Consider the following 62,606-nt stretch of genomic DNA (forward strand, 5'->3'; position numbering starts at 1 on the left):
GTGGGCATGAAATCTACCTGATTCCGGTGACCACTCCTAGGAGCTAGGTTGAACTGCACCAACCTAGAAAATACCTTACCCTCAGGGGAAAAGTCCAACTCGGATGCAGGTCTCGCTCGTGAACCACTGATCACCTCATAGATGTGCTCTTGTATGTCCCGGCTCATCAGTGGGCCTAGGGAATACCCTCTAAAGAGATCCCTAAAATCTTTGTCAATCGATCTATAGTAATGATGATCTCTACACCCTTCACCATACTGATTATGGTGAACTCCCCCTCCTCCTCCATGGCTTAAGGTTGCAGTAGAACCTCCTCACTAAACCCTTTTAGCATGGTCGATTAATGTTGAGGATAGACTCCCAACCAAGGGCAGAAAACCTCTCCATGAGGTGAATGCAAGAAAAGTGCTCCAGAATCACCTGTTTTCCCAACATCACAGGTAGTGAGCGAAAAGTACTCCACAATAATATAGCTCTCGCACTGTGGAAGGCCATCTCATCATTATCGGATGGGTCCTCCCATTCCCTAGATGGAGATAGGGCTAAAGAACTAAACCTTAGCCTTAGAAATTTTTCTCTTCCTTGATGGCTCTATGGATTCCTTGCCTCTTCTTGGTGGCATCCTAAAAATCCAAAGAAGAGAGATAAGCACATGATGTAAAATAATAAGTCAAAGTATAAGGAGTATCAAGTCAAGACAGATAGTAGAAATGAAATCAAAGAGATGAATATAATGAGTTATAATAGCATATGGCAGAAAAGTTTTAGGAAATGTGATTTAAACTAATTTATTTCAAATCATCAAACCCGGATACCTAAACCGGCTAAGTGAAAATACATAGATAAGAAGGATTAAGGTGATGGAAATCACTAAGTAAACACAGGAGATGCAAAGTGATGAATGAGATAATACATGTGTTGATTGAGGTATACAGTGACCCAAATGAGATATGGTCTTAATGCGTGAACAGTCCAAGAATGTATATAATGAATAGATCCTTTCAAGAGAACACGAGATACCGTATGATTAAACAAGAGATAGCATATCCCTATGTGGGTTTGGAATAAGAAATTGAAGGATTTCAAACAAGTATACTAATCAAGTAAAAAATTTTAAATTTGGGAATCTAGCCAAATGGAAGGTTTACATTTCAAAGGAAACAACTAATGATGATTCTAATATGCTTGAAGATTTATGATTCAAATGTAAACAAGGAATTCAAGATTTGGCTAGGTATAATTTTTCCTAATGTTGTTGTCCTCTCTGTTTGAGCAAGTTATATAAGGATTTTAGGATAATCATGCCGTACGAATTTGGGGCAAATTACAAAGGAATGGTTAGTGAACACATGAGAAGCCTAATATTGCAATGGAAACAAGGAATTTCATAATGTGGATGCTAGATTGACATAGATAAGAGAAATGCACAATAAAATCCCCAAAATCGCTGTTTAGGGCATAAAAAGGGGAAGATTTCTTCAATGTTTCCATTTCATGGATCAAACAACTTGGAAACCATAATCTAAGCTTTTCATTAGTATGAAAATTTTTTTCTATATAGAAAAACCAAAGCCCCAACTACATTGGTGATTTTTCCATTCAAAAGAGAGAAAGAAAACTCGAACGGATCGTTGTGTCGATTCGGTGAGTCGAGTCATAAGAAATCTCCCAAGGATTGCCCAAAATCACCTGAGTTCGAATGAAAGGAAAAGGAGAGGAAATGTGTGGAAAACTGGGTTTAAAACCCCTTTAAAACGCAGCCTCGAGTAACTCCAGTGGGCCGAAACTGACGGGGTTCAGCCAGTTAGGCCCGTCGGACTTTAGCCCATCGGTTTTGACAGTAAGGGCCCGATTCCACCGGTGGGTCCTACATGGCCTGCATTGTTGTGTTTAAAGGTCATTTTTGAAAAAATATGAGTTTATAGAGGATATTTGGGCCGACACGTATAATGAAATACAAATTTGGAGTTTGAATTATTATATGCACGTTTCTTCGATTGTTTTGGGATGGAAGTGCACAAAGTTGCGAGCTAAGCTTTGAACAATTGTGTAATGAGTTGTAATACTAACATACGAAATTTTTATAAAAATCAGGTACATTAGTGATGCTATGCACTAGATCCGAGGGTGTCACTCGGGGTGCACCTCGAGGTACTCGTCTCGTTGGTAGGCCACCAATCAATAAGAGGCCTCAACCTACGGGGCAAGCATCTAACCCACAACCTCAAGAGACAATTGATCAAAATGTGGCTCATGGGGATCCACCCATGGCTACACTTTCTGATCCTCCACCAGTACTTACCCCTTGTGATGTTGAGAACTTGATTCAACAATCGAATCAGAGTCTCCATCAATAGATTCTCCACAATAGTAGGCATTTATGACTGCTATGCAACAACAGTGGTATGCTGCACTACCAGGTCATCCTGCTCGGGTAGATATTCCATAAGGTCCAACTGGAGGGCATGGAGTTAGGGCACAGGTTAGAGGTACACCACCTAGCATCAACCCTCAGAACCAAGTTAGAGGTACACCACCCATACTACCTCAGGGTACACCTCTGTATATGATGCCACCTCCTTACCTATACCATCCGGTATATACACCATATTTTTAAGCCAGTGGGCCATACCACAAGAGTGGTGGAGTCATTCAAAAGGAACCTACCACCTACATTCATTATAGTGCATAGTGACCCTTTGGAACCAGATCGATGGATTCAAGAGATTGAGAAGATATTTGAAGTGATTGAGTGCACCGATGCTCAAAAGATTATTTGTACGGGGTTACAGTTTAAGAATGAGGCCAACTCCTGGTGGTAAGCCTCAAAAGCCATATTGTTTGCTACACAACTAGAACCCACATGGGAACAATTCAAGGAGTTGTTCTTAGCAAACTACTACCATCGTAGTTTTAGAGACTGTAAGGAAGCGGAGTTCTCGGCCTTGACTCAAGAAGTAAGTCTATCCTTGAACATCAGCTACAGTTTGAGGTCCTATTCTACTTTACACCCCCTCACATGAAATCAGCTGAAGAAAAGGGTAAGAAATTTTTGAAAGGATTAAAGGTATCCATTGGTACGATACTTGAGGCATTAGATCTCACTGACCATGCCTTGATTGTACAGAAGGCCAAAACCATGGAAGATAAGATGAAAAGTGAATCATCCCTTACACCTGGAGTATAGAAGAGAGCGAACCATTATGCGGATTCGGGTGGCCCGAGTAAGAATTTTTGTGGATCATACGGATTTGGTCCTTCAGACAGGCAGCCCTACAGGCCATCAGGTTATCCTCCTTGACCCACTAGTGGGCCAGGTACTACATCTTTTAGCCTAAATACCAGTACGGTACCCACAGCTACTAGGCCACCTCGCTCTCCACTTGCTACAGCTCAGGCTCAAAGAACTCCTACTCTGGTTCAAGCTTTATAGAATCGTTGTTTTAATTGTCATGCATATGGGCATTTTGCTAAAGATTACCGAGCCCAACTAGCCCTACTAACCAACCAGCCTTCTGGATACAGACCTACTGTGACTCAAGGGAGTCAACCACAAGGAAGGATATATGCTTTGTCAGCTAAGGAAGCTGAAGCTAGCACGAATGTGGTGGCAGGTATGATTTAATTGAGAATTACCTTCTGGTAAATATTGATGACATGTTATACTTATGTGCATTGCTGTTTAGGTGTCCTACCTGTATCAGGTATACCAGCATATGTCTTATTTGATTCAGGGGTTTCGCATTCATTTGCATCAAAGAGATTTGCTGAGAAACTTGACATAACACCTAGGATACTAGAGCATAAGATGATAGTTAGTACACCTACAGGCAAAATTTCACAGTTGAAGGAAGTATATGGGCCATGCACCATTGAGATTAGTGGAAAGTAGTTAGATGCCCAACTCAACAAGTTCAACATGTAAAACTTTGAGGTTATACTATGTATGGATTGGTTATCAGCACATTGAGCAAGCGTGATGTGTGCTGAGAAGCAGATCAAGGTAATCGATAATGAAAGGAATGAACTGATATATCAAGTGGATATGACAAAGCGAGCTAAGAAGGTCCTTATTTCTACTCTACAAGCGGTGAAGTTCTTGGAAAATGGGTGCCAGGTGTACCTAGCATCGGTGATTGATGTAGACGCAAAGGTCACACCTCTAGAGGAAGTAGAGGAAGTTAAAGAGTTCCTAGATGTCTTTCCAGATAATCTAACTCATCTATCACCTGACAGGGAGCTGGAATTTGCTATAGATTTGATCCCTGAAGCTGTCCTGATGTCCAAGGCTCCATACAGAATGGCACCAGCAAAATTAAAAGAATTACAAGTATAGTTACAAGATCTGTTGAAGAAGGGATTCATACGCCCAAGTGTATCACCTTGGGGTGCTCCAGTGTTGTTTGTTAAGAAGAAAGATGGAAGCTTGGTTTATGAATTGATTACTGGGAGTTGATCAAGTTAACTATCAAGAATCGGTATCCATTGCCACGCATTGATGATCTGTTTGATTAACATCAAGGTGATAAGGTATTTTTAAAGATTGACCTCAGATCCGGGTATTAAGAATAGTGATATACCAAAGATAATCTTTAGAACTCGATACAATCATTATGAGTTCTTAGTGTTGTCTTTCAGGTTGACTAATGCACCAATAGCTTTCATGGATTTAATAAATCGAGTGTTTCACAATGTTCTTGACAAGTGGGTCATTGTTTTCATTGATGATATCTTGATCTACTCGAAGTCAGAAGAAGACCATTTAAAACACTTGAGGATGGTACTATAGAGACTAAGAGAGCAATAGTCGTATACGAAATTCAGCAAGTGTGAATTTTGGCTCAAACATGTTGGATTCTTAGGACACGTGGTGTCTGAAAATGGAATCAAAGTGGACCTGGATAAGGTGAAAGCCATAGTAGACTGGGAGGTACCCAAGAGCATAATAGAAATTAGAAGTTTCTTAGGTTTGGCAGGTTACTATAGACGCTTCATCGAGAACTTTTCTCGGATTTCAGCACCAATGACCAAGTTGACTAGGAAGGGTATAAAGTTTGATTGGTCAAAGGAGTGTGAAGAAAGTTTTCAAGAGCTAAAGAAGCGGCTAGTGTCAGCACCAGTGTTGATTATTCTTGAAGGCACAGGTGGAATGACAGTGTATACCGATGCTTCCAAAGTCGGATTGGGCTGTGTACTTAAGCAACACGACAAGGTTGTAGCATATACATCTAGACAATTGAAGGACTATAAAAAGAACTACCCTACTCATGACTTGGAGCTAGCAACAGTCATTTTTACCTTAAAGATTTGGCGTCATTACTTGTATAGTGAAAAGTGCAAAATATACAGTGATCATAAAAGTCTTAAGTACTTTTTCCCGCAAAAAGACTTGAATATGAGACAAAGGAGATGGCTTGATCTTATAAAAGATTACGATTGTGATATTCAGTATCACCCAGGGAAGGCCAACGTAGTGATAGATGCATTAAGCTGGAAAGCTCAAACTATGTCACTTTCCTATCTAGTTGTCAGTCCAGAGCTCATATAGGAGGTGATGTTAATGGATGAAATTCTCTTCTTTAAGGGAGCGACCTTGGAACTAGAGCACCAGGCAGATGATGTTCAACAATTGACTATGTCCTTAGCTACTCTACAGGTACACTCATCCATCAGGGAAAAAATCATAATGAAACAGTCTTTAGATCCTAAGTTACAGTGGATCAGAGAGAAGATTCAAGAGCAAATAATGAATGACCCTAGCTTTACATTAGCCAGTGATGGGGCACTGTTGTTTCAAGGTAGATTGTGTGTATCCTGCGATGAAGTGATACAAGACAAAATAGTAAAAGAAGCACATAGTTCTGAGTACTCTCATCACCCTAGAAGTACCAAGATGTACAAAGACCTAAAGCAACACTACTGGTGGCCAGCAATGAAGTCCACAATAGCTTTGTATGTGTCGACTTGTCTTGTATGTCAGAAAGTCAAATCTGAACGGCATCGACCTTTTGGCACTCTTCAACCACTCCTAATACCTGAATGGAAGTGGGATAACTTTACAATGGACTTCGTCACCGAACTACCACATACACCCAAGAGAATGAATGCAATTTGGGTAGTGGTTGATAGGTTTACTAAGACAGCTCACTTTATTCTGATCAGGACCAATTACACCATGGATAAGCTGGCACAGCTTTACATGGATAATACTGTACACTTACATGGTGTACTAGTGAGCATCATATTAGACAGAGACCCGAGGTTTACCTCCAGATTCTGAAAAAGCTTCCAGCAAGCTTTAGGATCACAATTGAATCTGAGTACAGCCTTTCATCCACAGATAGACGGACAGTTCGAGAGGATAATTCAGATATTAGAAGACATGCTCCGAGCCTATGCCATTGAAATAAGTAGTAGTTGGGAGGAATATATACCCCTTATGGAGTTTGCTTACAATAAAAACTACCAAACTACAATTGGGATGGTTCCATATGAAGCATTGTATGGTAGAAAGTGCAGAACTCCTCTATACTGGGACGAAGTAGGTGAACATCGAATGCTTGGACCAGAAATGATTCAGATGACATGCGATAAAGTCGATGTCATTAGAGAAAGAATTAAAGTAGCCCAATCACTTCAAAAGAACTATGCAAATAGTTATAGGATGAAAATGGAATTTCAAGTGAGAGAGAAAGTGTTCCTCAAAATATCTCCTACCAAAGGCTTGCGTAGATTTCACAAGAAAGGCAAGTTAAATATGAGATATATTGGGCATTTGAGATTTTGAAGCGAGTTGGAGCAGTAGCATATATGTTGGCATTACCAACTTCCCTCAGCAGTATTCACAATGTTTTCCATGTATCCATGTTGAAGCAGTACTTTCATGATCCATCCCTCGTACTACCTGTGGAACTAGAATACTTAGAAGCTAATATGACATATGAAGAACATCCGGCTGAGATCTTAGATCGGAAGGTGAAAACTCTCCATAACTGCTCTATCGCTTTTGTGAAGATTTAGTGGGCCAACCACCAGATCGAAGAGCCATCTTGGGAGAAAGAGGATGATATTCAAATCTTGTATCCTCATATTTTTGAAAAACCAAGTACTATAATTTTGAGGACAAAATTTTCAAAAAGGGGGGAAATGTGATACCCTACTTTCTAAACCTTGTCTAATTACCCATATTGATTTTGTTTGATCATATAAGGGCTAAATCGGAGAGAATCGACATAGGTACCATATGAAATATGATAGCAAGGGCGACCTTGAACTCGAGTTGGCCTGACATGACTGAGCAGGTACCAAGTGTAATACGTGCACCCAAGCCTTGCACTTGCATCCACCATGAGCCCATGTACAAAAAGTAAAGGTATGTACTAGTATTTATAGGTGCCAACATAATCTAATATTATGTGAGAGTTTATTCCCATTAAAGCCCACCTGAGATAGCCCACCTGAGATATACCCACCTGAGATATAGCCCACCTGAGATATACCCACCTAAGATGATAGCCCACTAGAGATTTAACCCACTAGAGATTTAGCCCACCTGAGATTTAGAAGATATTTTAGGGAGCCCAAGTATAGAGGAGACATTAATTGTCTTTTTCCTCATTAATGTTAGTTGGTCAGTGGGAGAGTAAAGAAGAGAGAGAAAGAAGAAGAAAAGAAGAAGAAAAGAAAAGAGGAAGAAGAAGAAAGAAGAAGGAAAAATCGACTGTAGAGCTTCATCGGAGCTGTGTCTTGGTATTTTGAGCCCAGATTAATGATCAGCTTACCGAGATCTTCAATTTGAGGTAGGTATTATACACATTCTATGGATTTTTTAGGAAAACCCCTTTCTTAAACCCTCTTTTTGATTTCTGGGAAAGAACCCACTTGGATCTTTTTAATCCTACTTCGATAGTCAAATCTAAGGTCTAATGGAAGATGTGTATAATGATTTTGAAGGATTTAGAAGGAGTGTTAGTGAAGAACTAGAGTATTTGGAGGTTATTGAGCAAAAGAAGTGAAATTTGGGGTTTTATTGGTGTTATTGAGATAGAGGTAAGAATCTTCCTTTTTTTTTTTCTTCTTTTTTTATCTTAGATCTAAGTTGAGGGTATATGATTGGACCTTAGATGAGTGATTTGAGTCATTGGATTGTCCCCAAATGAGTTCCCTAAGCTGGAGAAAAGTCCAGGAAGATGTTAAAAGAATTTTGTTTCAAGACTGGGGGGTATTTTTAGCCCACTTGTCTTTAGGTTCTGGCCCACCTAAGTTCCCAGAACTCAATTTTTCGGCTCTGGTGTAACCGGTGGGCTGAAACCGACAGGCTTCATAGCCTGTCTATCTTTGGCTCTAGCCCACCTGTCTTTCCAGAATTCTCAAAATTGATCCAAATTTGATGGGTAACCCCCATTTATGATTCTAAACTCGAATTTAGGATTCAAACATGATGATTTTAACCTCAAAATAGTGAAATGATAAACCATTTTATTTATAATAGGTTACACTCAATATAATAGTACCCACACATCTGATCTTTTTTGTACTGGGTACAAGCACCGTGTACATATACAAGTAAGTGGGGAGTGGACTCTGATTTAATTTCAAAATATTATGCATCATTTAACATGTGTTAGTCTAGCCATGTCATCATATCACTTGTGTGTAGACTAGACATCACATATGCCATATCACGCATTGTATATGCATTTACATAACATGTTATGCTTTGCTTTATGATGAATATCCTTTATGTCTTGATGTATGTGATGAAAGAATTTCATTTGATCATGATGTATATGCTAGATTAGATGCCGTAGTCGGCTTGAAAATGAGTGCATAATGGCTCATTGTATGGGACACGGTGCCATTGTGTAATCATACTATGCTCATGTAGAAGTATGTGGCTAGGATGTGATTTACCCTTGTACTACGACCCTTTCCAACAGGAGTTTACGTGTTGGGGGATCATTGGGGGGAAGCATCAGGTTACAGGTGTCGAACTCCTGTAGCGGTTAGAAGTATGCACAGCTGATCGCTAGGACAGTCAGTAACCCCGATGATATATTCAGAGGGTCAATCGTACTACTTTTATTTTTGGTGGAGTCACCAATTTACTTTCTGTCATTTAAATTTATTGGAGGTCGGCATGTATTTAAATTTCGATGTCAATAGTAGGCCTTCTCCTATAACCCTATGGGTGTATCACAGGATGAGATTCATGGCTCATACCCGTAGTATATACGCACTATGATTGTGAGTAGCACATATCCTATGACCTAGTAATGTTGGTAAGCTAATAGGGTTAAAATGAATTGCATATAGGCACATTTGTGTTGTGACTGTTTGTGTGATTTTTCTTATGTGGTCTTCCTTTTCACTTACTGGGCTAGTGAGCTCATCCCACTTGCACAACTCTTTTTAGGTGATTTTTTAGGTTCCTTGCCTGGAGATCAGGAGTCTAGCCTCACTATTGAGTTTTTCTCTGAGGATTGATGGGTCCCTGATGAGTTCGAGCACGGTGCCGATTGCACATGTCAGGATTGTGCTAAATGGCAGTTGTGACTTCTAAGTGATTCTTTTTTATTTATTTTTTATGTACTCTCTTTTGATTACTTGATGCTTAAATTGTTATATTCTTGTATATATATATATATTACGCCTTCGAGCCCAAATGTATGTAACTTTTATGACTCAATTTGGATATCAAATATTTGAGAAATAATTACAGGAATTATTATGAACAGGTCTTCCACTGAAAATATAGATCTTATCTTAGTTTAGTAGATATATGTTGTATTGCAGTTACTGCATTGTTGATCTTGGCGGGTTTGTGAGTTAATCGGTGTTAACTCGATCATCGGCTCGGCTTTGTGTGAGCGAGGTGTGACATTTTTCTTCCTTAGACGTGACTTAACTATATAAGGTCACTTTGGCACATTTGAAAGACACTTCAGTTTTTAATCAAAAGCAGCCATTTTGCTCTTCTTACTCTCTGGAATTAGGGTTTTATTTATTTTTGGACTCGAGGGCTTGTCTATGTTAGAAGATATGTAAGCCACTGCATTTTCACTGCATCACTCGTGGTTAGACAGTTCGGATGAAGTCATTTCAATTTCAATTTTTAATTACTGATGGGTCTTAGACTCTAATCTAGGTGGTGACTCCCCATTGATAGAAACCGTCAGATTCACATCGTTCTTTTCACAATGAGAGTTTCACAAAAATCCGCTGGTCCTCAGAGGATGTACTTGGTACACAAAAGGAAGAAATACTTGGTAGTGTGCCTGGGTACGTAATCTAAAGGACAGTGATTATGTGAAATCCTTGGCCTGTGGCCTGGCTAGAATTCCTTGGTTGATGACTAGGTGCATAACTCGAAGGATTGTGGTTATGTTATAAGAAATCCTTGGCAATGGTAAGTATGGGTCTCAATCTCAAGGGCTGAGATTGATTGGTGTAACGGCTTACCTAGGAAAAGAATCAATTAGTGGAGAAAATCCATAGTCAGGTGGACTATCGAGGAAGATCTAAGCCAAGCTAAATCAATTGTCTTTCGGTGGCTATCTACCTCGATCCTTGTTTTACAGTTCTTTGCTTACATTACTAACATTAATTTAAATGTTTTACTGCAACAAGTTTCTTTATACAATTAAGTGTTCATCTTTGCTTGCAAGTATCAATGGTAAAGTACTATGCAAGAATATCTGAAAGATATTCCATCATCACCTCATAGATGTGTTAATACTTTGATCTCCTTGGCACTTAAGTTTGATCATAGAGGAGTTTTGATTACTCAAGTTACTGTAATAGTGATCACTTAAAGTTGTGAAATTGTTTCAATAGGAGAGAAAATTCTCATACCCAATTCACCCACTCTTGAATGATGCCATTTAATCTGACATCTTCCTGTAAATCATGTGCAGGGTTGTAGGACCAGTTAAGAACCAGAAGGATGAGGATGATTGGAGTGAAGAATATTGACTTTGATGGACCTAAGGATTTGTGTATTATATGTGAATACAGTTGTAACCTTTTATATTGTTAATTGATGTGAATTCTTGATCATTTGATTATTGCTCTTGAAGATGTGAGCATATCTTTATCCTAGGTTTGGATCATAACAATTCCAAGAAGGAGTGCACGTGAACATCCAGCAAAGAGCACACAAGGCAAGGTATCATTTCGTGGGACAAATGTTCTAACACTTGGGAACGGTTATAGAAACGATCAAGGCCGATACCATTATAGAATATATTGAATCAAACAATATTAGAGAGATCTACTCATTTAAAAATGAAAAAATCAGATTTTATTAGAATTTTACTCTTAAACCATACATATGAAACGAGATAAAAAAAATCAAAATTAATATTTTTCCCAACTAATCGATGCTGACCATTCCATTCCGTTCTTAGAGCGATGCACGGGATCAACACTTACGGTACAAACCCATGCGTAGTGGCGTTGATAAAATGATTAAATTATACCCTCCCACTGACGTTTAGTTTATTCATTTATGTTGTAATTGAATTGAATTTAACCCCATGGGGCCACGAGGCAACGCCCCCAGGCCCCACATGAGCATCCATCACTGCATTTCACATGACTCTTGTGTTACTGTTGTACCATCCACCACAAAGCCCTAGTCCGGGCTATGTGCAACAGTACAACGTGCACTCAAAAGTCTATGCATATTATTATTTTTCATTTATTTATTATTAATTTATTACAGCATAAACTTCCATTTACCCCTCACTTTTATTTAACTAATATCCTTTGTTCTTTTCTCTACATGGGGAACCACTTTTCTAGCTATATCCAGTGACAAAGCTCTCCATTCCCTTTGTTTATTGATAACTACTTTTGTATTTTATAATTTTGATGATGAGGTAAAACAGGGATGGATAAGGAGAAGAGAGCTTTTCTATATATGGAGCAGCAATTGTTTTTTCTCTTTTCTTAATGTGCAAGTTGAGTAGTGCTCTATTATTCTGTTACTTTGAATGTATATATAATATTTATGCTGTTTTTATTCATTTGGAGCTGTTCTATCAATACGTCAGTCCGCATCTGATGACTGACTGTCTAAGGGAAGATGGAAAAAAAAATAAAGAGACAATAAAATAGGTGCACTGTTTTTTCTGATTAATTTGGGAGTTATCAATAGGAGTTTGAGTTTCATCCTATCGATCCACCACCATCAATCATTACTATCACCTTTAATACAAATATATTTATTTGTCTTAAAAGTTCCAATGAGCCTATTGCCATTCAAGAGCTAAATGCTCTAACGAGCTTTAACCACAAATCGAATTTTTCTTCTCTCCTATGTTATCTCTTGCCATCATGTGGTATTCTTCATATTATTATGGTCAATCCTACTGCCATTTAAGATTCAATTAAAAATTTGAACAAACATCAATCCTTGCTGAATTTTTTTTTCTTCTCTTTTTCCCTTATTCTCTTTCTTTTTTTTTATTTTTTTTATTTTATTTAAGGAGATTTGATTATCTTCTCATAGAGCTTGTATTCTAATGCAACTCTTCCTATTAGATCTTTTTATCAAAAAGAATTTTCAATCATATGAATTTATATTTAGACCCTATATGTAGACCACTAGATTGTAATCTTTTCAAGTTAATCAATACAATGAAGTCTTATTAGTTAACATCAGATCCTTTGTACATAGATAAAAGAAAAGAAAAAAAAAAAAAAGAGGATGGGTGAAAGAGAAGGTTCTTGACGGCTGACCATGGGATCCTGCCAGCTCTTCTGACCAATAAATGTAGATAGGATCATAGGAAACTTTTTTTCCCCTCTAAGAAGTGCAAAAAAGTGGCAATAGTTCAGTGGACAAGAGCTAGCTAGCGCCCTTCTGGGGAATGAAATTAAATAGGTTATGTCCAAGATCCATTTGATCTATATCCATCAGCGGACTTGGATATTGAGTTAGATCCATTTAGATAATTAGGTTGGATGAGAATAAGGCATGGTGGATTTTCCTCCGGTTCAGATCCGAATGTGCAAGAAAGGGTCACAGGTCTCTCATAGAGGGAAAAGGTCAAAAGTTAACCTAAATGTTGAGCTCTTACCCTTGTCCACTGAGTTATTATCCAGTAGGATTTTTTTTCCATTATGCCTTTTTTTATTTTATTTTATTTTTTTTTAAAGCTTCCAATATGCATTCAACATCACCAGTCGAAAACAAATAAAGTATTGGATTCATCATTTGAAAATAAAAATTCTTGTGATGTTGCTTGGTGCTCGATTTTATTGGCCTTAGATATGAAAGAAGACGCGGAAAGTTATGTCCAAACCTGTCCTATTTGTCAACAAGACAAAATAGATCATAAGAAGCCAGGAGTAGAGCTGATGTATCTGGATTTGTAATTGAATTCTTCATTTTTATCAAAAATAAAAATAAAAATAAAAAATAAAAGATCTAGTTTTGGGTATATGTGGATTTTAGGATTCCGCTCCTCTCCTTAGTACCTATCGCCCAGGTCTTGTCCATAGTTACTTGGATGATTGAATCGTGGTAAGGTGATGATCTGACAGTTCTTGGCACCTTATTCTCCGAGCCTTTGTCAGTGCATAATTTTTTGTGCCTTTCTCAAATCGTTGGATCATTCTATTTTGGACTTTGCTCAAACCAAAGCTATTGCATTGTTTGCCCCAACGATGGCCTCTCTAATCTCATCTGTATTCTAATCGAGAAAAGGTGTTGATTTTCACACCTCATCATGTATCGCTCACCTAGGTAGCTATGAGCCGCCCTAACAATGGGCGCTAAAAAGAGGAGCCGGATCCAGATTTGAATCAGTAGCATGTTTTTAGCAACAACAAAGAAAAGATTTTACAAAACCAAATCCAAAGAGGAGAATCTCCTCCCAACTCAATCAGAATTTACAAGACACAAATGTGGTTTAAGCCACCAAACATTGGAAATCCCAAAATCGGAAGCTCCCGGAGCTAAAACAGAAAAGTGGTTCTCGACCACCATGAGGGTGAGGGGAAGCTATCAAACCAAGAAAATTTTGAATGCTATCTGAAAAGCAGAATTACCTTTAATGTGAGCCTCCTTAGTAGACCTAGGAGATCCAAAGCCAAGAAGATACTTCATCTTGGAAAACAAGGCTATTTCTTTCTCTCACCAGTGTAATTCCCACACACGTCGATGGAGAGTCATTACCACAACTCTTCTCATCAAAAATAAAAAATAAATAAATAAATAAAAAAGGTTTTTTCCATTAAAGATAAATCTATTTTTTGCTTCTTAATTAGCCAACAAATATTGAAAAAAACATGAATGATTTCAGATGGAAATGGCATTTATCCGGTGGTTCAACAGTCTCCTCACTCTCTCAAAACACATGATGATCTTGAATATGTAAATCAATCAAAGCAAGCCCACTATGCAATTTCTCAAGTACCAAATGAAAGTGATGACTTGGTGTGAAAACAATGATTTTTTCCTGCCGTGCTTATAAAGGGAAACTATCCTCCCCTTGGGAGAAAAGGCATAGAGTGTCATTACCTAGATTTAGGTCTAACATTTCAAAATAAATTAGGACTCCATTTGGACTAGTCCAATCATGAGAACTGATTTGAGTCAGATTATGGATTAGGAAGGTGTTAAGCACTCTAATCAATTAAATTAAATCAATTTTCCTATTTACTTGGCATTTTTATTAATTAATAAATATTCTTAACTAAAATATATATTAGGCATCTTTTTTTTTTCTTTTTTTTCTCTAAAATGTCATCTGTATTAAAAAGAGAAAAAAAAAAAAAAAAAAAAAAAAAGAATACAAAGGGTACATAAAAGAGAGATACAACGCAATTAAAACTTCAATAGACGTTCCAAAGTTGAGACCTCCACCTTTGGCATTGATATTAGTAGGAACTCAACTCACAACCAGAATTAACCCCTCGAGATATGGAATCTCGGTCTACAGTGAGCATCAATCAAAAGTTCATTATAAATAGACGATGGTAAAACCCGCCAAAAAAAATATGAATCGTTTGTACGACCAATTTTGCGTGGTAATCTGCAATCAGATTTGCCTTCCTAAAAGAATATGATTGCTTCCACCAAATTAAAGACAGATACAGAGTGAGGACAGACTATTCATGGTGAACAAACCATGGAATAGAACCACCATAGACAGCTACCGTCACCACAATAGAGTCACACTATATCTACAACATTTGAATTAATTGCCAACTCCTTCGTCAATAGATTTATAGCAAGCAAGAGTCATAAATTCAGCCTCATCATTTGTTCAATAACCAAGAAATTTTCCATAAGAAAGGACAATTCTTGCTTGATGATCACGGATGATCCCACCCATTGTCGTTCCAACTCTCCCAAGATTTTCATGTGAACTACCATCAACATTTAGCTTAAACCACAAAAGAGAAGAAGTACACAAGAAGTAGGGTTTTCACAAAAACCTAGTGTTATACCTCACTCACACTCACTCTCACTCACAATATTGGTGATATTGCCTTTCCAAAATGGAGTCAATCACTAATCAATCTCCCCAAAATCCCATAGTCTATTATCTTTTCTCCAATTTGAATTTTGAAGTCAAAGGCATGCCAAAATCATACCTTAATGGGATTTAATTAATCTACGCTGGATGATTATATTTTCTCATTGTGAGCCTGGTAGTGGTCAAAGTGGAACTAGGCCTCCTGAGTCTGTTTCAAATTTGTTTCAGCCTTGGCAAAAACATATCTTCCTATTAATCGCTGTATAGATACACAGCAACTAACGTCAAATTGAACTGCCAGTCCCAACAATTTTACCTCACCTTTCTTGAAAAGTGCAAAAATGAGCCCAATCTTAAGAGCGGTTCACTGATTAACTGGACATTAATTGCTACAGTCAAGCAAAGGGCCTTCCTAGCCTTATACATGAAGTCTTAAAGGCCTGGAACTGACAACTTTTTGTTAGCTCTACAAGTAACAATTCTAAATCATTGACCTACTCTTGTTTCGCTAACACTTGACCAACCTCCTACCCACTTTCCTAGTCCCAATGCTTAAGGTTGGCACCAGCCAAGGTAACATAGTTGTCCCCATTCCTTTTTTTTTCTCTTTTAATCCAGCCTCCCGATGAAAGTAGGGTTTCTTAATCAATTCTTGTTTTTTCTTTGGAGGAGTGTGACACCATGCATGTGTGAGGGTCAATGGAAACTCACAGGTATAAAAATATATTTTATACAATTCCCGAGGAATACAATTCCCATGTATGTGCAAGGATCAATGGGAGCTTGGTCATTGTTTATCTACAAAGATTTCTCATCATGAAAACACAAAGACAAAGAGCTGACTTTGAATAGAAAAATAATGGATTTGCAGGGTTACAAATGGATTGGCTTATTCGAAAAAAGTCTTTTTCTTTGGTTTGATCTATCTCATGTCTAGTACTGCATATTTCTACTCTGTAAGAACTCCGAATCATTGTCTTGAAGCCCATCTTCTTTATGATAAATGATCTGCTTGTCCCAAAATTACTTGACCAATTAGGAAAATCCCAATTCATTGTGCCTCAACTTAATTCTTATCGTTAGTTCTTTTATTCCCGCATAAAACCATGTTATCTTTAAATTCTGGGGAAAACAAAGAACTATAACTGAATTACAGCATACTCATTTGGGGACCAAAATATTTAAACAATTAATTAAATAAGTGCCAATTACTTCTAGAGTTACTCTGTCTTTGAGACATTCATTGTCCATCAAGCAATATTCAAGAAGATTGAAGTGAAGTGTTACAGTACAGTAGTTTTCCTCCAAAGAGTTTAAGAGGAAGATAGATAAGTAGTCATTTAGGATTATTACATTGGCATCTACACCACATCATGGGTACAGACTCATTACCAAAAGAAAAATAGCAAAGCTAGAGACTTTGTAGTCCTATAGTTAAAAATGCAAACAAGTCTTTTTTGTCTTTCTTGGATAATCCCATTTACTTTTATTATTGTCCTCCACTTCGAGAAGATAATTAAGCCTTCCACAAACCAGAATATAATGGTAGATATTTTCTTCATAAGCAGAATATAAATTCACTCCATGATCATTACCTAGAGAATTAACTCAAAGCATCCATCCAGGAATGAACCCATTGACGTTTTGGGCCTGAGTTGCAGCAACAGTAATCTGATCTGGACCATTAGGATTATATCTGTCAAACCAAAATTTTGTTCAAAGAGAAATTAAAAACTCCACAAAGGCATAAAAATATCCCAAGGAGATGATTATTTGGTATATGATTACCCGATTAGGAGCGTTGAATTGCATTCCAGAGGTTGGAAGAATCCCTCTGAATGAGATGACTGGCGATTGTAATGGATGTTTGCCCCGCCCGCTTCCCACGCCTCTCGAAGGGGGTTTTCTGCATTGCTTTCATCAAACTGCAGTAATAATAAAATTCAATGTGCAGGTCCATTTTCAGGTCATTCATTCATACGAGCAGGGGAAAAAAAACATAAAGGGATTAGAGATGAGAAAACAATTAGAAAAGTCAATATATAAATATGATTGAATGGAAGAGTAATGTGTGATCTATATTTCAGGGAAAGTGACAGCAAGACTCAGCAAGTTTCATCTTACAAAATCCCTTATTAGCTAAGTTCTTCAAGCACATCCTGATACAAGCTAGAGCTATGTTTTCAGCAATTTCCTTTAAATTTAGATCCATAAATCTAAATTCTTTAAATCCTCTTCATAAGCAAACCCTACATTTTATGAGTTAAAATCAGAGAAGTCATATGTTAGATTAGGGTCTCTACCTTCCTTCTTAAGGCTCTGTTTGCTTCTTGAAGCATATGCTCCTGCATATAAGGTTAGAAAAGAAACATGGCTAATTACAAAAGCATAGAAAGGAAATTGAGAAACTTTTGATACAACAAAGCCCACAAGACTCGCAGGGAGTGGTGATCTAATCATTGTGAAAAGGTATCTAATGGTATTTCACGCTAGCTTATAACTCACACCAAATATTTTCATAAATGCCCCCTTAGATACATCTTCCAGTTTTCAGCTTTGTCTGTCTGATCCAATCACTGTCCTTTCCCAAATGAAAAATACTTGAAATTAAATTCTCAAATGTAGACATTACCCTTCGTTGAAGGTCAGAAAGCTGATCTAACATTAATTGTGTCTGCAAAGAAATGCACAAATAGCAGTCAGAAACTATGCCTCGTACAAATGGTTATATCTCTTGAGATTTAATACCAGAGTGAAAATTTTTGTTGTATTATAATTTTACTTTTTTTGCCGACTTAGTAAAAGCATACTTTTTCTTTCAATGAGAGTAGTTCATGTCATTTCATATAAAATTTGTATTAAATAACTTTTAATTTTTTTTAAAATTTATTTATCCATGTATTAAATACTGCATTAGATAATTTAGAGAATAAAATAAGAGAATTAAAAGAAATATTACAAATTTTTTTGTTCACACATTTTATTTTTTGGTAAAAACTTCTTTGTTCACCACTTGTGTAACAACAAGTTGTTTCATTTTTTTTATTTGACTTTCCTTTTGTTTATATTAGGGGTGTGATGAAATAGTTATAAAAACACAAAATAAGTTGCATCCACTAAGAGTTGTGCACTTGAGGTAAATGAATAACAAAACTATAATGATTGGGTTATTCCATACAAATTATTCCCTCATTATTATATTATATATAAGATCCTGGTGTCAAAAGTGTTGCTAGTTTAGGGACCAATAAATGTTTGGTACTCAAAGCTGTTTGATGTAAGAGAAGATTTCAGATTTGTATTACATAAAAAAGATTCATGTGCAGTGACTAAAATCATCAACAACAAATGTGAAAGTATCGTGCACCAGTATGTGTTAGTGTAAAGTAACCTTCCCATGTATCACAATATATGAGTTCAAATGGAATAGAACTTTTTATTAGAACAGAGTGTAAATGGCTCTTTGGTTTTCTTAGCTAGAGGGCAAATAGTACAAGGATCACAATTATTATTTGAATTTGAAAGAGAAATTGTTTGAGACAAATCCCTCAATTGATGGTCGAATGGGTTGCCAAGATAGTTACGCCAAAGTTGAAAAGAGGCTTGAGCAAAGAGAAGGTTATGCATGTCCTTATAAAAATAGAATCCATTTCATTTGTCACGAATCCGATGAATCTTCATGTAACTGAAATAGGAGTCCCAATTCACTTATGGTAGAATGTTGATACGTGTATATCCATAATGGAATGGTGTAAAACGATTAATCCCATTTCTAAATATTCTCAAGATTTAAATAAATAAATAAAGCATATAATCCCAACAAAAACAGAAGGTGTATGCCCCTTTGTTTCCACCCTTAATTTTGTTCTTATTATATCTTAATTTATTTTTTTTATTTGCTCTCTCTCTTCTTCTTCTTCAACACTCTTGTTCTATGGGGAAAAAAAAAAACCTCTATAAGGAGTATACCAATCAAATTGCAAATCTTTTATCACACTACAAACTTTTCCTATGAGTTTTCTAAGTCTTATAATTTATCAACATTCAATTCAGCACTCTAAACCTCTAGACAAGAATACACATGGCGTAGCAACGACTTATCTGTGTTGCGTTATCTTTTTTAGCTAAGAGATCAGATTATGTTATGGAGAAAAAATAGAGTACAAAAGACAAGGCTGGGCATACCCAGCCAGATACCAAAAAGAAAAAGAAGAAGAAGCTAATTGTAGAGGTTTAAATGGCAAATGGAGCAACTCCGGAATGAACTTATGTGTAGAACCAATAAACGTTGAAGAAGAAGAGAAAGAATAAACAAATTAAGAAATAAAGATAATCACTTTAGTGTTATAAAAGAAATCAAATTACCAACGGAATCACAGAAGCACACACCTTTCGATTTCGAGATCAGTTACTTTTTATTTATTTATTTATTTAAATCTTGAGAATATTTAAAAAATTGGATTAACCGTTTTACACCATTCCATTATAGATTTTCATGTGTCTAACATTCTAGCGTAAATGAATTGGAACTCCCACTTCATTTACATGAAAGTTCATCGGAGTCATTTGTCAAACCAATCACCTTTGTCATTTCTAGGTCCTGGAACATAGAATTCAGGAAAGAGCACAACCGCACAATTGTGGGCTTTGCTTAGTTTACTGACAAAAAGAAAATTAAATCAAAGGAAGGTAGGCATAAAACATCAGTGAGGTGAAGATTGGGGAAAGGGTGCATTTCCCTTTGTGACACACAAGGATAAATCCCATTAGTAGGAATATAAGATGAGATAGATGATGATAGTGAAAGTAAAGAAGCAAATGAAATAGCTATACGAGCTAAAGTAGACATAGAGAAAGCTATAAACAACATTGAGTAGTGACATTAGTGAGAATGTTGTGTGGAGGAGAGGTGCACAGTGACATGGGTCATTAGTGGTGCTGAACTTGTGTTGGCATCAGGGATAGAATTTACTATAGCAGAAATGGGTCTATCATTTGAACGGCCACCTTGGTGGCTATGAAGTTTGTGGCATTGTTCACAAATGTGCCCAAAGTAGCCACAATAGTTACAGTGTGGATGATTATTTCCTTTGTAACCATGGCCATTATATCCGTTGCTATGTGGGAAGTCGATGTTGAAGAAAAACGTCCCATACTGACTAGTACGTACGGAGCAGAAGCATATAATAAAGACTAACCTGAAAAAATAAAATATGCGTAGACACAAGATTTATAAGGTTCGACACAGTTGCCTACATACACGAGACAATATCACAAAGCTCACTTTACTAACACAGAGAAAAATTACAACCCACACACCTCACACCCACAACATTGTACATGGGACGCACCCAACAAGGGAATTCTCTCACAGTACAGCTCTCACAAATCCCCAAAAGAGTACATATACAGAGAAGCTATACACTAATATTTCCCTACAAGTGATCTCACACACAAACACAAGAACAATAGTGTAACTCGTTCTTAGTTCTTTACTCTGTCACCGGGCCATGTCCTTGAGCTCGTTTACCTTCCTCCCTATTTATAGATGGTGAGAAGCTACTCTACACCATGTTTTAAGTTCATGTTCAGTGCTGTAGCCACCTAGAAGATGGCCGTTGTACCCATTTTTTGTCATATTAGGTGGGGGGCGGTGCCGGCCATAGCAGGTGTCCCTTCTTCTGCAATCTTTTTCTTCCTTCTTTATTCTTCTTAGAATTCCACCGCCGACAAGGATTGAAGGTGAGTTAAGGTTTTTGTTTTCATGTTAATTAATAATGAATAGTTGTTTTTTTTTTATCTCAATAATTTCAATGATGTTGTCGGTAGACGCTTCCGACACATCATGTTCACATTCTCCCACTTCCCAATAGAAGACTAATTTTAAAAATAGTTTTCATAGCTCTGAATTGCCCAATCAACACCTTCACTCAGGTAACCATAAGCCCAAGAGAAGTTTTGCACCAAATGAACTTCTCCCTCACAATAGGCATCGTCAAAATATCAGCGACGTTGTTGTTGGTGTGAATCTTCTGCAGAGACGTTACTCCATCTTCCACCACATCTAAAACAAAATGATATTTTACATCAATGTGCTTAGTCCTAGAGTGAAACATTGGGTTCACATTCAAATGCAATGCACTCTGAATATCGCAATGAATAGTTATCATCTTCTGCTTGATTCTCAATTCATCAAGCAATCTCTTCAACTATATACCTTCTTCATATGCATCTGTAGCTGCAATGTACTTAGCCTCCATGGTAGATAATGCCACCACAGACTGCAAACGGGACATCCAACTAATTGCACCACTGGCTAAAGAGAAACAGAATCTAGTGGTAGATCATTGTCTATCACGATCTCCTATAAAATTTGCATCTACAAAACCAACCAATTGTGAATTTTAGCTACTGTAACAGATAACCATGTTTGAAGTACCCTTCAAGTATCAAAGGACCGACTTCACGATAGTTCAATGATCTCAACCCGACTTTGCCATGTATTTACTGACTGCTCCCATTGCTTATGCAATGCCTGGTCTAGTGCACACCATGGCAAACATAAGGCTTCCTACCGCTGATGCATATGGTGCTCAAGACATCTTTGTCTTCTCTGCTTCTGTGCAAGGACTTTGTTTCGAAGACAGCTTGCAACCAATAGGAAGTGGGGTGTTAACTGGTTTAGCATTCTAAAGATTGAAGTGACACAGAATCTTTTCAACACAACTCTTCTGAGTTATCCAGATCTTCCTATTTTAACAGTCTATGTATAGTCATTCAGGAATATGATTTACAACACCCAAATCTTTCATATCAAATTCCCTTGCTAAATGAGCTTTTAGTTCCACAATACCATCTATATTGGTTCCTGCAACTAGCATGTCATCAACATACAATAATAAGATAATGAAGCCACCATTACCATGATTGCGAACATAGGTACAATGGTTTGATTCACATATTTTGAACCCCAAGTTCACAATGAAAGAATCAAATCACTTGCACCAACATCTTGGCCCCTACTTCAAGCTATAAAGCAATTTTTCAGCTGACAAACCAAATCCTTCTTATTTTCTTCAATAAATCCTTCAGGTTGAGTCATATAAATCTCCTCATTGAGATTCCCATGTAAAAAGGCAATTTTAACATCCAACTGCTCAAGCTCTAAGTTAAGTATAGCTGCCATACTTAACACAGTACGAATAATCATCAAAAGAACAACTAGAGAAAAGATTTTGTTAAAATCAATACCTGACTTTTGAGCATAGCCTTTCACCACTAATTGAGATTTGTATCTTTCAACATTCCATTAATATCTCTTTTCAACTTGTAAACCCATCCGCAAGCAATAGCTTTACGCCCCTTGGGTAACTTTACTAGATCCCAAGTTTTATTTTTATGCAAGACTCCATCTCCTCTTCCATAGATTCTCTCCATTAGGGAGCGTCGTTGGATTCACAGGCTTCCTGATATGTACAAGGTTCACGCTCTTTAATGATACATGCATAAGTTGTGACATAATCTCTAAGCCAACTAGGACGTTGTGTAGCTCTCCTAGGCCGTCCTTGGTCACCCTGAGTTCTTGCACCTAGTTCTTCTGTATTCTCCTAATCAGCTTCATCTCCACCAGTTTCATTAGTATCGTCAGTTGTTCTTCAACAAGTTGATTTTGAACTTCTTTGAGAGATTCAAGTTCAAATATTTGTGGCAAGTTAGAACTTGGCTGCTCTTTGTCTTTCTATAATGAATCTTCATTGAAGACAACATCTCGGCTAATGACCAGTTTGTGGGTAATAGGATCCCATAACCTGTACCCCTTTACTCCTTCTGCATAGCCAAGAAAAATATATTTTCTAAACCTCGCATTAAGCTTAGTCCTTAACTCTTTAGGAATCCACATACAAGCATCACAACCAAAGGTACGGAGAGATGAATAATCAATAGGTTTTCCCAACCACACCTCTTTAGGAATTTTACCATTTAGAGCAATTGTTGGGGAACGATTTACCACGTAACAAGTTGTACATATAGCTTCAACCCAAAAATGTTACTCCAAGCCAGCACATCTCAACATACTCCTAGCACGATTCATAAGTGTACAGTTCATATGTTCAGCCACTCCATTTTGTTGTTGAGTTCTCGGAACTGTGTAATGTCTCTGAATGTCGTGCTCAGTCAAAAAATCTTTGAATTCTTGCAAAGTGTATTCTCCACCCGTTAGGGTAATTTATAATGCCACCCCCTGGAGAATGCCAGTATTATAAGAACACCCCCTCTCTTTCACCAAATTGGACTCAGACCCCCTACCGTGAGTCATTGTTGCAGAATATACCAAAAATTCTGACGCCAACAGTTAATTTTTTTTTTCTAAATACCAATTTACCCTTGAAAATAATGAAGTACCAAAATTACCCTCATTAGTGTAGTACCCAAATTGATTAAAGAAACAACCCTAACTCATCGATCCCCATCCCAACTCCTGCGACCGTGAGCTAGACTCCGTCTCTTCTCTGGAACCATCAAGTTTTGCTGGCTCTCCAAAGCTCTTCTCCATTGCTATGGCTATAACCATGGCTGCTTGGCCGATGTAATGCTAGTTGTAGTCATAGAAATCAAACGTTCTAATAGGGAGGGACTCATTGATTCCCAAGCTGGCCTCTAGCCTCGCCTTTGAACTCTTAGGTCCTTTCACTTAGATCCAGTTGCTTTAATCCGATTCCACCTTGACAATCACAAATTCTCTCCCTTCTTCGCTCTTCTTTTCGAGTACATACAAAGAACATCAATAGATTTATTTATATCAGGTTCCATTTGAACTTTTTCATTTTCCAAACGAAAAATGGTTTTGGAATCAACTTCATCTCCGTCTGCTAAACGAAAGAGAGATCCTGAGGGTGAAGTTTATTTGGATAATCTAAACTCACATAAGCGACACTTAAGCGAGGTTCCTCTCTGTCTCTCTCTCTCAACCCCTCTCTTTGGATTAGGATTTTTGTTCCTGTTCCAGTGGCTGCAACTTTCCCAATTTTGAATGATGCATTTTGTGGGCTATCGTCATTTTTGTTTTCCGCTCCATGGATTCTGATGGAATTGCTTCACAATTTGCGCTGGGTATTTTATTTTTGGGGTTATTTCATCTTTTTGAAATCTCTAGGTGATGTATATGTACAAGTTTTTCGTTTTCCAACTGATCATAAGCTTTTGCTTTTGATTTTGATGGGGATTTGCACTGGTCTATGATTTCAAAAGTCGAATGGCATGACCTAAACCAGGACTCCTGTGACCTACCTACCCCATTTAGTTGGAATCACAAGTCTATGTAGGGAGAAAAGGAGAGAAAGTTATAAGGAGAAAATGAAATGGTATACAGGGAAGAGTGGGGTATTTTTGGGATAATAAGATAATAATGTTTTACTCAAAAGGGCTAAAGTGTCATTTCATAGCATCACTTAACAGAGACTGCTAGTAAGGGGTCTGAGTCTAATTTGGTGAAAGGGAGGAGGTGTTCCTATAATACTGGCATTCTCCAAGGGGTGGCATTGTAAATTACCCCCACCATTATCGATTCTCAGACACTTAATTTTTGTTTCCTTTTGATTTTTCACCAAAGCTTTAAATTTTTTAAACAAACCAAAAGTTTCACTCTTCCTTTTAAGGATATAAACCCAAAGTTTTCTGGAATAATCATCAATAAAAGAGATAAAATACCTCGAGTCACCCAAAGAATCAATATTTGCTTCCCAAATTTCAGAATGTATCAAATCAAGAATATTCTAACTTCTAGCAGTGGAACGGGGAAAGGGAGCTCTATGGAGCTCTCCAAATGGGCAATCATCACAAAAATCCAAATTAATAGATTTTAAACTAGGATCAAGGCTATGATAAAAAAGTACTTGTATTCCTTACTTGCACATGTGTCCCAACGCCTGTGCCAGATTATAGTAGACTCTATCATAGCCTTGGCAACAATAGCTTCGTTGACCACAGTGTCTTTGATTAGCCTGTACAACCCACTTATTAAATCTCTTTTTGCCATAATGAGTGTTCCTTTAATAATCTTCAATCGACCTTTTTCTAAAGTAATTTTGAAGCCATCTTCATGAAACATTCCCAAAGACAATAGACTCTTCAGTCAGTCTGGTATATGTCGTACACTAAAAATTGTATAAATGATGCCATCAAACATCATGACTTGAGCATCTCCAATCCTCACAATTCTGTATGAGTGACCATAACCCATATAAACTGAACCACCACCATAGGACTAATATATATGGAACCAATCTCTGTGTGGCGCCATATGGAAAGAAGCGCCCGAATCCAAAATCCATTGATGGTTCATGCTCTCATCTGGAACCGTGAACATCACCACACCATCATCGGATAAATCGTCCTTCTCAATAGTAATGCCTTTAGAACTTGTTGAAGTAGATGATGTATGAAAATCAAATTTGGAATATTGTTGATTCTCCTTGGATTTACAATCCTTACGCAAATGACCCTTTTGGCCTCATTTCCAACAAGGATTATTTTTACGCCGTTTCGATTTAGATCTTGACGATCGACTCCCTCTGGAACTTCTATCTGTGGGTCTCCCTTTAGCCATCATTGCATTACCAAAAGAGCACTTAAGTGTTCTTCTATGAGACTCTTCTGTGAGCAACATAGCTATAATCGACTCCTTATCACGGTCTGTTCCAGAATTGAGATTCATGATCAAAGACTCCCATGAATCTAGTATAGAACAAAGAAGAAGAGTTAACTTTTCTTCATCATCGATCTTTACTCCGATGGCGGTTAAATTGCTCAATTGGGTATTAAACCCATTCAAGTGTTTTTATAACGAGGCACCTTTCTTCATCTTTAAGTTGTACAACTGTCGGCGAAGGAAAATTTTATTGGACATCATTTTTCCTTTGTAGAGATTCTTCAGTTTGTGCCATAAACCCTTGGCGGTGTTTTGATTAGAGACATTGAACAACATAGAATCATATAAGGCAAGTAGTAAGTTCGCCATTGCCATTTCGTCTTTTATTGCAAAGTAGAGTCATCCATACTTGTCAGCTTATTGTCTTTTCCGTTAAGGGCAATTGCACACCTATCACTTACCAACATTACATGCATTTTTAGGTTCCACAACGGATAATTCGATCCGTTGAATTTTGACACCTTGAACTTTATAAAAGTTGAAATAGCCATATCGTGAAGCCAAGAAACGTACATCGATACCGATTACGTGCTAACAAGGCTTCTTAACCTTGTGCTCTTGATGCAGATGCCTTGACTTGGCTGGATCGGATTGACCCATTATGGAGGCCTAAACCAAGACACAACCAACCCAAACCGAAATTCTGGTCTGGCCAGGGTTGGTAGTTGATAATTAGGAAAGCATATTATATTTGATTTCATGACTGAAGCCTAAGCTACTGCTAGGGTCCTATTTCAAGTTCCTCCTACATCCTTCCAACCTACAGATCTCAGTGTTAGTCTTACAGGTTTGTTAGAGCTTCTTACAGAGGATCTTCGCCTGGAATTTCAGAGCGAACAGAGATTGATCAAATGAGTTCTCTCATTCCAAAGCCTACCCAGTTTCTCCGCTTCTTACCTGTGCTGAAGGTTGAAGAAAGGTCACGATTTCTTCCTTTAGGTTTTAATTAGTTTTTGTTTTCAGAATTACCCCTATCTCTTGCTTCTATTCCCACTTTCTCTTATTCTATTTTCATTCCAAGTTTACCCCTTCTTCCACTCACGTTACAATCCACATTCTTTTTTTTTTTCTTTTCTTTTTATCTTTATCTAAAGTCTAATAAATTGCAGTCCTGCCATTGCTTGTTAGAAACTTCCACTTATCTACAGAATTGACATTCTCATTGATATTTGATTAATACTGTGCCATTTATAAACTACGTAGGCCCTAGTGAACCAATTCTGATTTAAGAACCCGATTTGGCATCAAATGGTATCAGAGCCAAAAAGATTCCTATAGCTATGGTGAGTAACCATGAACTTCTTTAGTGGATTAGTACACATAAAGAAGAGACTGATACAACTATTGCCAATCTCACTGAACGAGTGACTACCTTAGAGGGAAGTGTCAACACACTCAATAACAATGTCACTTCTTTGCAGGCTGTGATGACTTCTTTACAGGTTTCTATTGACAGATTGACAACTTCTGAGAAAGGAAAGAGTCCCATGCTATCTGAGGATTCTTCCAATTCTGTCCCGTAAGGGTTGCCACACGTCAACCCACACCTATTACTGCATGTTTCCTTTTCACCGTCACCACCACCTCATTATACACCACCACCAATACCACTATATAGGGCTGGACGATATGATGACGGAGTAGACAAGGTAGCGAGATTGGACGTCCTTAATTTTTATGGGGGCTACAACCCATAGCAGTACCTTAATTGGGTTCACAGTTTGGAGATTTTCTTCCATAGTTTTTAAGGCACTAGTAAGACGACACCTTAGCAGCGCCTTGATGCTGATGCAATCTAGAGATGGTAAGGCAGTGCTCTACCTTATGTGAAGTGGCACCTTATGTGTTTTTTTTTTTTAAACACGTTTTAAAATTACTTGATGAAGATTCTAAACATAGATTTTTTATTGGTAGGTGTATGGTTTTGTTAACACTTGAAATGTATGGGATCAGCTTTACTCCACCAAAAATAATCAAAACAAACAAAATAACAACCCGATTCATAAACAGGGTTTGGATTTTATCAAGGGTTTTAAGAAAGGGCTTTGAGAAGGAATCAAATAACAATGAAGAACCACTGATCCAGGCGACCATTTTGCTCAGTAGGGGTGAGCTTGCTCCAGCAGCAGTGAGCTTCATTATTCTGACAGGAGTAGAAATATAGTGGATGACCTTAGGGCTTAGGCACTCATTTTGGCATCATAAGTATAATAAATACTTGTATTTTTTATGTCTTTTTTTCATTATATTTATAATTTTGTTTCATAATTATGTATTTATATTATATGTTAATATGTTATGATGATTGATGAAGATGAACTTAGTTTATTCACTTTATTGATTTGTTTTCTTGATGAATATCTTACATTGGTATGAATATGAACCTTTAATATTTATTTAACATATGAGTAATATGATTCAACTAGGATTTGAGCCAGATAGATTGATTTTATAAAAATAATTACACATGAACACTTTGGTCAATAAGGCGACGCTTTATGCCGGTCATATCACTAAGGCGCTCCGAAAGACCCTCAAATGCCTCCGTCGCCTTACCGCCTTAAAAACTATGTTTTCTTTAGATGGTACAACTTGATAGAGGCTAGAAAGTTGATATTTACAAAGGAAAAATTGAAAGGCACAGCTCATGTTTGGTGGATAAAACACCAACAACAAAATCATACTCAATATTTGGGGCAAGTTACTACATGGGCTGAAATTAGAGGTACGATGGATAGAAGATTCCAACCAATCGATTACAAGCAATGTGTACACCTCAAAGTTGTGTAGTTGAGATAAAATAACATGTCGGTTGAGGAGTTTGTGACCAGATTCTACTATTTAGCCACTCAATCTGACTTTGAGTGGGACGAGGAAGTCTTAATGGCATAGTTTCACAATGGTTTGCATCCACAGATTAGTGCCGTACTAGCTGCTAGTAGATTGTCTACCATGGAGGATACAGTTCAGGTGGCCTATTAGGTTGAGGAAAGTCTGAAGAGACCTTACACTCGGAGGGCTTTTCCTGACACATATTCTAGAGGAGATACCTCACGCCCACAACAATCTTCTCCTCATGAGAAATTGGCTTTGGTTAATAAACTATAGGCTAGTGGTTCTTCATCAACGACTACACAACCAACTCGTCCATATTCCCCTCCTCGCCGTGGTTCTGATAGACCTTACTCCCCACCTCGCGTGGTTATAACAGGAACTTAGTATTTTCAAAGGAGGCTATTCAATGCTTCACGTGGAAGGGATATGGGCATCGAGCTAATCAGTGTCCTAATTGATTGTTAGCATACATCGATAAAGATAATTTTATACTCTATGCACCAGAAGAGCAACTGAAAACAGGAACAGTAAATTTGGAACCTGAGTGTGAACATGAGCCTAGTGAGATCAATGATGGTGATAGTGATGACGAGCATCAATTGTTCTATGTGATCCATCATCTTTTGACTACACAGAAGGTTTTCGAGGAGGATGATTGGCACCGTAACAGTATCTTTAGACCAGAGTGCAATGCAATGATAACTTGTGTAATATGGTGATTGATCTCGGTAATTGCACCAACGTCATCATTGAAGATGTTGTTCGCAAGTTGGATTTGAAAACGGAGCCTCATCTGAATCCCTACAAGGTTGGGTGGATGAATAACACTAATCTGAAAATTAATAAAAGGTGTTCGCTCATGTACTCCATTGGTGGACTGATTGATGAGGTGCAGTGTGATGTTCTCCCTCTGAAAGTCTGTCACATTCTTCTGGGGCACCCATGGTGGTTCAACAAGAAAGCTAAGCACTGTGGATATTAAAATACTTACTCCTTTCAGCTTGGTGGACTTGAGATGAAGTTTCTTCCGGTAAACGATCTTCCTCCTCTAAAACTCAAGAACAGCTGTACTTTTCTCCTTGAGCGCATTGACTCTGACAGTATTCTTATATCTCATCCAAACTTGACAGAGTCGAGTTTTTTTTAGAGGAGGTGAGCTGATGTAGATGCCTTGGCATGGCTGGACCGGATTCACCCATCATGGAGGCCTAAGCCAAGACACAACCAACCCAAACTGAAATTCTAGCCTAGCTAGGGTTGGTAGTTGATAATTAGGAAAGAAAATTAGTATATTTGATTTTCTTTACTTTGGAAACAAATACATAGATTTCCTTTTTACAATTAGTTAGTTTCCATTTTAGATTAATTCCATCTTTACTTGCTTTCCAATTTTATGTGAGAACTTCTTTAAATTGGTATAAACCATTATGGAATTTCAGTTTTGAATGAAATAATTGAATGACTGAATTAATGGTGTGACCATGGTTGCTATGATGCTTGTTTATCCTTTCCCCCCACTTTGATCTTCCTCTCTTTCTTCTCGTTATTCATCTTTCCCCTTCTCTTTTTCTTCTTCTTTCTCTGTTTCCTTGTTCATAGCTGCTAGTTCTATTCATCTTTTCTATTGGACAACACCGAAAGGAGGCTTATTGCACCTTGTCCATTACTGGTCGAGTATAAGATTTTAGTCGAAGGCTACTTCCTTGAGGGCGACTCAAACCCTAGAGAATCCCCTCCAAAGTCTTTCTCTGCAATGGTCTACAAGATTGATTTCAGGATTGAAACCTAAGCTACCGCCAGGTCCTATTTCAGGTTCCTCCTGCAGCCTTCCAACTTGTAGATCCCAATGTTAGTCTTATGGGTTTGTTAGAGCTTCTTACGGAGGATCTTCACCTAAAATTTCAGAGCAAACAGAGACCGATCGAAGGAGTTCTCTCATTGCAAAGCCATCACAGTTTCTCCGCCTCTTACCTGGGCTGAATGTTGAAGAAAGATCACAATTTCTTCCTTTAGGTTTTAATTAGTTATTGCTTCCAGAATTACCCCTATCTCTTGCTTCTATTCCCACTTTCTCTTATTCTATTTTCATTCCAAGTTTACCCCTTCTTCCACTCATGCTACAATCCATATTTTTTTTCTTTATCTAAAGTCTAATAAATTAGAGTCCTGCCATTGCTTGTTAGAAACTTCCCCTTATCTACAGAATTGACACTCTCGTTGACATTTGGTTAATATTGTGTCATTTATTAACTAAGTGGGCCGTATCAAATCGATTATGATTAAAAAACCTGGTTCGGCATCAGCTCTGATACTAATTGTTGTGAAAATACATCCCGCACTGACTAGTATGTACGGAGCCAAAACGTGTAATAAAGACTAACATGAAAAAATAAAAGATTTATAGACATAGGATTTACGTGGTTCGACACGGTTGCCTACATTCACGAGGTACTATCACAGAGCTCACTTTACTAACACAGAGAAAAATTACAACCCACACACCTCACACCCACGACACTGTATATGGGACCCACCCAACAAGGGAACTCTTTCATTGTACAACTCTCATAAATCCCCAAAAGAGTATATATACAAAGAAGTTATACACTAGTATTTCCCTACAAGTGATCCCACACCCAAACATAAGAACAATAATGTAACCTGTTCTTGGTTCTCCGCTCTATCACTGGGTTGTGTCATTGAGCTCCTTTACCTTCCTCCCTATTTATAGATGGTGAGAAGCTACTCTACACCACGTTTTAATTTCGTGATCAGTGTTGTAACCACCTAGAAGATGGGTGTTGTACCCATTTTCGATCATGTTAGGTGTGGCCGGTGCCGGCCATGCAGGCACCCCCTCTTCTGCAATCTTCTTCCTTCTTCTTTATACTTCTTAGAATTCCACTGGCGACAAGGATTAAAAGTGAGTTGAGGTTTTGGTTTCATGTTAATTGTGATATTTTTGAGATTTAAAAATATATATATATATATATATATATATATATATTTCATAGCACTCTTGGGCATGCTGGTTAAGGACTCTTAACTCATCCCAACATCCTTTGAGAGCTGTGTAACATAATAAAAAAGGGAGTCGTTCTTGAACATGACATGAAACGTCACAGGTAATGCGATAAATTATATCAACATTACCTTATGAAAATCACTCATGGAGATCATCCCATGCATCCTTTGCAATGTTAAAGTAGATGACAGCAAACAACATTCCAAATTCAAGAGAGGACCATAGTGTTGCAGTGGCTGCAGAGTACTGAAACATAGAAGATGTCTCTGGTTTAAGGATAGTATCATCTACAATTTTTTGGTGTTGACATGGCAGTCTAGTGGGCAAGAGTAAGAGCTCTCTTGATGAATAATTTTTAAGAAGAAAGTGAACGTAGAAAGAAGAGGTATCAGAATTATTGTTCTGATGCATGCTATGACAGAACTCTAAACTTGATGTTTTATTCATTCGAATGAAAGAATAAATTGACCTTACATGTGCAAGGAAAATCCCAAAGAATAAACAAGGAATTAAAGAATAAGAATAAGTAAAATATGGTTACAATCAGAGAGAGATAATTTATGGAAGATGGATTCTATCAAGGCTAAAGATGTTGAGTAAAAACACCCCACCGCGACTTGTACTATGTTGGTTTTATACTTTCAGATTGTTTGGTGGGGCCTGTCCCACTTGGTTTTGGCCCCATCTTCCTTCATTTAGCTTTTTCTAAATAGGAAATGTGGTTGCAATTTTCCATATTTTATTTCTTTTTCTTAGTACCAAAAAAAAAAAAAAGAAAGAAAGAAAGAAAGAAATAAAGAAAAGAAAAGAAAAGGTGATGTATGGATAAGACCCGCCAACGGTGTTGAGTTGTAATAGTGTGTTTTTAATCTTTTTCCCCAACACTAGAAAGATTAAATTTTTTTTTTCTAGGGGGTGGGGTAGGGTAGAGGGGGCTGTTTACCTTTGTTGATCTGATTAGTTTCAAGGACATATCAAGCTGATGCTCAAGCTGCTCAAGCTCCTTTGAATTTAGTGGGCCCAAATCTTCCCCAAGAAGGTTTCTACAGGACTCCATGGTTACAAATTTTAATCCAGAATGAAGCTCATCATCAGAATTGAAATAAACATGTAAATTTGTACCAAATAGTTAAGCCAAAAAAGCAGATTGACAGCCTTAGGAAAATGAATTTATCCAACGGAAGGTAAATCAGAATACATGAGGTAGTGATTTTACCTCTGAGATCGTTGCAAAACCTCAACTTTTGCTTTTAGCTTCAAATACTCCTGGTAGCTGCTCTGCTTGCCAACATGCCAATATTATTATTTTATTACAAGTCTTAATGATCAACTTACTATCTATTTCTATAATAGACCCTTATTGACGAGTAAAACACTTTGGGGCTTTGACATATAACCTGTGTCTCCTTGGGTGGTTGGCTGGCTTCCAGTGTACCATAACTACATTTTTTATACCTTTCCAGCGTCTTGATCATGCTAAGAGTAAGGAACATCAAAGGAAAAAGGCCATTAGATTGCTGAAAAAACATACGGTTTAAGAGGGAAGGAGGAAGATAGAGCTTTTGAAACAGGCAGCTTTAAAAATAAATAAATAAAAATACAGAGGAGTTTTCAGAACAGGACTGAATTAGTCCCTGGCTGATTCAATTTAAATCAGATGAAAAGCGACCTGAATCAGTCTTAAGAACCCTAGAATCAATCTCTAAAACTGAAAACCCATCAATTCAAGGTAATCTTGATATGAATATTTTGATTCAAAACGACATATTCCCAATCGGATTGACCAATTTTTCAAACCTGACTTAAATACCTTTATTATTTTCCCCAAAACATATTAAACCACAAGTTCCATTGTAGTTCTCTTCCATAATATTAAATTTCTTGGCTGTCATGCATCAATTTAATATTCAAATTCTTGGCTGTACTTAATCATTTTGGAATCTGAGCTGATTTAAGCTCATTTGAATTTTATAACAAGATATTCTACTTAAAAAGGGAGAAAACTTTCTGTCTGTGAGTGCAAGAGCTTGCCCTGCCCCACGAAAGGTGGCAATACTTATCCTCTGCTGATGCTTTCAGGTGGGCTCCTATTTGTCACCTCAGCTCTCAGCTCTCAGCTCTCAGCTCTCAGTTACAAGCATGTGCAGACACAATCCAACAACACTTTTCCCCTATCTACACGGCACAAAATTTGGGTCCCCAAAAACAAGAAAAGACAGATACCAACACACACACACACAGAGTATACCCAAATTCTCTGTTGGTGATTAACTAACCTCCAGGTTTAGCAAATCAGAGATGCGTACACAACCTGAAAGGCCCAAAATGTCTGATGATTAGGTTCATTATATTCTGTGGAAAGAATTTCCAGCATCTCATAGCATTCCTCTAATTGGAAAACGAAAGGTCCAATTAGGGTGATGAATACAAGATTTAAGATGTCTGACTTTGAAAGGAAGATGGATTCAGATGCGTCTCCTGGTTGAATTAGGGAGCTGATGACCATATCATATAAAGCTTAACATTGTTCAGGCCCCAAGTTTCTAGTCCCAGCAGGGATTCAATAATCGGAATTGGGATCGGAATTGGCTGTGATCATCCAGATTCCTATCCTTCCAAATCTGGCATAGCGGGTTAGGTTAGGTGGAGTGATCTGATCCGGATTGACGGATTTCCTTAGAAGGCTGTATGGCCACTGCATCGTGCACACTCATTTATGGAAAAGATACCACGGTGCTGGATGGAGAACCAAATCTATGAACTTGACATGGCAGTAGAGGGTAACAACAGACAAGGAAGAACTACATGATTTCATGGAGTAGGAAAGGATAACGAGATGGAAGAACTACATGATTTCTTGGAGTAGGAAAGGATAATGAAATCGAAGTTAGTGTTTCCACTGAGGCAGCACAAGGTGAGTCTAACTCGTCCACATTATCTAATAAATAAACTGATTAATAATTAGTGCTACAACAGTCGAAATAATATGTAAACCCTGAGTAATAGAAAACATTACATTCAAGTCCCTTAACTAAAATACCAGAAAATTGGGTGTGAAAAATGCTACCATCGAAACAGTAGTGTAGAGAATCTCAACCATTGATTGGATATAAGAAAATTTTTACAAATAAATATATAATAATAATAATAATAATAATAATTAAATACAACTTAGAAAACTACTACCTGGCTCGAAATTTTGTCCAATCATTGGCAATAAATTTTATCCTAATATTCTCTTTAAGAGGGAAGTGGATTGCTTTCATGTGAAGCATCTTCTCTAGTCACAAATACACATCATTACATTGTGAATACCGAAATTTAGTCAATGCAGAAATCAACCGTTAGAACACCAAGATGCATAAATTGTATCTACTATGTTAGGGACTTCTCAGGTACAGGGACAAAGATAACTATCAGAGAGTCTTGTTGCATAAACAATTAACAGTGATCCATGAAGGACTCTCACCAAGATCATGTCCAACAAATTTATAGTATGCATTTTTTATTTTTTTATTTTTTGTAAAATATAATATGATTGCTTACATCTATATTCTTGAATCAAAGTCCGAGAAATATACAATCTAACTACCCTATAAATATATCTAATGCAATCCCTAATCGTGGATTCTTTAAAGTATACCTTAGGACAACATATTGTACATAAAATGATGTCGCAAGTTAACTTTATTTAATATCTTAAATAGGCTTTAATGGACCTTACCAAAAAAAAAAAGTTTTAATGGACACATATATCCAATGGTCATGATCATCACAAAACCTAAACATCTCATGTGCCTTCTTCATCCACCCAGACTTAATTTTTCTTCATAGACTTCCAACCTTACCTACTTTTCTCGTAACTCCAATCCTACACTTTCTACTCTTGCTGTCCCTTTCGTTCCTACTTTCACAAGTCAAGTCATTATACTGATTGTGAATTTGCAAAACTGAATTTCAAAAGGCATAAACTCTTCAAATCACAACATGCAAGAATTGGAAAACCTAATTCTTGTCACTCATTGGCGAATATTATATAATTTTAGTGGCCACCTAATTCTATCGCATGATAAAAATGATTTGGTAACCATGGTACAAGGTTTAGATTGATACTGTTGAACTTTCTCACATTTCGACGGTATCCTAGGACTCCAATACCAAATACCAAGTTACTTTTAAAAGTCACTAGTTTCAAAATGTGAGAATTTTCGAGTGGACTAATGGGTTCGACGCTTTGAGTGGAACCAGTTTTTATAAAAAAATTTTAAATGGAAACCAAGCTTTCTTATTTCAAAATTTCAACTCTCTCCCCATATTTCTTCTCTATGAAATGGAAAACCTAGGAAACCACTCAAGATTTTTCCCTTGTGTGATCAAATCTTCATTTTGAGCTTGGATCTTCCACATTCATAGCAAATCCACCTAAGGAAGGGACCTTGGACAAAAAAGGTAAATCACATCTTCCCCAAAAATCAATTTTTTTATAGTACATTCATGATGTCCAATTTTTTTTTATTTGGCATGTTACTTTTTTTATTTAATTTTCTGTTTTCAAAATTACATTTATGTTAAGTGTTAAATGTTGAGTGTTGAGACTTGAAAGATAACTTATAATTATGTAATATTATTGTTTATTTTTTATCCTTTACATCATGTTTTGATTGTTTTAAACTTTTAGTCATGTATTTCACAGTTTTAGTTATAAATTTATATATGTACTAATGTAGTATGGTTTCAGTCAACGACTCAACATAAATTAGTAAACTTTGGTCAAAACCACAAGTATGACTTTAAGTGTTTCTTCCATGAAACTAATTATGTGAATGTGTTAAAAATGTCTAAAATAGGACGTACACAAAAAATAGACAAAAATATACATTTTGGGGGTTAAAACCAATGTTTCCACCAAATTGAAAAAATTTCCCTAGTTTTCTCAAAATTTCCCAAAATTCAACCGAGATTTTAGTCTCCCCAAGGGTTGAAACCCTATATTTTGAACCTTGGTGGCAACTCTAACGTCGGATAGGATAGTGGATAGTCTGAATAGGTCATTTGTTAAATTTCATACTCAAATTCAACAAAATATTCGTACATTGGCATGCATCCTATATTCATTGCTTAACTATGGAACTCTAACCCCACTAAGGTGTACTCTCCATAATCCTAGATTTCTAAAGATCTATTTCTCCACTTTGCAAATTCTAGTTTAGCTAAAATATAACATATGAATAGAAGACCTACGGTTTTACCTGTCCTCAAATTTTCACCCATTTCAACATACAACATGATGCATTTTAGGGCAAGTCAATAAGCTTATCTAGTCCCTGACTAAATATACATTACTATATACTCTTCCATATATTGGCAATGCATTCCCATGTATGTCCATGCACACCTATGACATTCCAACCATTATTGCACCCTCTTCCATGGTCCTAGATTTTCTATATTTCATTTTGCCACTTATCAATATTCGTTTGGAGTGAAACTTGACATGTGAATAGAGGCCTAAGGGTTTAATTGTCCACAAAATGTACTAGGCTCTCAGTGATGCTAAAAGTGCTATAGTAAAAAATGGCCTATCATGTAATAGAAGTAAAAACAAACATTATCCTTCTCTGAATGGTTTCAAATTTTAAAAGTCATATAGATTTTGCTGGGCTTAGAGATTGATCAATCTTTGTTGATTTTAGATATCTTTGGACCTATTTTTCTTTAGGCTGGAAGATAGTCTGTGGTTCTAGCTCATTTAAGTAACTGTTTTTGCTACGAATGGTAGGTCTATTGATTTTGGATTAACAGTTTCCCGTTGTCTGCAGCAAGGTCGTTAGGGGCTCACTATTTCTACTTTGTGACATAACTGTAGTAAGATTTACTTGCACCATTGTTCTTGGGAGCTTTAGATGCTAGTGGTTGATTGAGAATTTGGGTGTCATTGATTTGTAGCCATTTGTCTCTTTCACCAATTGTGGCCATAACAAAAGTGTAGGCCACCAAGTTCTTTATCCATTTAAGAACTGACCTTCTCTAAGCCCTAACTTATGCTTCCATGGTGGAATCTATACCATAGGTTGCTTAGACAATTTCTAAGGAATTACTCCACCACCCAATGTGGAAATATGTTCTAATAGTCGCTAAAGATTCTTTGAAGTCAGAATTTTGATTGGCCTCACACACTCTTCTAGCATTGTTGGGCTACCACAATAGTATAAATCATAACTGATTATACCCTTTAAGTATCTCTAGAACCTATTCAGAGCGTCTCAATACTCTGTAACCAAGTTATGAGTATGTTGGCTCAAGTTCCCAACTGTTCACCTTGTTATCTTTCTAAACAACCATTGATAGTCAAAGTAGTCTTAACAAATGGATACTCAAAATAACCATACTTCTTAAGTTGGTTCTCTACATATTGGCTTGAGTGATATAATCTCACCTTGGTACTAATGATCTTGATTCCAAGAAATATATTAATCTATTCAATGTCTTTAGTCTCAATGTCAAGGTTAGTACACATAACTAAGATATCATCAACATATAATATAATAAACACATATTTGTCATTAAAAATTTTACTATATACATGTTTATCAAAGTCATTGATATAATAATCGTTTGGTAATAGAATTGTATCAAACTTTTCAAATAATTTATACACCTTATGTTCTTGTCCAGATGTAAAACAACTTTTAGGTTGTTTAATGTATATTTCCCCTTTAAGTCTTCATTTAAGAAATGTGGTTTCACATCCATAGGATGGTCTTTCCTACAGGGAACACATGTCTCTATGGTCTTTAGAACCAAAAGGCTATAGGCAACAATGTGTTTTGCTTGTCCTATAAACAAGAAGTCACAAGTTTTTTAACCTATTTTCCTTTTCTTAGGTTTGGGTATACTTGCCTTTGCTAGGCATTCCCAAACTTTCAAATGTTTTAAAGTTGGTTTCCTCTTATGTAACAGCTCAAATGGTAATAAATCTAACATTATGTGGTATCCTACTAAGAACATAACATGCAAACAAAAGACTTCCTCCCATAAGTTCAGTGGTAAACCCAAACTCAATAACATGGAGTTCATCACTTCATTAAGTGTTTTATTCTTATTTTCAACAACTCCATTTGATTTGGGTTGATATGAGGTTGTAATTTGATTAATAATACTACAATCATCACAAAATTTAAACAAACTTTAGGTAGCATACTCAATCTCTTGCTTTTTTTGCTAACCAGGGTTTCCAAGCCTTTGGCCTGATTATTCCTTCGGGTCTAGCTGACCCTAGAATTACTAGCGGGATTAATTGAAAAGCCAAATTAATCCCGTTGTTAGTGGCTCCATAGGTGCTGCCAAGGTGATTCGAACACATGTAAGATACTTCCTGAGACATTTTACCCATGACAATTCACCAATGGACTAATCCTTTGTGGTTGCATATTTGATCCCTCTATCAGTCCTTAATCTCTTTATTGTTCCTCCCAGTTGATTTTCCTACTTCCAACTTAGAGGACTTGGAAGCATGTTTTGATTCATTCTTATACCTTAGGAGATAAACCTTAGTATACCTAGACTAGTCATTAATGAAAGTAACTAAGTGCCTTTTACCACCACTTCCCTCATGTGACTTAAAGTCGCCAAGGTCACCATGAACTTAATTTAATAGGCTATTTTTCCACTCAATCGATTGATGGGGCTTTGTAATGAATTTAGCCTTCACATATGTAGGAAAAATGGACAATTGTGCATTGATGGTTCAGGATTGCCTTCTATGAGGAACTTACAAAGTCTAATCATGCATGGTGCTCTACGGTGTCCAAATTTACCACGCCATATATCATATGAATTATTCAAGTAAAAAAGAAGACGGAATTTCATTCAGTACATATGCAACACTCAATACAGGCAAACCACTTCAAACATATAATATATATTATTTCCCCAAAAATACATCTCCCTTTAAGACTATGGCTTTATCAGCCTCAAAAAACATGATTTCAGTCCTACCTTATTGAGAAGAGAGATTCACACCTTTGATGAATTTCTAGATTATGTAGCTCATCTTCAACATAAGGGTCTTTCCCAAAGTAAGCTTATAATGTTTCTTGATCCTTTGCCTATAACCCATGGATTTGGAATTTCCCATGTACATCAGAATCAAGTTCCATTGAATAGTTGATAAAAGAGTTATGATTTTCACATAACTTGGTAGCACCAGTGTCAATGACCCATTTCTTTGACCTTTTCACCAAATTTATCTCGGTCACAAACTTTGCACAAGATCATCATCTGTGGGATTCGTTTTGGGCTTTTCGCTGCTCCTCTTTTGAGTTGACAATACTCATGCTTGATGTGTCCAGGCCTGCCACACACGAAGCAATTTTCTTTTTCTTTCTTGAATTTTATTACTTTCTTCGTATCAAAGAATTTCACAAACTCTTCACATTTATCGGCTTAAGTAAGGTTGCCTTGGATTTGAATTCCTTGGGCTCCATTTGGTTGCAATGGGAATTTAAAGGGAAGGGGAGTGAAATTTTATACTTTAAAAAGAAATGTTTATAATCATTACCCCATATGAATATATGATTGTATAAACTATTTAATTTTTTTAACCATATTTAGTAATGATATATTTTACATGCAGTTTTTATTTTACATATGACAGCAAAGGGTTTTAGATGAAAAGTAAAATGAAATTTAATAACCAAATATGGAATGATTTGAAGTTAACGTTAAAGTCACATGAATAATGATTACATATATTTCCATTTTTTTAAGTATGAAAATTTGATTTCTCTTCCCTTTATTTTCCCTTACAACCAAACATAGCCTTTGTTCTTTCCATCTTATCATTCTTTCAATTCTTTTTTAAATATTGACCTGGATGTTGATTTGATCAAGTGTCATGTTCTTTCTTTTATGCTTCATAATTCAACTTGAAGTCATTCCAGGACATTGAGAACTTTAGAAAACAAACTACAGTCATCTAGTAGAACCATCCCTTCTCCCCAACATGCAAACAGAAATTGAAACATGTTGACTTTCATGGACATATTCATATCATGTTTCAAAACAAAGCCTAAAAAGTTTGTTAACTATATACTTCTTGCTAAAACCTTCTTCTAAAGCATACCCTTTCCTTGTAACAATATCTAACCATAATTTATTTATTTATTTTTATTCATATTTTTTGGGATATATAGAATACACAATATCTAACTTCTCTCGCTGAAGTATACAGAATCTAACTGACCTGAAGCAAACTTCATCATTTGTGCTTGTCATCATCATCAACAATATTATCATAATAAAATAATATAATAATAATAACACACCCCTGATTAGTAAACCATCCCACTGTACACTATCTCAATATTATCATGACGAAAATAATCATGAGGTTTTGAAATTAATCCGGACTGACAACGATGGGTCATTTGTTGTAGTTGCACTTAGTCAAATAAACAAACTTATAGATACTCTCTCTCTCTCTCTCTCTCTCTCTCTCTCTCTCTCTCTCTTTTCTGGATGGATATTAGAGTAATTATTGAATAAATTAAATGACGTTTTGATTTTTAGGCTTCCAACCAGTGAGACATCTTTTTTTCCATTGATTCAGAGATCGATACCCAATTGCCGCAGTCACAGCACAGTCATTCTATAAGCTAGTTACAAATAGAGCATGTGAAGGCAGAATCACACCTCTCTTAACCATAAAGAACTAATAGGCGGATCAACCTAAGTAGCAAACTTTACGTAGCCGGGTGAAATAGGAACAGCACCCTTACGCCCACTCCGCACTAAAACTTCCACAATAATTCTAGAATTCCCAGTCAAAATAAATCAAATCAAATCAAATCCACACTTCTCATATGGATCTACAAAGAACCATAACTTGCTACGTGTGTAAAGCATAAGTAGCCATCAACTCAAATAATAAGAATGATAATTATAATATTAATAATATAGTAATAATAGCAACTGCATCAGAAAGCTTAAGAATGCAACAAGGAATGAAACAGTGCCTCGGACAAAAATGATGCCTTGAGATGAGTTGTCAACCAGTTTCTTTTCACCATCAGAAGAACAAATTATTGACCTTCTTCAGAAAAGAGAGACCTAGATTTGCAATTTGCAAATCGATTCAGCTCATGGTAAGGACAAAATATACAAGTAGATTTTCTAATCAAAGATGTTAAACACAGAGCTTAACCAATGGATCTGTTCAACACAGAGAATGAATGAAGACTCATAAAACGAAAGCTAAGAAAGTAACGAGGGGGAAAAAAAAAGACATTTTTTCACTAGCGGAGTCCACCAAAAGAGCAGAAAACCCAAGAAAAGTAACATCTGGGAGCAGATCTTCGAGAAAATGAAACAATATTGAAGCTCATAGGAAGCAAATCAGACAAAATTGCACATCATCAAAGCATAAGAGATAGATAGAGAGAGAGAGAGAGAGAGAGAGAGAGAGAGAGAGAGAGAGAGATGTGGAAGCGCATACCTAGAGCTGCTACAAAACTCATAAAGCTTGCCTCGGTTAGAGAAGATGATAAGAGCAACCTCAGCATCACAGAGAACAGAGAGCTCGTACGCTTTCTTGAGAAGTCCATTCCTTCGTTTCGCAAACGTGACCTGACGATTTATCTTGTTCTCGATCCTCTTCAGCTCAACTCGTCCTCTCCCCATTCTCCTTTTTGTCTCTCTCTTTTTTTTTTTTTTTTTTTTATATATATCTTGAATGCCTCTTATAAACAAATTAAATTAATGTAGCTCGATCTCATATTATATGAGGTTTGCTTCTCTTTTCTTCTGTTCTTCCTCTTCCTCTTCCTCTTCCTCTCGTCTGCCGGTCTCAGTTTGGAGTTAGATCTTCTTTCAGGAGCTGTCCTTGATATTGCAGAAAGAGAGTTAAGAAACAGAAGAAGGACAGCGATAGAGAATGTTAGAGAAGCAGAAGATGAATAATGGAAACCCTTACAGTGCTATTTCCCTTCCTTTTATCTTCTTCCCCGGTCTTGCTCACTTGTGGCTTTGGAACTCAGCTTTCAGGTTTCCCTCACAAGAATAAAGGGTTGGTCACTTGGGCGGGTGTGTGTCCTCACTCCTCAACCCTTTCTTCCGTCCGTCACCCTATGGTGTTGTGTGGTAAATTTTCGAACGTCAACATCAACCTTAAAACACTCAACTTTTGGAGTTACCACGTGTCGAGTTAACAGTGGAGAATTTTTTATGTCTTAAGGATGCCCTTTTTTATTGAGACCAAAGTATCGCTGTGTCTTCGTAAATTTTGCAAACTGACCTACTTATCTTTCCCTTCCTTTCTTTGATTGCTTACGCCTGCCCTCTTCCTCTCTTCTTCTTTTATCACTGATATTAATTTTAATTTTAATTTTATTTTATTTTTCTTCTATTTTAATTCCATACTCAACATGTACTATCGTGCGAGTGCAAAAGAAAAAAAATTAAAATTAAAGAGAGTTAAATTCAAAGCCGTGCAATTACAATTTGCATATTCATAAGGGTTACTATGTTTAAAAATAAAAAATCATAAGGCCTATTAATAAAACATTTCAAAAAAAATTTAAATCATAATCATGCAATATATTGCATCCCATGGAGCAATATCTAATCCAGGGTCACAATGATCTAGACTATAAAGTCATCCCACTAGCTATGTTTGTCTATTGAGCAAGATTTTAAGTATCCTTTCATATCATTTTTTTTCTAGTTAAAATGTCATTTGATACTAACTGATATGTATCGCATTTTTAAGGTGTTAATGCAATATTTTATACAAATTTGATTATAATACATGTAAGAAACATCATCCTTTATATATAATCAATTAAATACCCTTGTCTCATAATACTTTTTCTTCTTTATTATACATAATATATTTAGATGGGGAAGGGATTCATGCACGGTCGCATAAATCCTATCAACAACTTGTACAATAGGGGGAGGTGTGTTTTTTTTATCTCGACAAGGTTTATCTTCATCTAAGGTCCTCTGCACAGCCGCACACCATGTATGATTGTACACAAGACTTTTCACCTATTTATATAAGAAGAATCTTTTCTGTCTAAGAGTATAGGAGCTATGCCCGGACATAGAGGAGGGAAAAATTATTGTCTTCCCCCCCCCCCCAATGAAAACTGGAAATGCCCACCTATTGATGCTTCTTGCAGGTGTGCTCCCATTGGCCCTGCATGTTGGTGCAACCCCTACATTTTCAGACAAAATATTCTCACATTTGTATATTATTTTGGACTAGGAAATAGTTTTTCGTCCAAAAGCATAGGGTATATTAGCGCTCTTTGAGTCTATCTCTCTCCTCCCACAATAAAAGGATAGATATGCCATTTCATTTGAAGAGTAGAGAGAGATAAACCCATGGATGTGCTAGTGTATACTACGCTCCTGAACAAAGTTTGTTTTTCCTACTTATTTATAGTGTCTATGCTTTAAAATTGTATTTTGCATAATTTAAGCATTTCCATTAGTTTCTTGACTATTTCTCCGATATGATACGTCTTTTAATATCACTCTTTTGATATAATACACGATAACAATACTTAACGTATTCACCAAAAAAAAAAAAAAAAAAAAACTTTAAGCATCCTTGCGCTAGATACATTTGAATCCAACAATTTCTTTTGGACTCATGCGCTTAAGAAATGCATAACTGCAAACTCCCCTATGTATCCTTGTATTGGAAAATGCATTGCTCTTCTCCATATGGTTGGTTGTTTGTTTCAAGTAAGATATGAAAATCATAAAGGAGTGGTTTAGAGCTCTAGGGAGTATTATTATTATTATTATTATTATTATTATTATTATTATTATTATTATTATTATTATTATTATTATTAATATTATTATTATTATTATTATTATTATTATTATTATTATTATTATTATTATTATTATTATTATTATTATTATTATTATTATTATTATTATTATTATTATTATTATTATTATTATTATATTATTATTATTATTATTATTATTATTATTATTATTATTATTATTATTATTATTATTATTATTATTATTATTATTATTATTATTATTATTATTATTATTATTATTATTATTATTATTATTATTATTATTATTATTTTGCATTTTGAGTTACGGAGCATCACATATCACATATCACATATGGTTATAGGTTCTTCCATAACAAATATCTGTGTCCAAAAATTGTTGAAGAACTCACTCTATCCAAGCATTTCAATTAATTAATAAATAAATGATGGGAGCATTAAAATTTGTATTTATATTATAAATTACCACATCAATTTGTTTATGTATAATCAAAGGCTTTTTTCTTGTTCATAAAATGAGGTGATTACTAATTTTTGTTTTCCTAAATTATTATTGGAAAACTAGAAGATAAAAATGTAAATAATGTAAATTCATATAATATAGATTTCAAAAACATGTGAAATTGAAAATCCCCTCCCAAATCATGTAAGTTGGAATATAATGGTAATCCAACCCTGTACCCATCTTCCAACTTCATAGGCTCTTAGACATCTGCGGTGATGCCAAATTGTTTTCTTCATACAATTTATGTTGTCGGTTTTGATTTTGTATCACGTGAAGCAGTGCCCCTTCTGCTATTACAAAGCAATTGGTACCAAGCAAAGATGGAAGAAACAGACAAAGGAAAATAATGATCTTCCGAAAGCTTCAGCATCATCATCATCATAATCATAACAAAGCATTAATTGGTACTAAGAAAATATAGGAGAAGGAAACAAAGGAATATAACAATCAAACTAGACCATTGGCCAACAACTGTTCAGGAAACAAAGTTTAAGTTTATTTGGATAGGGGATTCTTTAAATGACATCTCTATAGATGTACCTTGATTATGTAACCTTCTTTTGACAGTCCTTTATCTTACTCCCGTAATTTATTTAAGCTAAAGGTGGAAAAGGTTATTCAAAACAACTTATCATTATGTCTTCTCAAAAGTTGTCACTATCTTTTACATTTTTTGAGTACACATGTAAATGATATTAATTACCATCATTGAATCTTATCCAAAAAAAAAAAAACTATATATAGAATGGGGGAAGGGGAAGGTAACAAACCAAGAGACTCGAAGAACTCCTATGAGTGTGTGCTTTGTGCACCAAAACCTTGCTAATTGCAGTAGGCACTTGTTATTAGACACCTTAAAGTGTGTCAATAAGAAAATCCCATTAGGAAAAAAAAAAAAAAAAAAAAAAAAAAAAAAAACCAAGAAATTAGAAATAGAATGATTTCTTAAAAAGTAAAATTAACTTTCAATATATGATTACAGAGAAGAAGGGTGATACTAAAAAGCAATGCCACATTTTAAGGTAACCCATTACAAAATCGGGTAATAAAAATCGATATCATTTGATGGGTTCCCAATGAAATAGTAGGAATTTAAAATTCACCTATATATATTAAGGAAAGAAGAACCCATAAGCACAAATAACCAATCAGTAATGAGAGTCTCGACCTTTATTCCTAGGAATTTCCAAAACAAAACACTGGAAAAAAAAAAGTTTTGCCACCTAAAACCCAGAGAAAGAACCAAAGAACAAAGAAATTCTGTTTGGAATTGTAGTTTTAGATAAAACCACCACTGAACTAGTTGCAAAAGAATGGAGTTTCTAAAATGGAGAGCTTAGTGAGGCTATCACTCAATCACATCTTCGCCTTACATTCAAAGGTGCATTATTGGATCAGAGTTGCTGTAGAATTGGCAACATTTGTTATTTGTTGTTGTTGTGGATTCGGCTTGTCTTCAATTCTTGTCTTGCACGTCGCGTGTATAATTATAATCCAACAGCTATGGATGATAGGGTTATTCAAACCCCAGAATTGATTACACATGAGCTACCAAGCTGCTTTCACATCTTAGAATGAAGGCAACATCAATCCCTAGGAATTGAATCCGTCATATCTCCACCATGTAAAGCCATAACAACATCGACTCATTAATGAGCCGTAAAAGGGTAGCCTAAGAATTAAGGAAAAGGCTTGGCAAGAGACTCGCAACATTGCACTTAAGCCCTAATTAAAGCAGGATTAAACTATTTTTTGCACCCACATTCAACTACCATTTTGTCTGGTGGTTTTGCTATCTATGTATGAATCACATAGAACTAACTCGAATTTAGTGAGCAAGTAGGTCAGGCCTCTTAAGGTTACCTAGTTTGCTTCATCTCCATGATCATTAGAGCTCGGGGAGTGTTACACCCGTGTCTTGATCCTTTCAAATTTAAACTTTTGTGATAGGTCTCACGTCTGATGTCATCAGCATCACTTCTGGATTATGGCAATCTATTGTCGTGAAAGAAGGGATGACCCTACTTTCAATGCAGGTCTTGCCTGAAGAACTGGAAGGGATTCAAAACTTTCAAGCCTAAGCGGTGAATAATCGAACACCTCCCCACTTGAATCCCCTCACATATTGGGAGTTGCTGGAAAAATCTTGCACACATCCATAGAGAACCCTCCTAGTGATTGGAAAAAGGTGGAAAGAAGACTGTAAAACCTAGCATTGGGAAGGCCATCAGCAATAGCCCCACCGGTAGGACCACCTCCTTCCGGTGGTGCTTGTTGTACTGAAATGGCTAAAATACCTATGAGACCCGCTATGCGCATCGTGATTAGCTCTAACCAACCTCCCACACTATATGATACCTTTCCTCATGAATTGCACACCTTGTGAGTCCAAGGTGATGATTCCACATGACCCGACCAATGGCTTAGCCCGTTTCGATGCCGTACAACATCATAGGCAAACAAGCCTTAAGGCCATACTCTATATAAGGGAGAAATGACCCGACCATTTGCTCATTTTTCACTTGAACTCAACATGGGAGAGGGAGGGAAAAGAGAAGGAGAAGAAGGAGAGGAAGAGGGGAGAAGCTGTCGGCTTTGCGCGTGTGGCCACTTGCCACCGAAGGTAAGTGCTTACCTTCCCAATCCCTATTACCCTTCCATTTCGATTTTTTGGTTGTGGGCGAACTGTGGATTCACCGATTGGAATTGTACATCCGATAGTCAGGATGGTGTGCAATACACTCACTCGGGTGTTTTTCAAGCTCAAAGTGGGCTTCTCAAGCTCCAGAGCCATTTTGACCAAATAAGGAGGTTATGGTTTTGATCATCGTATCTCCCAAACGACTAGGTGAAAACGTAAATAAGTTAGCCTAAATGAAAGATGGGAAATTCCCCCCGCCCCCCACAATATCAATGGAACAAAACCTGATAATTGAGCTTGAGCCGACAAACCCCCATGAAATTGCTGAACTTCTGGATAGGTTACCGAAAGGAGACCCACCGGTAGGATATTGTCCTTCCGGTAACTAATTTTTGGTACCTTTTGAGATCTTAATTGGTCTCTATCTAGGCCATTGGCTGGATACAATGTTCATTCTATGACTTGCCACCGGTGGATTTTCTGAACTGTCCAATTGGATAGTTTGGACATTTTTGGCGAAAATCCTATGGGACCATGGATTTTTATGACACGTGTAAATGGCCATTTACCCTTGTACTTAGGACAGAGGCTATCATAAATCCGTGAGGCCTAGCAGGTTTTGAATCAGGTACCCAACTTGAGAATTTTCACCTGTCCGGTCGACAGATGAGGTGAGTGGTCAACTAACTTTTTTTTATTTTTTTTTTTTATTTTAATATTGTAAAATTGTGTGCATGCATAGCAATCATGTTTAATCAATTCAATTTCATGTATGATATTTCTGAACTATATAACATGATTCATTTTATTTGAACTGTATATGTGATTTTAACTGTTTGACGAGATCTGGTGTGCCGAGGTGGATTCCGGTACCATGATCACCATTTGGATGATTGCATCATGCATTGGGTGCTCATTAGAGTTAGATATGACTATGGCTGCACAATGTGACCGATGGTAATTATAGTACTGTGTACGCCATCGTCATACTTAAAAACGGGTGCACGATACTCAAATATATGTATGCTAAATAGGCTTAGACATAGATGCGATGTGGCCAATGGTGATTCCGGTTCGTATTTCATATTAAATGTATCCGTATGGAAGGCATATAGCATGTTCTGGTTAGGTTTCATTCCCTATACTATGATCCCTTGCCAACAGGGTTAATGTCTTGGATAACCCAACTATGATATGTTTGATGAACCCTTTCGAAATGCCACTTTCATGGTATGATGTGATTGTTGACAAAGGCAAAAACTAGTACGGCGTAGTCGATGGTAATTTTGGTGTCGTGAGTGCCAGGAGGGGTTATCAGAGGTATGCTGAGTGACCAATGGTCGCATTCTAGGACCGACAGGCTCCTAATCAAGAGTAGGATTTGTATCGTTGAGTAATCGATGTGCGATATTCAGGAACAAGGATACAACTTAATACGTTATAGTAGTATGGACCCGATTTAGTTGTTTGCAAGATAGTTAAAGTCAATAGCATCATTCTTGCATCATGGACTATGTGTATGCACTTGCATGAACCTCAACCCTCATTGAGCTAGTTGGAGCTCACACCATATGCGCGTTGTTTTTTAGATGATGATGTAGGTACCACTATAACACTAAATAGTGACGCTTCCTCTTCTATGGCTGAGTATGGTGGGGATTGGTGGACACCAGAGCCTAAGGAGCATGATCATGATTGTGCTTGTGATATTTGTGCATATGCGCACCTTGAGCCTAGAGCGGGGCTACTATATTCTCTGATGCCATATTTTGGATCATATTTTGAAGGTTGCTATATTTATGTTTTGGCAAATGAGATGAAGAATAACTCGTGTTATGTAATATAATTAACATTAGTTGTTCCCTAACAGATTTATGTGATTCCACTTATATTGTACTATAATTTTGCTACAATGATTTTAGATGGTTTAGTTTGTGCTGTGATTGTAATGGTTAAAATACTGCTATCAGAGATCCTAGTAGAGATATAAGATAAGTAAGCATCTTTTTCTCAATGCTAGTATCCTAGTGGAGTGGGTGTGATAAGGAGGCTTTCAAGGGTGGAATTGCATAACAAATGTCCAATATGCCCTATCCGAAGATTTGTATCTCTCTTTGAAGGCTAGACCACTATCTCTGACAATAGGGAAGAATGTTGGGGAACTCAATGTGGATTCATTCAAGGTCTTAGCTGCCAGGTCCTCTATTCAATCAGATTAAAGTAGTTGAGTCTTCTTTTCCACTTCTTTCCCCCAGACAACCATTTAGTCGACAGCCATATCCAGATCTAACCCGAACGAGACCCTTCCCATTGTCTCTCAACTTGAGACGAAGAAGTAGGGAGAAGAAAGTTAGGGAAGAAGGGAATCTCCATCAACTCTAGACCTCTAATAGCCAAGTCAACCCTGAAATCACAAAGCCATCAACATTGTCATCGAGGTCTAGGCGGGTATGGGTGGTGCCATGGAAAAAGAAGGGTCGGAAAAGGGGATTGAAAGAGGAGGACACTGAATGATATTGAGAATTAAAGCGCAAAGGTTGTAGAAAATCCTAGGTTCTTGATCTTGGTTTCTCCTCATCTTTGAAAAAAGAAAAAATAAACGATAAATTGTAGAAACCCTAACCCTAAAGAATCATCAACATCAACCAAAAGAAGACAACAAACATTTTGATTTTAGGAAAGGAAGATGTTATTACTAATGATGCTTCTTCTTCCTTTGTTCATTTTGGTTTCCTCTGAATCTGGTATGGTTTTTGATGTGCTTCTCTTACTAACAATAGTTGTTAACAATCTTCTTTGTTTTTTAGCAGTTGCTCTATGTAGATTTTTCTACATAGTAATTAGATCCTACCTTGGCTTTCACTAGTACTAGCACCACAAAGCTCTGGCTACTCTTTTCCCTTCTTTTTTTGTTTCAAGTTGCGAGACGATAGAGAAAATGAGGATGAGGAGCTTAATTAGCCTGTTAGTTCAGGTCTGATCCATAATTTTGTATATTGTAAAAGGTTATAAGGGGTTTGAACAACCCTAACATCCACAACCATTGGATTATAATTGTACACTTGTTGCACAGAGAGAGAGAATCGGTGACGAGCCGAATCATGTTGTTGCTATTCCAATATGTGTATTGAGTAGCAATTGTAGAAGTAATTCACGTCAAAAGTTGAGATGCTCCCTTGCTGCTATTGTCGGTGATGGGGGAGAGTTATGTATAGTCAAATTTATGGTTGAACCTTTTTTTTTTTTTTTTTTTGGGTGCATTTTTATTTATTTGGGTAAAATTTGTTATCCAATGATTAATTTACATATCTAACCCAGGCTAGTAACATTGTCAGCTTGTCAAAGAGAATCCATGAGTAAAATTAAAGTTAGGTTACATGTTCTAAAGAAACATACTTAGGTGCCATTCAGCTAGTCTCATAATCAAAATATAAATTAAGATGAAAAATTCTATTGAAAGAAGTATGCACAAAGAAAAATTATTTGTGCATTAGAAATAAGACAATGTTTTCACGTATTTTTCTACCTCTTCCAATTTCCATGTGCAAATTTTAACTGCAAAATACATTGCGCATGCTGAACTTGGAATATTTTCTCACACATGTCAAATGATTAAGGGTAACTTACAATGTCTCTCTCCCCTGCATAATGTCAAATTATAGAGAATATACCTTAAATGCTGACATCAGCTAAGTTATATTTTTTAAAATACTAAAATACTCTCACAATAAGTAAACTACCAAGTATACCCTTATCATTTTTCTTCTTCTTTCCCAAATCAAAGATCCGTTTTAGGCAGCTGCATTTACCTCACTCGCCATGTCTCATTCTTGTCACCTTTGGACGGCCATCCGATCTCCATCACCATCAAACTGACATAGTCATACTTCAAAGCCGACATGACAGCGAACACCACATTGATTTGTGCGTCTAATATACTGTAGTAACGTAACCCATTGCCTGAGTCAACCACGACGAAGTTGTTCCTAAACAGAGCGTAATCGAGTGAGATAACGTTGGCGTTGGCAGAGTAGGCGAAGAAAGGGTAAGCATTCACCATGTGATACAACCCAGTCTCCTGCAGAAATTCCAGCATGGGTTTGATGACTGGTTCAATGAGCTCCTTTTTTAAAGATCCCGCAGAAGACGGGTACGAATTCTGGAGAGCACTGAGGGCTATGGTTGATGACACCTTAACAGAAGAATCAAGTTTGTATTTGACAAGCGCGGCCTGAATGTTGCACATGGCTGGGACTTATATGATGGCTTCAATGTGAAGCTGGAGAAGGTCTTGCGTGCACGTGCCAGATGTGGGGTCAATTGCCATGGGCGGTACATGCCAAAGATGGTGATAAGTGTGAACTCACGGTTGGTTCTCTTTTTATTTTTCGGTTGTGCTATACTATTTTTGTTTGCCTAAAAAGGTGCTATTCCAAAAGGAAGAAAAATGCCTCAAGAGAAATGTATGCTTTATTAAATTTAACAATGCAAGCAACAAAGTTAGGATGATAATAAAGGATAATGAGGTTTTGCAAGTTATTCCTCTTGGCATGGATTTCAACAGCTTGGTGGTCCAAGAGGACACAACTGAAGTTGATGGGGAGCTCACTTCATTTGTAGGTGGCATTGACAATGTGTTGTAGACAAAAGGGTAAAAATGACAATTCAAATCCTCACTTAATAGAGATTGACGATAAGGAATATGAGCATAATTTGATATTATAAAGGAGAAGTTTCTCTAATAGTGGTATTCTTGAGGGGTGACACCGTAAATTATCTAGTGAATGACCTTATTTTTCTACCTATAGGAAAAATTAGCAAGATAAAATACTTATTTTCTATCATATAAAAGTCATAGAATTAAAAATAAAATAAAAGGTTAATAAGGTAAAACACATGGATCCACTAAACTCATAGCGGTCTTGTCACATTTAAAGAACACTCCATCAATATTCAAAATTGAAACATCGTGAATGTTGTATACATCGTTGGAGAAATTTTTCTTTACTAATTGATGTGAAAGAACTAGGGGTGTCAATTAGTGGCCCGACCCGACTAAACCGACCGGGATCGACCGTTTATAGACCGGCCCGGCCCAGACCGTTTATTAAACGTGTCGGGCTTGAGCCCGGCCCGTTTATAAATGGTCGGTCTCGGTTTTGCTACTTGGACCGTCGGGCACCCGACCGAGACCGACCGAATAACGTCCGACCGAGACCGGCCTATTGTGCACCGACTTGGCCCGACCCTTTAATGATTGTAAAATACCTATTTTACCCCTCAAATTAAAGAATAAAAACTAAAAAGTAAAGACATGTTCACATTTTAAATAATGGTTATATTTGGTATCATTTATTGATTTATTGTCATTTTTTTGGGCTTGCATGAGTGGGCCGGAATATAATAATACATTTCAAAGAGGACCCGTTTAAAAACGGGTTAAAGCCCGTTTAACATTAAACATGTCCGTAGCATGGTTAAGGCCCGATTAAAGCCCGATTAAGGTAGCCCGATTATAGACCGAGACCGACCGACCGACCGAATATAAAGTGTACCATGCCCTCAATAACTAAGCCCGATTAGTTAAATGGGCGGACACGGTGTAGCCTTTAAAGGTCTTCAAGCCCGATTAAGCCCGACCGAAACCGAACCGGACCGACCGATTGACACCCCTAGAAAGAACCCTCACACCATTGGTGATTTGACTGTTATTCCACCACTTATTTTTTAAAGGTCAAAACTACCATTTCTTTTGGACATTGGACGATGCCAAGGCCGATGGTGGAAGGAATTCACCATGGGTGAAGGAAGCTTGACCAGAAAAAGATTGACCACCCTACTTCTTTTATGGCATAGTGCCACTAATAAATTTTCGTCAGAAATCTGAAAAAAAGGAAGAATAGAATGAATCAATGAAATGAAATCTTGGTTGACCTTCACTGGGAACTTGAGTAAGGAGTAGTTCTTTGGGGGTTTTTTAGAATAAAATTTGAAAGCGAGAACCCCTTTCTTTATCTTTTATTGGTGTAACTACTTGAGCCGGATGAAAAGAAATCTTCACATTCGATTTTGAGGGGGGAACATCCTATAAGAACCTATCCCAATTTTTCTTTTGCTAGGCCATAGTTAAAAAGCCCCTACTTTCTTACGATTATGAAGTTTATTCAAATATGAAATTGAATTCTGTAAATACAGCATCCCGCTTTTTTTTATTACCTAAGGATTCGATGTATTTTCGAAATCGAGAAATCTTTATAGGAGCGGGTGCTATCAAGAAGAGACAATTAGCCAATCTGGAATTTACGAATTATTATAGATTTTTCATTGGTAGAATAAAAAAGATTAGGGGAAAAATGTCTCACAGGTAATGAATGGGATGATAGAAAAATGGGAAGAACGAAGGATTTTTTAGTTAGTTTATGTCGGTAGAGGGTTGTATCACTTTTATATATATATATATATATATATATAAAATGCAGTATAGGTATAGGGCACTTTTGTAACTCTAGGGAAGAGGTATGCTATATGCGGTCAAAGTAGGAATGATGGATGCAATGGGACTTACGTAGTTAAATACACAGGAGACCAAATCTACAATAGTAAGAAGGGGATCTCATGTTTAACAAATGCAAGGTTAGGAAACCGACGTGTCAGGAGTTTATGGGATGGAGGTTAATTACCACCAATCCCATCGACTGGGAAAGACTTGATGACGATTTTTCGGGGTGTTTCGCCGTACATTGTAAAGGTTAAAAGCTGTCGAGTTCTCAGTGAAAGAGAACTGCAGAATACATGACAACATTTGTTACGATGTGCCAAGCTGTCGAGTTTACAAGAGCTTATCATTATTCGATGACGAAGGAGCGGACAATGCTAAACAATATTTACCAAAAAAAAAAAAAAAAAACAAAGATAGTCCTTTTTCTTTAACCAAATTACCCTTCTTTTTATCTTTAAATACTTAAGCTGCAACGTAAGTAATTAACTAAACTTAATTATATCCCCTTAATTTAATTTACTCCAAAGGCTCCCTTTCGTATGATTTGTCATTCTATTTATTTGACTTATTTTTATTTATAAAGGTAGTTAACATGATTTATAATTTTTACTTCTATTTTTTATAAATTAGAATAACTCACCCATCACAAATAGCACAAGACATATTAGTGATTTGTGGTCACAAACCATTTTTTGTGATTTGTGTTACATCCATGCCCAAAACCTTGGGCAAATTTAAACTTTTAGACATAAGTAATGCAACCCGAGTGTCAACCACTACTAACTTAAGGATTTGCCCGGCTCATTGCATGGAAGGATTACAAACCACTGAAGGAGTTAGAGTAAGTACTCTACTATTGAAGAGAATTTCCCTGAACCTTATTAGTAAAATTTATCAAGAGGTGGGGCCCACAATCTGAAAACACCTTGGGAAGGCCCCACTGAACATAAGGATCCATTTATACTCATAAGGGAATAATTTAGCTTCACTGGCTGATGGGTAACAACCAATGAACACCCTCCAATGACAGTACTGGCGAAAATCTAGTTATTTGACCGTGGGACCCGAGCCCTCGCAGCCGGGCACCTCAAACCACCTCCATTGGCTGGTACAATCTACTAGGCAATGTATTAATGTATCGAGATACTCCGAGGTGGGCCCGTTAGTGCCGAATGATGGATTAACTAGGTAATGAGTGAAAACTCATTATTTTCCCAAAAAGCCCTTAGGCAACTTAAGTGGCTATAAATAGAAGCTCTTGTCATTCATTTCTCTCTACCTCCCAAGTTAGAGCAAGAGAAGGAGAAGGAGAAAGAAGGAGAAGGAAGAAGATGAGCAAGGGGTTCCTACCAGCTAAGGTAAGTCCATTCTCTTCGCCCCTCTCTGCACACTTGTCTCTCTCTCCCGTTTTCTACTCTCCACTAAAGCTAGGTGGGAACCCCAACCAAATTCCACCTCTTCACTTGTGAAGACTACCAATTAAGAGGGGGATTTGGTGTAGAGGACTTACCCTAGCAAGGTTGGTGGATCAATTTGAGTCTATAAATCTTCCTTTATGAAATTGATGCAGGCCCAATCAACACACGAAGAAGTCTAAGCATGTTGGTTTGATCCATAATGCATGAAAGCCCTTGATTAATATTTCTTAGTCTTTATCATGCAATGTAAAAGTTTAATCTAAGCCATAGAAACTCAAATATAGTCGACAGTTAAAATATCTTAGGATCTCTTAAGCTTAAGCTCTTCACATCCTTAATGGATTTCCACATCAACTCATTTGACTCCTCAGGTTGTGAGCTCAATTTTGACATTTGAGTTAGCATTGGAAAATACAAACTTTAATCTTTTATCAGGACTTTGAAGCTTCTATCAAAGCATTGTAAACCTCAACTCTTGCATTAAGGCATGAGAGACTTCAACAAATAGGAGACCTTAACTACTTTTTCTATTTTTAAGATTTCTATTGAGTTTTTATTTTCCAATATATCTTGTGGTTCATATCACAACTTGAAAGTCTAAAAGATGGTTAGAGTCTCCTAGGTTAAGGGTTGTAGTCCTATATAAAGAGGACAAATTTTGAGTTGTAAAGACACAATACAATTAAATCAAAAAAATTTCAAAGTTGCTCCAAGTTTCTTGTGAACTTTGAAGAGTTTCTCTTATGAAATCAAGTTGTGTTTCAACCATCCTTGAAGAGATTGGACTTTCAATCGGCCTATAAGAGCTGAGTCTTCAACCTTGAAGAGTTGAAGTCACACCTTCTCAAAGATCCAACCTAGAAGAGTTTAATTTTTGAAGCAATTAGCATTTTCAGATTTTGATTGTGTAAATCTTGTAGCATGACAACCCTTTTAAACCCTTTTTCACCTAGAATCTTAACAATTCGTATCTCACAAAAGTTGTAGCTCCACCTCTTGTCTTTAATTTACAGTTTGAATCACCCCAAACTAATATCGGAGCAGAGAGTTATCCCCAAATTAACGTCCGAAGGTCCTTCTGTCCGAAATTGGTTTTATCTACAAAGTTAAGTATTCTCCCGATCCTTGTATTCGTGTAATCTCATGAGAGATTACATCAGAAATCCGCACCTTCAACCTAAGTTTGGGCAACTAAACACTAGAAATGGTGAACCTTACCCAAATCTTCTATAACCAACCATTCAAACCCAAAATTGGGTTGAGAAAAATAAAATTAAACACATGAATGGTGGCTTGGAGTGATCACATACGCTATTGGTGGTCACTACATGAACCGCAACCGAATTTCCCAAATTTTGGTTAACTAGACTTGTAAAATTAGGGGTTTAGTATATAATGTGACTCCATGTTAATTAACTCACTAAATACAATAAACTTAACCTAGGTGGAGTGTGTGAGAGTGATCTGCGCATGAACCAACTCCATAAGAATAAACACCTAACTTGTAAACCACCTAAGTAAGGCGAAATGGGTGTTTTGAGTTGGGATACACAATCCCCATTGAACTACACCGGTCAATAGACCTTAAAAAGGGTCCCACCGACCTGTGGAGCAAATCTGGGCAAAGCACAACCTAGATTGGCTTCACCAGCCGATGGTCACCGACGGATGGTTTCATCAACAGGTGAATCTCCCAAGAGGGGTTTTCAAAACCATTTTAAATAGACATTACCCCATGGTCAAACCTCCCTATGGTTGACTAATTTTCTTAAAAACCCTATGTATCTTAGGAGAAGAATCGAGAAGTGATAAGAGCACACGACACGAGACCATCGACTATCCACCATCATCTAGAACTCAAGGTGAGGGGATTTTGTGTGACTTTTATGGAATTTTTATATCGTGATGCACATGCATATGATCATGTCATTTGCATATTATAAATCCGTTTTTGAAGTGAATGTATATGTTGCATAATGATGTGAGTGGGTGTTGTGAATTATTTTAAGCAATGTTTACAACATGTTATCTATGTGTTTGAAATAAATTGTGCATTATGGACATGATACTATTAGAGAAATTGAATGTATATGTTGGTGTGGGTGTTGTAAATGGGATGCAGCATGGCTAAGGTTGTGGGAGATTCTGGTTACCTAGGTTGTGGGAGATACTGATATTGCATGCCCATAGAGTGAGAGGGCATGTGGTCATGGTTGTTGGTGCAGCACAGCCGAGGTTGTGGGTGATACCGGTGTTGCATCCCCAAGCATGATCACCTTGTGTTTGTGATGTGATATAAATCATGATAGATTGTATTGGGCTAGGAAAAATAACCCTCGTGCTACAACCCTTGCCAATAGGGTTTATGTATTAGCTAATCCTACCGTCCAACGGACCAAGGTTGGCGACAAATTCTGGTGACCAAGGTGGGGGGTACTAGATTGTGACAAACCATCACACAATGTTAGATTTGGTGACGTGGGACATATGGGGGATTATTAATAGGGGCTTATTAGGTACCGAAGTAGCCATGTAGGGACCGTTATGCTCCTGACTTGCAACTAGCTTGTATCCTCGGAGACCGATAATAGACATTCGTGACTAGGATACCACCTACGTTGCAGTAGCACTAAGACTTAATTTGGATCAAATTGTTTATTAAATTGCATCGGGTTAAGAGAATAACCACCCTGATGCTACAACCTTGCCAAGAGGGGTTTATGTATTGGCTAATCCTACCTTCCAATGGACCAAGGTTGGGGACGATTTTAGGTGACCGAGGTGGGGGGGGTACTGGCGTTGTGACAAACTCAACACACGACGTTTGATTCAATGATGTGGTATATATATGGGAGATTATTAATAGGGGTTTATCGGGTACTGAATTAGCCATGTAGGGACCGGTATGCTCTTGACTTACAACTAGCTTGTATCCTCGGGGACCGATAATGTACATTCGTGACTAAGGATACCACCTATATTGTAGTAGCACTGATACCCACTATGGACTTAGAATCTGTTGATTAAGTTTGTTCAATAATAATCTGAATCATGTCATTTCATCCATCTAACTACATTCATCTTGTTATAGTTGAGCATTGATATTTGTTTTGTTTTATTTCATTGACTGTTATGATTACTTGTGTGTATACCCCTCACTGGGCTTCGTGGAATCTCACCCCCCGTTGTTACCCTTTTTTTTTTAGATGTTGATTCAGGTAACTATCCGGAGTTCGTGGCTAAGGAGTTGGCTCTCTACGGAGGTGACCTCTGGGACGATGAGCTAGGAGCTAACAATGTATGAGGACGGTTGCATATGTGACGACTATGCATTCAGTGCACATTGAAGATGCGAGTATCATCTTTTATTTTGATTCTTTTTGTGCTTATCAGATGTAGCCATAGGGACATAACTGTAATTATGATTCTATTGTGAAGACATTCTTTTTGATAAATATGGTAAATATTAATAGAAATCAACAATTGTGTATATTTTGATCTATTGTTATCTATGTGATCGTAGAATCATTTCATAGCTTTATGAACATAAAGTACTACATCGTGGATCTTGGATGGATTGTGGATACGTGTGTGTGTCCATCCCACCAGCCTTCAGGTAAGTGGGGGTGGGGTGTGACAATTTGTGCATAAGTTTTTTAATGATTAGGTGTTGGAATCGCTCAATGCATGTGGGTGAAAAAGTAATTTCAGTATATTTTATAATTCCTTTTCTTTCCAATAACTTGTTCTACACTTCACCACATTTCAGTATGCAAGTTGGTGCTGCTGGATCTTCTCTCCAACCACAAGCTTGAATCATTCATGCACATCCAATATGCAGAGGTCAAGAATTGTATGAATTAAGGGTGTTAATCGGTTTGGTTTCGATGTATGAGGTATGGTTCGGTCGATTCACATTTATTTGGCTGAAACCAAAACCAAACTATTGACTAAAAGATTATAGTTTCGGAAACCAGAATCGTTTAATAAACGGTTTTGATTTCAAAATTTTTAAACGGTGTTGGTTTCGCAGTTTTACATGATTTGGTAGCGGTTTAATCTATACGATTTTTAAATGGTTAGCAATCGGTTTGCTGGTTTATTCGCATGCCTACTGAAATTTGCCTTTGTTGATAAAAACTTTAATCTGTTATCAAATTCGATGAGCATTGAAGGGGCAAGGTTTTAACTACATAACTACATAATAGGAGTAAAATATTGAAAGGCTGTTCGACAGCCTCTATGGTCCTTTCTTCTTCCCTAAATTAAACGCATCTTGTTTTGTTTACATAAAACTCAATATTTTTTAGTAAGTCATATACGGTTTAAACGGGTCGGTTTTGACAGTGTAAACAGTTTGGTTTTGACGGTGTTAATTTGGTTTGAAACCGCTGGTTAAGCGGTTAAAACCAAACCGAACTGTTTAATTAGTCAGTCTGAAAATTGAAACCAGAACCGAATCATTTACTAAATGGATTCATGGTTTCTGTGTAAATGACTCGATTCAATTTCGATAAACGATTTCATCTCAAATTCACATCCTTAGTATGAATGACTTACATGGGCTTTTGTGTGAAGAAAAACGAAAATCAAATTAAGGTTTAAATGATTCTATTGTTTCTCTACCTAACCATGAATGTGGTTCTCCAGATGGTTGAAGGAAAACGTAATTTTAGTGTGGTTGAATTGGGAGTGGAGTACAACAAAAGGTCGAAAGGATCCAAAAGACTATAATTTAGTTTTTTTAGATATATTGGGGTCTCAACTATGTTAGATGCCATTCCTGTTCTTTGATGGGTGGATATTTGGGCCATGAAGAGGATCACCAAGGAGATGGACTAGATTGCTGAAATCAGGCTGCGAGAGCATCGGCATGATAGAGAATGTGTTGAGAAGGGTGACGGTGATGAGCAAGACTTTATGGATGCATGTGATGCTGTCGATCTTTGAAGAGGATTGCTCAATTCCATGGTTACCATAGCGCCAATGTTGTTCAAGGCCATTACCATGTTACAGATGATGGAAAAATGTTGAACTTGAGGCTAGGCCTTTTCACAATTTCTCAGTTACCATTCCGATCCTAGCGATCTGCTAAAGGTAAAATTATTAGATTGGAATAGGGCCGAACAAAATTCCAATTATGTCAGATCTCCAATTTCTCTCTCCCCCCCCCCCCCCCCTTAGAACCAGCCGTTTTCTAATGCATCAAGTGTTCGGTGAAATGCTTCAGCCAGGGTTAATGTTGGTGAAGAAAAATGGTAATTCTGGTCGGTTGGTGGATGCACTGATTTGGTGGTGCATAGGGATGAGGGTGCGATGTGGTGATGAAGCAGGCAACAATGATAGAGGCTGGTGATGCACAGGAATGAGGGTGCGATGTGGTGATGAAGCAGGCAACAATGATAGAGGCTGGTGATGCACAGGAATGAGGGTCCATTTTGATTTGGGTAGCAATGATGGAGGTTTGTTGAATGAGGCTATGGGTTTTGCAGATATGTGCTTGGTGGTTGTATAAAACAGCAGGGCAAGGATGGGCAACTATAAGGTTTGAATCGGTGGCAACAGATGGGCATGCACTTGAAAGGTTGGCGCACAGAGTATAGAGTGTATATGTTTGATAAAATTACTAAAAGAACTAGAGAAATCAGAAGTTAAAAGAATTTATTGTACAAATAGGCATACCAAATGTATTTTTCATTATGTAATCTATTATATAAATAGTAACCAAATTATTATTATTTTCTGTCCATAATTTATTGTTACAAATAATTTCTCAAAAATAGGTAATAAATACAAATATAAACTATACCGAAGAGAGCCTAAGTAACGAAACTAATAGTCATAACAGGTTAAAGAAAACTTGATGTTCGAGGATCCTTTCATTTTTGATGTGGAAAATGGAGATCACATATCAAGACGCTTTTACCTCCCCCCCACACCCACCCCCACCCCCACCCCCACCCCATCACGGTTTGAGGTATCCGACTGGATGGGCCTGAATCAGTCAATCAGTTGTTTTCTATCCCAATTGTTGGTTGAAACTATACTGCTAGATCGGTACAGAGGAAGTGTAATAAAGTAAAAGAAATCATTGTTTTTTAATGACAACCAGGGTGTTTTCGTTAGATCCCGGCTGATATGGGTGATTAGGATTGGATCAATATAAGCTCCGTCCAATCTTGAAACTGATTTTGATACTTAAACCGTGCCTTATAGTTTTAAAAATTAGATCAGATCGATCAAAATTGTTCAGATTGAATTGGTATCAATCAAGACCGATCCGAAGTCTTGACCGACTAGATTAAACTTCTTTTAATGCATTATTTTTAGCAAAAGCCAAAGTAGCTCCTAATAGGACTGTTATTATACCTATCAAAGAAATTAGAAACATTATGTAAGGTCTGACCGTAAAAGAGGTAGAATTTGAGCTAAAATAAAAATTTAGTTGTTATAATAGTAGCATGTACAACAGATGAAGTAGAAGTAGGGCCCTCCATGGCATAAGGTAACCATACATGAATGGGGAATTGTGTAGATTTAGAAAGTGCACCCACGAATAAGGAGGCACAAACAAAAAATAATAATAAATTGATTCCATTATTATTAATTAAGTTATTGAATATTTCGACCAAACCCTGAAATTCAAAGTTACCCATT

General features: G+C 37.0%; 2 protein-coding genes across 4 annotated transcripts; both read right to left on the reverse strand.

Moving 5' to 3' along the window:
- Positions 1–16,734: 16,734 nt before the first annotated feature.
- LOC122076836 (agamous-like MADS-box protein MADS2) lies at positions 16,735–43,181 on the reverse strand. Of its 3 annotated transcripts, XM_042642423.1 has the most exons (9): positions 43,032–43,181; positions 42,555–42,935; positions 33,457–33,535; positions 33,276–33,337; positions 33,003–33,102; positions 18,124–18,165; positions 17,795–17,836; positions 17,280–17,416; positions 16,735–17,187 (listed from the first exon to the last, which is right to left on the reverse strand). In XM_042642423.1, exons 2-9 carry the CDS (start codon positions 42,737–42,739, stop codon positions 17,100–17,102), a joined length of 735 nt encoding a protein of 244 aa, XP_042498357.1. In that variant the 5' UTR covers positions 42,740–42,935; positions 43,032–43,181; the 3' UTR covers positions 16,735–17,099. The 3 variants fall into 3 exon arrangements, with proteins under 3 accessions (XP_042498357.1, XP_042498358.1, XP_042498359.1); XM_042642424.1 differs by lacking the exon at positions 17,795–17,836; XM_042642425.1 differs by lacking the exons at positions 17,795–17,836; positions 18,124–18,165.
- Positions 43,182–51,837: 8,656 nt separating this feature from the next.
- LOC122076243 (glucan endo-1,3-beta-glucosidase 12-like) lies at positions 51,838–52,278 on the reverse strand. Its single transcript, XM_042641572.1, has one exon. It carries the CDS (start codon positions 52,276–52,278, stop codon positions 51,838–51,840), a length of 441 nt encoding a protein of 146 aa, XP_042497506.1.
- Positions 52,279–62,606: the final 10,328 nt, after the last annotated feature.

This window comes from Macadamia integrifolia, chromosome 4 (genome assembly GCF_013358625.1).
Source record: "Macadamia integrifolia cultivar HAES 741 chromosome 4, SCU_Mint_v3, whole genome shotgun sequence".
Classification (NCBI taxonomy): domain Eukaryota; kingdom Viridiplantae; phylum Streptophyta; class Magnoliopsida; order Proteales; family Proteaceae; genus Macadamia; species Macadamia integrifolia.

Coding starts and splice junctions, on each gene's coding strand:
- LOC122076836 (XM_042642423.1), bottom strand. CDS start 42,739: ATGGGGAGAGGACGAGTTGAGCTGAAGAGGATCGAGAACAAGATAAAT. Junction 33,536..42,554: donor GAGTTTTGTAGCAGCTCTAG/GTATGCGCTTCC, acceptor CCTTACTCTTAG/CATGATCAAGACGCTGGAAA. Junction 17,417..17,794: donor ACAGAGCCTTAAGAAGGAAG/GTAGAGACCCTA, acceptor TTATTACTGCAG/TTTGATGAAAGCAATGCAGA.
- LOC122076243 (XM_042641572.1), bottom strand. CDS start 52,278: ATGTGCAACATTCAGGCCGCGCTTGTCAAATACAAACTTGATTCTTCT.